This window comes from Haliotis rufescens, unplaced genomic scaffold (assembly GCF_023055435.1).
Source record: "Haliotis rufescens isolate VD_foot unplaced genomic scaffold, xgHalRufe1.0.p SCAF_77, whole genome shotgun sequence".
Taxonomy (NCBI): Eukaryota; Metazoa; Mollusca; class Gastropoda; order Lepetellida; family Haliotidae; genus Haliotis; species Haliotis rufescens.
In genome coordinates this window covers 1,073,796-1,145,884 of record NW_025964369.1, presented here as the reverse complement: position 1 = coordinate 1,145,884, position 72,089 = coordinate 1,073,796, and the positions used below count along the sequence as shown (strand labels likewise).

The 72,089-nt window shown below is 41.7% G+C and overlaps 3 protein-coding genes across 7 annotated transcripts in view; 2 read left to right on the top strand and 1 right to left on the bottom strand.

Annotated features, from left to right (window-relative positions):
• Positions 1-3,496, top strand: part of LOC124111639 (15-hydroxyprostaglandin dehydrogenase [NAD(+)]-like) — a 15,340-nt gene extending 11,844 nt beyond the window's left edge. The window contains exon 7 of the mRNA XM_046471395.2: positions 2,906-3,496. Coding sequence (XP_046327351.1) covers positions 2,906-3,035 — 130 coding nt within the window. The 3' untranslated portion in view covers positions 3,036-3,496. The remainder of the gene's footprint in view (positions 1-2,905) is intronic.
• Positions 3,497-17,321: 13,825 nt separating this feature from the next.
• On the bottom strand, positions 17,322-50,701 carry LOC124111665 (upstream stimulatory factor 2-like). Of its 5 annotated transcripts, none has more exons than XM_046471419.2 (9): positions 50,548-50,701; positions 46,057-46,095; positions 39,967-40,019; positions 28,990-29,100; positions 26,363-26,478; positions 24,522-24,684; positions 23,169-23,309; positions 21,216-21,322; positions 17,322-18,792 (listed from the first exon to the last, which is right to left on the bottom strand). In XM_046471419.2, the coding sequence occupies exons 1-9, from the start codon at positions 50,577-50,579 to the stop codon at positions 18,571-18,573; spliced, it is 984 nt and encodes a 327-aa protein (XP_046327375.1). In that variant the 5' UTR covers positions 50,580-50,701; the 3' UTR covers positions 17,322-18,570. The 5 variants fall into 5 exon arrangements, with proteins under 5 accessions (XP_046327375.1, XP_046327376.1, XP_046327378.1 ...); XM_046471420.2 differs by having other exon boundaries at positions 23,169-23,306; XM_046471422.2 differs by lacking the exon at positions 28,990-29,100.
• A 3,271-nt stretch (positions 50,702-53,972) lies between these two features.
• Positions 53,973-70,003, top strand: LOC124111663 (signal recognition particle receptor subunit alpha-like). Its single transcript, XM_046471418.2, has 14 exons — positions 53,973-54,135; positions 56,249-56,332; positions 57,695-57,888; positions 58,488-58,603; positions 60,166-60,319; positions 61,162-61,318; positions 61,637-61,770; positions 63,006-63,124; positions 63,654-63,740; positions 64,904-65,076; positions 65,918-66,131; positions 67,534-67,619; positions 68,960-69,136; positions 69,647-70,003. Exons 1-14 carry the CDS (start codon positions 54,019-54,021, stop codon positions 69,770-69,772), a joined length of 1,938 nt encoding a protein of 645 aa, XP_046327374.2. The 5' UTR covers positions 53,973-54,018; the 3' UTR covers positions 69,773-70,003.
• The last annotated feature ends 2,086 nt before the right edge of the window (positions 70,004-72,089 follow it).

Below are 72,089 nucleotides of genomic sequence, written 5' to 3'. Positions count from 1 at the left end.
ACCCCTAGAGCACCAGAAACACACACAAACCCCATGGTCCCAAGAAACACACACAAACCCCCAGAGCCACAGAAATACACACAAACCCCTGGAGCCCGAGAAGCACACACGAACCCCATGGTCCCCTAGAAACGCACACAAACCCCTAGAGCCCTAGAAACACACACAAACCCAATGGCCCCCAGAAACACACACAAACTCCATTAGCCCCAGAAACACACACAAACCCAACCGCTCCCAGAAACACACACAAATGCCACGAGCCCCAGAAACACAAAAAAAAACCTAGAGCCCTTGGAAAACACACAAACCCAAACGCCCCTAAATACAGACAAACCGTAAGGCCCCCCAAACCACACAAACCCCACGGCCCCCAGAAACACACACAAACCCCTAGAGCCCCAGATATACACACAATCCCCTGGAGCCCCAGAAACACACACGAACCCAACGGCCCCCTAGAAACGAACACAAATCCCTAGAGCCCCAGAAACACACACACACCCCTAGAGCACCAGGAACACACACAAACCCCACGACCCCGAGCATCACCCGATCCCCGATCACGACAAATTTGTTTTAGGTGAATTCCGTGCATTCAGATGATATAGTGTTACTTCGTTCAGACCCACGAAAACAGGTTTGGTGTAGACAGACCAACAGAATGTTGGACTCGAACAAGTGATCATCAAATGGCAAGGACAGGCAAGAGGGAAGTGTTGGAAGTGGAAGACCCTCGGTCCACCCTGGTTAATTGAAGCACCTGGACCACTGGTCCAACCTAGTGAATTGCAGCACCTGGACCACTGGTCCAACCTAGTGAATTGCAGCACCTGGACCACTGGTCCAACCTAGTGAATTGTGGCACCTGGATCCCTGGTCCACCCTCGTGACTTGTAGCACCTAGACTCATGGTCCATCCTAGTGAATTGCAGCACCTGGATCCCTGGTCCATCCTAGTGAATTGCAGCACCTGGATCCCTGGTCCATCCTAGTAAATTGCAGCACCTAGACTCATGGTCCATCCTAGTGAATTGCAGCACCTAGACCCCTGGTCTACCCTAGTGAATTGTAGCACCTAGACCCCTGTTCCACCCTAGTGAATTGTAGCACCTAGACCCCTGGTCCACCCTAGTGAATTGTAGCACCTAGACCCCTGGTCTACCCTAGTGAATTATAGCACCTAGACCCCTGGTCTACCCTAGTGAATTGTAGCATCTGGATCCCTGGTCCACCCTAGTGAATTGTAGCACCTAGACCCCTGGTCCACCCTAGTGAATTGTAGCACCTAGACCCCTGGTCTACCCTAGTGAATTGTAGCACCTAGATCCCTGGTCCACCCTAGTGAATTGTAGCACCTAGACCCCTGTTCCACCCTAGTGAATTGTAGCACCTAGAACCCTGGTCCACCCTAGTGAATTGTAGCATCTGGATCCCTGATCCACCCTAGTGAATTGTAGCACCTAGACCCCTGTTCCACCCTAGTGAGATGTAGCACCTAGACCCCTGGTCCACCCTAGTGAACTGTAGCATCTGGAACCCTGATCCACCCTAGTGAATTGTAGCACCTAGATCCCTGGTCCACCCTAGTGACTTGTAGCACCTAGACCCCTGTTCCACCCTAGTGAATTGTAGCACCTAGACCCCTGGTCCACCCTAGTGAATTGTAGCATCTGGATCCCTGATCCACCCTAGTGAATTGTAGCACCTAGACCCCTGGTCCACCCTAGTGAATTGTAGCATCTGGATCCCTGATCCACCCTAGTGAATTGTAGCACCTAGATCCCTGGTCCACCCTAGTGAATTGTAGCATCTGGATCCCTGGTCCACCCTAGTGAATTGTAGCACCTAGATCCCTGGTCCACCCTAGTGAGATGTAGCACCTAGATCCCTGGTCCACCCTAGTGAATTGTAGCACCTAGACCCCTGGTCCACCCTAGTGAACTGTAGCACCTAGACCCCTGGTCCACCCTAGTGAATTGTAGCACCTAGACCCCTGGTCTACCCTAGTGAATTGTAGCACCTAGACCCCTGGTCCACCCTAGTGAACTGTAGCACCTAGACCCCTGGTCCACCCTAGTGAACTGTAGCACCTGGACCACTGATCCACCCTAGTGAATTGTATCAACTGGACCACTGATCCACCCCAGTGCATTGTAGCACCTGGAACCCTGGTCCACCCTAGTGAATTGTAGGACCTAGACCCCTGGTCCATCCTAGTGAATTGTAGCACCTAGACCCCTGGTCTACCCTAGTGAATTGTAGCACCTAGATCCCTGGTCCACCCTAGTGAATTGTAGCACCTAGACCCCTGGTCCACCCTAGTGAATTGTAGCACCTAGACCCCTGGTCCACCCTAGTGAATTGTAGCATCTGGATCCCTGATCCACCCTAGTGAATTGTAGCACCTAGACCCCTGGTCCACCCTAGTGAATTGTAGCATCTGGATCCCTGATCCACCCTAGTGAATTGTAGCACCTAGATCCCTGGTCCACCCTAGTGAATTGTAGCACCTAGACCCCTGGTCCACCCTAGTGAACTGTAGCACCTAGACCCCTGGTCCACCCTAGTGAACTGTAGCACCTAGACCCCTGGTCCACCCTAGTGAACTGTAGCACCTGGACCACTGATCCACCCTAGTGAATTGTATCAACTGGACCACTGATCCACCCCAGTGCATTGTAGCACCTGGAACCCTGGTCCACCCTAGTGAATTGTAGCACCTAGACCCCTGGTCCACCCTAGTGAATTGTAGCACCTAGACCCCTGGTCCACCCTAGTGAATTGTAGCACCTAGACCCCTGGTCCACCCTAGTGAATTGTAGCACCTGGACCCCTGGTCCACCTTGCCCTTGAAGGCATTATGAATTTATTATGATTCATTTAAGCTCATTTTACATTACAGTCCAAAGGACATAGCTGCGGGTTTAATTGAAATTCTGGAGGATGATGACAGTAACGGCGTCCTTCTTCACTCTCATCCAGTTGATGGGAGCCGCAGAGTGACGATACAGGTGGCTGATGAGTCAACTTGAGAGCATGCGTTACCATTAAATACATGTAGATTCTCTGGTTCCCCACAAGGGGAACGACATTGCTTTTGAACCTATTTGGTTAACCTTCACTGATGATCTTAACTGATAGATGTTTTGGGAACTTTGTCTGGAGCCATGAGGGTTTTGTTTTGTGCTGCAGCCAGCCATATTTCAAGTATATAATGATTCATTAAATATTCGAGTCTTCACCATGTTGTTATATGACAGTGTAATGTATTGTTAAACTATGATTATAACTGTTTTGCATTGTTTCTGTTCAGATTCAGTAGAAGCCCACTGCATTGTATTTGGAAACGTTGGGGAGTTCCCACTTTGCTAATTGTTAGATATAGAAATCACTCAGCCGTGATAGTCTCCCATACAATTGGGGAGAAGGTTAAAGTCTGTTTCGCTAGCCTATAGTCTATAGCCAGCCAAAAATAAAAAAAGGTAATTATGAATATTAGCATTATTTTTTTATTCACTTTGCATAATTCTGGTGATGTATTTATATTTCATTATAAAATCGTGCAATTACTTTATATTCTAATAGGAACTGACATTCATATCATACAGTATTCATATACCAGTTCAACAATATGTACATCACAAGTTTCATTTATTATTCATATCCATTCGTGACCAACTCGTGTTATTCCTGGACAAGCCGAATAGCGACTCGTGCCCCTCTCGTGGCCATTTTGCGACCGGGTTCCGTCCTAGCGCAAACGGGCATACCTAAAACAATTGTCAACTCGTTGTGAAATGGTTCACATATATTTCCCCGTATATTATTTATATTTCATATGGAATTTAAAGCACATCGAGACATACGGAATTATACAGTATGATTGAACACATTTAACTGTATCTTGGGTTTATTTTTAGATGCAAGACGTATGTAAAATCAAAAATTATATCTGAGGGATTCTTTGACGATGAACTTGAAATTATACGCGCATTCTGATTGGTTTGTCGTATTTTCGCACATAACATTCGTCGATAGGGGGACGAGTCTTCTTGCAGGTTACGGAAAAGGGCGAGTGGTGACGAATGATTCATATCAGCAGAGCATACCCAGACTTATTTTAATATTGCAAACACACATTCACTCTTCAAGGCAGCGTGGGGATCCGGGGTAGAAAGGAGACCAGGGGTAGAAAGGAGACCCGGGGAAGAAAGGCGACCAGGGGTAGAAAGGCGACCCGGGGTAGAAAGGAGACCAGGGGTAGAAAAGCGACCAGGGGTAGAAAGGCGACGAGGGGTAGAAAGGAGACCCGGGGTAGAAAGGAGACCCGGGGTAGAAAGGAGACCAGGGGTAGAAAGGAGACCAGGGGTAGAAAAGCGACCAGGGGTAGAAAGGAGATCAGGGGTAGAAAGGAGACCCGGGGTAGAAAGGAGACCAGGGGTAGAAAGGAGACCAGGGGTAGAAAGGAGACCCGGGGTAGAAAAGCGACCCGGGTAGAAAGGAGACCCGGGTAGAAAAGCGACCAGGGGTAGAAAGGAGATCAGGGGTAGAAAGGAGACCCGGGGTAGAAAGGAGATCAGGGGTAGAAAGGAGACCCGGGGTAGAAAGGAGACCCGGGGTAGAAAGGAGACCAGGGGTAGAAAGGAGACCAGGGGTAGAAAGGCGACCAGGGGTAGAAAGGCGACCCGGGGTAGAAAGGAGACCAGGGGTAGAAAGGAGACCCGGGGTAGAAAAGCGACCAGGGGTAGAAAGGAGACCAGGGGTAGAAAGGCGACCAGGGGTAGAAAGGAGACCAGGGGTAGAAAGGAGACCCGGGGTAGAAAGGCGACGAGGGGTAGAAAGGAGACCCGGGGTAGAAAGGAGACCCGGGTAGAAAGGAGACCAGGGGTAGAAAGGAGACCCGGGGTAGAAAGGAGACCAGGGGTAGAAAAGCGACCAGGGGTAGAAAGGAGATCAGGGGTAGAAAGGAGACCAGGGGTAGAAAGGCGACCAGGGGTAGAAAGGAGACCAGGGGTAGAAAGGCGACCAGGGATAGAAAGGCGACGAGGGGTAGAAAGGAGACCCGGGGTAGAAAGGAGACCAGTGGTAGAAAGGAGACCAGGGGTAGAAAAGCGACCAGGGGTAGAAAGGCGACGAGGGGTAGAAAGGAGACCAGGGGTAGAAAGGCGACCAGGGATAGAAAGGCGACGAGGGGTAGAAAGGAGACCCGGGGTAGAAAGGAGACCAGTGGTAGAAAGGAGACCCGGGGTCGAAAGGAGACCCGGGGTAGAACAGAATGTGTCCCTAACACCCCGTTGCTGGTCGCAAGAGGCAACAGAAATGGGCCACCCGTTTGCCGTGGGTTGCGTCCCTGTGTCGGCGGAGGACGGGAGTCTGGTGGTTGAGAGTACTGGTTACAGGAGTAGTGTTCCTTTGCCCAATACACAACTTCGGCCATTACTTCGCCCAGACAGGTGGTAGGATGAGTCTGGTCCTATCAATCTGGTCATGCCAAGCCCTGAGTACCTTACTTTTCTTGTTCGCTCACTGATTGGCTTGGAAGTTTATATTTATGATTAATAATAATAATAATAATAATAATTGATTTGTAAAGCGCCTAATATCCATCGACAGTTGCTCACTGGCGCTGTCACAAGGTTAAAAAGTAATATCTATGTACATATGACAACAATAAGGAGATCTATTGAAAAGCTGAGGTGAAAAAGTGGGTTTTGATTGAGTGAGTGAGTTGGATTTAACGCCGCTTTTAACAGTATTCCAGTTACATCACGGCGTGTCAGCTTAATGTGGGAGAAAAGCCCGAAATGATGCAGGTCTCAGACGTTCACCACTTCGGTGAAACCCACGAGCACAGATATGGTGCTTACAAGCCTAGAAACATAATCGGGGCGAACCGGGATTCGAACCCACAATCATAGGTTTTTGGCGAGCCCAAGGGACGCAACTCTGCACAGCGAATTGCGGCGCCTCAGACGACTGGGCCACCCGTGGCCCCTATTTATGATTGATTTGTTTTGAATATTCATTTACACTGATTTTCATGACACTTGTTAAATTCAAAATTTGCCTAGATGCTAGTGCCAGAAGGCGGTAGCTCATGGGCCAATCTGGTCGTATATATCTAATTCAAGATTAAATTCTGCTTGAGCATACCCTCCTGTATCCTTGGTGCGACCTGTTAGAGGTCCACAGACATGATACGTCGTCCATTAAGACACCCTGTGGCAGGTGGGGAGCAATTAGGGCGAAAAATATTCGATACTGGCCAATGTCCCTGTTGAGGTTTCCCCCAATGGCCTTTTGACCAACTGTAAAGGCATAATCCACGAGGTGAGGTGAAATGGGGTTTAACGTCGCGTCCAAGATTAATGCACTTATATAGCGACGTGCATGTACGTGTGTGTGTTTGTGTGATTGCTTGTACTAGTCCGGACTGATGCCGATTTATAGTGCTAGCTCACTGAGATACCATGCCGCAGTTTAACATGAATACCACACTCAGCCACATTATACTGACTCCGAGCCGACCAGTCCTTGTTTTAGCCCCTTAATGCCGAGCGCCGGACAGAACAAGTACCATCTTTTTACGTCTTTTGGTATGACGCGGTCGGGGATCGAATCCCGGACCTTCCGCTCTCCGGGTGGACGCTCTACCACTAGACCACGGAGGCGGTCGCATAATCCACGATGTTGGACACTGCCTCTAAGACTTGACAGGGAGTGGCATTGTTTCAGATCTACACTCACAAGGAGTTGCTGCTGTTAAACATTTCACAGCAAGGAAAGACAACGAAGTCACAAAGAGAATTACTTAATTATTTACATTTGGTCTTCCACGAGTCCAGAATAGAATCGCTCAAACCTGGATAATTTAAAGTTGATGTGGTTATCCCCTATCCCCTGAGATGCTACCGAGGTCAAAAGTATGGTCATGCCTCAAAATCATGCCATGAGGACGCTGCCTGTCATAGATGTGGTGGAAAGTGTGAAAATGGTAGATTGTGTGACAAACCCCCTGCCTGTGTAAACTGCTCTGGAAGTCATCCATCATCTTCAAACGATTATCCTACGTGGAACCTACAATCTTAGATCTCACGAATCAAGCATGAGCGTAAAATCTCTTTTCTGGGAGCAAAAGAAGATTGTTCTAGCTCAGGAAAAAGCAGGCCCATCTCATGCTGATGCTATTTCTGTTTCTACTCCACCTCCTGCTGTTGTAAGTACGTTGTCAGATCGAATACACAGGGGCTAAAGCTTCAGCTCCCACCTACCTTGTTGCAGTCCAAGTGAGGACTCCTCAAGAGACCTCCAGTTCACAAACAATCATTCAGTCACAGGGATCTTATCATGGGATCATCCTTATCCCAAGAGGCCCGTGAAGATCCGGGATAGAATAGGTCTTCAGCAACCCATGCTCGCCGCAAAAGGCGACTATGCTTGTCGTAAGAGGCGACTAACGGGATCGGGTGGTCAGGCTTGCTGACTTGGTTGATGCATATCATCGATCTCAATTGCGTGGATCGATGCTCATGATATTAATGACTGGAGTGTCTGGTGCGGACTCGATTATTTACAGACCGCGGTCATATAGCTGGAATATTGCTGAATGTGGCGTTTAACAACAAACCAACGAGCTTATCTCAAGAAAAATCGCCATCTCACTCAACTCAGCCAAAATTAGAAATATAATTATGTAAAACTCAAACCAAGAACAGAATTTTCCAAAAAGTATCAGAGTGATAGAGACTCTAAAGGGGCAGATAGCAAGATCAAACTGTTCAATGAGGATGGATCCCTTGAGGTTATGGATGTGTCTGACAACATCCATCATAGGACACAAAGCTTGTCGCCCTCAAGGAAGGTGAGGGGCAGATGTCCCGTCAATCCTCCGAAGAGATAGCTTCTTCACATATTGTACAATGGAATTGTAGAAGACTGAGGACTAAATTGAATGAGTTACAGCTCTTAGTTCAGGGTTTTAAACCTTCAGTATTCTGTCTACAAGAAAGCAGACAGATGATTTTAACTTACGTGAGTTTAATACATATCGTTATTGTTCTCCTCCAGGAGATAGGGTGAGGTGAGGTGAAATTGGGTTTAACGTCGCGTCCAAGATTATTGCACTTATATAGCGACGTGCATGTAAGGTGTGTGTGTTTGTGTGGCTGCTTGTACTAGTCCGGACTGATGCCGATTTATAGTGCTAGCTCACTGAGATACCATGCCGCAGTTTAACATGAATACCCCACTCAGACACATTATACTGACTCCGAGCCGACCAGTCCTTGTTTTAGCCCCTTAATGCCGAGCGCCAGACAGGGTAACAACAAGTACCATCTTTTAACGTCTTTTGGTATGACGCGGCCGGGGATCGAACCCCGGACCTTCCGCCCAGGAGATAGGGCCACTGGTGGATCCTTAATCATTGTGAGGCAGGATGTTATCTATAGCCCCGTTATTCTTAAACCTAATCCACAAGCCGTTGCAGTACGACTTTGAAAGCTGTATTTACATTACGTTCTCTTTATATTTCACCTTCTTCAGCTCATCCAAGCTCTCTTTGATAAACTTCCCAAACCATGTATGATATAATGGCCACAACCCACTCTCGGGTGGTACAAGCACTAATACTAAAGGTTAAACATACTTCAGGATTGTTTCTCCAATAACGACCTATGTCTATTTAATGATGCCTCAAGTACTTATCTTCATCCTGCAACTGGCACTTACTCTTCTCTAGATTGTTGTTACAGACTTTAAACTACTCAGCGAATTTGAATGGACAGTACACAATGACCTTTGTGTAAGTGACCATTTCACAACTATCCTTTCAGCAGTAAATCCATCTGATAGTCCACTTTCAACGAGGTGGCATTTCACAAAGGCAAACTGGTCCTTGTTTCAAACTCTATGCAAAACTAAGCTAAAACCCAAATGTCTTTTTCAGTGATGATGCTGATCCTGAAAACATCTGCCGTAGCAAATAAACTAGGAGAAACTTTACCTGAACATTCTTCTTCGTCAAATTATTTACCGAATATTCAGAGATTTAACGAACAAGTAGAAAATAAAAGAAAATAATAATGCTACTGGTGCTGATAATATCCATTATCAGATTACCTGATTCATGCTTAGAAACTTTGTTACATATTTTCGATCAATGCTGTTATCATTGCGATACCTTAACGTTGCCGTGATCATACGTATTCTTCCAATTATAGGCCAATATCACTTACCAGCTGCGTCTGTAGGATCATGGGAAGAATGGTAAATGATAGATTACTATGGTACTTACAAACAAATAATCTTATTACTTATATACAATGTCGCTTTAGAAAAATAGAAGTACCATTGAACATTTGGTTAGATTAGAAATATTTGTTAAAAATGCTGCCATTAATAAACAACACACTTTATTTATATTTATTATTTGGAAAAAGCGTATGATACAACCTGGAAACATGGAATTTTAAAAGATCTTAAAGAGATGCCAAATTTTATATCACAGTTTTTAACAGATAGAAATTTCCGGGTACGCGTTGGTACCACCTTGTTTAATTTTTACGATCAAGATCAGGGTGTTCCACAAGGTAGCATATCATCGGAAACCTTATTTCGTATAAAAATTATCTAAGGTGTGAAATGACTGTTGATGGGTCATTATTTGTCGATGACATTAATGTATCATGTCGAGGTAGAAATTATTGAGAGACAGTTGCAGCTTTGTCTGAATAAATTCAATGATTGGTCTGAACGTAATGGCTTTAAATCAATGAATGAGTAGAGCGGAACGGCCTAAAGTTGTCATAAATCCAAAACAAATTGCATTCATTTTAGTCGAAAATATAAACCACATAGGGACCCAGACTTACATTTAAAGGAAGCTAACCTTTGGGAATATTTTCTTATCATCATCTAAGTTTCTTACCACATATTAAATAAAAAGCTTAATGACTGATTTATTTAAGATTGTTTCTAATTCCAAGTTGGGAGATCAGTCGACCCTCCTTGACTTGTATAGATCACTTATCCGTTCTAAACTCGATTATGGCTTCATCATTGACGGTGGTGCTTGCAAAAGTAACCTCAAATACTTGATCCAACACATCATCAAAGTCTAAGACTTTGTCTTGGATCTTTCAGAACTTCTACTGACAGTCTGTACGTTGATGCCGATGAGCCATCTCTTAAACAACACCGTATTAAACCATCTTTACAATACACCACTTAGTTATATTCAAATGAATCCAACCCTGCTTACAACTCTGTGTTTGAGGATCTGCATCACAAGATCCTCACCACCACCTATATTCCTCATCAGAACACGTAAAAGGCAACTATGCTTGTCGTAAGAGACGACTAAAGGGATCGGTTCGTCGGGCTCGCTGACTTGGTTTGATGCATGTCATCGTATCCCAATTGCGTGGATGTCATGATGTCAATCACTGGATTGTCTGGTCCAGAGTCGATTATTTGTAAACAGACCATGTCATATAGCTGGAATATTGCTCAGTGCGGCTTTAAACAACAAACAGACATATTTTATACTGCCAGCCAATATTGTATTACCACTCTATTGTGTACTGCCATTGTGCAGGACCTTGTATTGATTTGAGAACCTTGGTAATTTTGTAATACAATTGTTGTTTGTTGGTTTCACACCAAATTCTTTTCCGTACAGATTTCAGGGTTAACTTATTGTTTCAATTGGGTTGTTTGTTGTTTAACACCGCACTCAGCAATATTCCAGCTATATGACGGCGATCTGTAAATAATCGAGTCTGGACAGACAATCCAGTGAGTGACATCATGAGCATCAATCCACGAAATTGGAATCGATGACATGCATCAACCAAGTCACCGAGCCAGACCACACGATCCCCTTAGCCGCCTCCTACCACAAGCATAGTCGCTTATTACGGCAAGCATGGGTTACTGAAGACCTATTCTACCCCGGATCTTCACGGGTCTGTTTCAATTTTTGGAATCAACATGTAACAATACCATCGTCCCAAGCATTCATCCAAATCAAAGACACAGACACATTACCCAAGGAGCTGATCAAATTATTGTGGTCATTTCAGCTGATTTCATAACACAACATACAAGGAACATTTCAACATTTAAATTGTTTATTTAAATGTACCGACTTGAAGTCAAAACTGTGATAAAGTTAATCAATCATGTTAAAATATTTTGATTTACCTTGTAGGTAATATGTACAATATATGTAACAACTTCACCAGTCAGGATACCTTCCACACAACTACTTCTGTATGCAGGATGTCTACACTCTATTTGCACCAGACATGACATTTATACAGACAATAAATCATTAATCCGAGACCTTCTAACCAGAACATAATCATCAAATCATCACTACATCTAAAAAGGAAAGCATTCATTTTCTTACGTTTGCATCAAGTAAATCTTTTCGTTCAATGCAGAGCTTGTAGTTTGCTTTAAAGACAGATTCCTACACTGGCTTGTAACACTGTAAGGATTACCAAAAAAAAAAAGGTTTTCAAATTTCCTGCATGATATGAAGCAGACTTTGTTATCCATACATGACGACTGACATTGTATTAAAGAGCCAATTTCAAAGTGTGCCCATTTGTGTTTCTTGGTGTTCTTGGCAGGACAAAAATAATTGTTCCTCCCTCATCACTTGAAAACATAAAGAAAACTTTTGTCCTTCCTCAAGTGATCAGCAGACAAGTGGAGAAGGAGTATGTTGGGTGGGTGTGGTGTGGTGTGGTGTGGTGTGGTGTGGTGGTGTTGTTGATGATGTAATATGTGCAGGAATGAGATACCACCCATGCAGTCCTGAAGCCTGACACTCTTGTCTATACTGAAATATTCCATTTTGGTGCTGAACAGGTTAACAGTTGCTGCTAGCCTTGTTTTCAATCCACAAGTCATAAGTCTGAACCTTTACGTGACATTTAAAAAAACTGTAGTACATGTAATAACATTCTTCGATATGACGCAAGCAACTAAAACTATTATGTACGTACAACAATTTGATGAGAACAGCAGAAAGGGACCCCGCACCCCATTGTCAACTCTAATGGAAAGAAAAGAAGTTCAGTAAGTCATGGTAATACAAACTTTGGAAAAAATCAGCATTTCACTGGTTACCAAGCAATTCTTGTTTGCATTTGTTTCCATGAACCAAAATCATATTTTATTAGGCCACTCCCACAACCAGACCACTGTTCCCTGAATGGATGGTAACAGAATGGGTGGGGCTTGTGTTGCATTTGTTTCCATGAACCAAAATCATATTTTATTAGGCCACTCCCACAACCAGACCACTGTTCCCTGAATGGATGGTAACAGAATGGGTGGGGCTTGTGTTGCATTACTGCACAGAACGATGTCTCTGATTTTGTATTGACAGCAAATTTTGTGCGTGTTAATGATTATCTTTAAAGTTATTATTGTTGACAATTTAGTTATAAGAATTACTTCAATATGTTTTGTTTGTTTCAACGGAGTAACATAAAAAACTGGCGTGCAAAGAAGCATCAGAACATTCATTGTCACCTACACATTCAGTGAGTGAGTGAGTTGGGTTTAACGCCTCTTTTAACATTATTCCAGTTATATCACGGCGTGTCAGCTTAATGTGGGAGAAAAGCCCGAAGTGATGCAGGTCTCAGACGTTTACCACTTCGGTGAAACCCACGAGCACGGGTATGGTGCTGACAAACCTAGAAACATAATCGGGGTGAACCGGGGTTTCCCACAATCATAGGTTTCTGGCGTAGTGGGACGCAACTCTGCACAGCGAATCCATCGCCTTAGACGAGTGGGCCACCCGTGGGCCCACCTACACATTCACAAGGAAACATATAACCAAAGTGACATTTTAGCACAGGGGAGTTAGACAAAACAAGTTAAAGGTGAAGGATTAATAAGAAGTTAGGCAAGACTTATTTCAATACTTGTTCATGGACAAATCTGACAAGAATGAAGCAGGACAGAAATACAAAATTGGGTCTGGGCACTGTAACTCATGTATAAATGAGTTAGTGAGTATGGTTTTACGCCGCTTTTAGCAATATTCCAGCAATATCACGGCGGGGTACACCAGAAATGGAGTTCACGCATTGTACCCATGGCGGGAATCGAACCCGGGTCTTCGGCGTGACGAGCAAACGCTTTAACCACTAGGCTACCCGACCGCCCCTGTATGATCAAGGTGCAAATGTCAAACTGAGATCAAAAGTGCTGCAGCATATTATTTATCAGCCAAATGACTGCGCAACAGCCTAAACGAGGTTATCCAACATGGCTGCTTTAGCGACCATTTTGAAAATGGGCATTTTGGTGTTAGTATTGCTGAAAGAACAGTCTAGCAGCCACGGAGTAAAATGTTTTCACACAGAGGCAGATGATGAGAGTGTTCAGTAGGCCTTAGGTTCACTTAGCCGAAGAACAAATGCATGAATAAAATAAGAAAAAGCAAAAAGGAACAATTGCATGTGTTGTTAAGGCAGTAAATCTATGATTACATGGGCTTTCTAGGTTATATATATAGAGAATTCATGAATATGTGCAGTACCTTCGTGATATGTAATTAAGCAATACTTAAAAGGCTGCATGTGGAAACTGATATCAAACATTCTCACAAGCATTGCTTGCTGTAAGGTAAGTGTATTCAATCTATTAGTATTTTTTTCCAATCTATCTACTTTCACCTGATCAATTTAGTGAGTGAGTGAGTGAGTTGGGTTTAACACCGCTTTTAACAGTATTCCAGTCATATCACGGCGTGTCAGCTTAATGTGGGAGGAAAGCCCGAAGTGATGCAGGTCTCAGATGTTTACCACTTCGGTGAAACCCACGAGCACGGGGAAGGTGCTGACAAACCTAGAAACATAATCGGGGCAAACCGGGATTCCAACCCACAATGATAGGTTTCTGGCGTGCCTGTGGGATGCAACTCTGCACAGCGAATCGCGGCGCCTTAGACGACTGGGCCAACCCGTGGGCCCTGATCAATTTAGTAACAATGAAGGGATACTACTAACAAATTCTTCAAAAACTGACTTTAAAGTAGCAATCGAACTTGAATTAATGCTAACCAATAATAAACTATACATATATGCTGCAAAATAATGGACATTTGGGTATAAAGTCAAATCTTTCACAACATCTTGCTGTTCCCAATATACATTTGGCATTCAGAATTCCCTATTCACAACAATTTCTGCCAATATGAAGGGCAAGTGTTTAAGATGGTCACTGTTGTCAGACAGAACATCATAACATTGATATGTATACACATCCAAACTATTCTCTGACATGGATAGCACTATTAAAAATTCATATCACTTACAATGTTTCTATTATCAAGATTTAAGTGGCTGATCCCCAGTTGATATTCTGGGTGTGATATGTGGGTTGGGGGTTGGGGTTGTGTGAGGTGGGGGTGGGGGGGTGTTGTAAATTTGTACATTAAGCCTGTTTGAAAACAACAAGAACCTGATCCTAAAAATGCAGGGAAAAATTTTGTCATCAAGTTGTACATACAAAATTGTTGGTTCCTTGGCCAAAGAGTCTGATTTGAAAAACAATGTGTTGTGAGCAAAACAGATTGGCTGGCTTCCCGCCTGGTAACGTGTCAAATATGTAGTTGATAGCGTAAGCACCTGACCAACCCGAGCACTAAGTCTTGCATCTTCCAAAGGAGGGGAACAACAGACCTATCTAGAATTCCAACCTATGTCCTTATCAGGTAAATTGGGGGAAACATTTTATTCAAAATTTGGATTTTATTGTTGCAGTTTTTACTGTTTTAAATTCAGAGATATTGAACCCTGCACCAAAAGGAAAAATTTACAACAAAGCATTAAACCCTCTTCCTTCTTATCAACCATGTCATCAATGAAATGCAAGTTGCCTACGCTAAGCCATAACATAAGACATAACTATGATGATCGGATTTGGGAAATTTCTTATTCTAATTTGCAAATTTTCACTGATATTTGCTTGGTGCCTAGGCAAGTGTAGATAAAACCAGTGTTACCATCCATGTTATAACATGCAAAGACAAAAGATTCCAATTTTTTTTTTCATATCCTTCCTGTAGTGAGTGAGAGAGTTTAATGCTGCTTTCAACAGTATTCCAGTTAAATTGCGGCGTGTCGGCTTTATGTGGGAGGAAAGCCTGAAGTGATGCAGGTCTCAGACGTTTACCACTTTGGTGAAACCCACGCGCACGGGTATGGTGCTGACAAACCTAGAAACATTATCAGGGCGAACCGGGATTTGAACCCACAATTATAGATTCTGGCATGCCAAAGGGAGGCAACTCTGCAATGCGAATTGTGTCGCCTTCAACGACTGGGCCACCCATGACCCCCTACACTTCCTATAATAAAACATGGTTTGCTCAGCATACAACAATGCAATTGTCAACACAAACAACTCCATATCACCACAATAATAACAAAATCCACTGTATGAAAGAGGAAATAAATCTTTAAAATATCCCACGTTTCCCCAAAGTACAGAAGGTTACACAGAATAGGTTGTGGCAAATCTAATTTCCATTTGGACAACTATCAACTTTAAAAAACAAGGATGACATAAAATATATTTTTTTATCAGCATGAAGTGTCTCAAAGACTGCATATACTGAAAAGTGCTTGCAAAATATACACATGAAGATCATCCTGATCATAACACAATCCTAGGACACATTTCACAAAAATCTTAAAATGGAATAAGTGAGTGAGTGAGTGAGTGAGTTGGGTTTAACGCCGCTTATAACAGTATTTCAGTTATATCATGGCGTGTCAGCTTAATGTGGGAGGAAAGCCTGAAGTGATGCAGGTCTCATACGTTTACCACTTGGGTGAAACCCACGAGCACGGGTATGGTGCTGACAAACCTAGAAACATAATCGGGGCAAACCGGGATTCAAACCCACAATTATAGCTTTCAGGCGGGTCCAATGGATGCAATTCTGCACAGCGAATCACGGCTCCTACGGCTCCTCCTCCACAGACCAGTGTCATACAACTGAAATAGTGCCGAGTGTGGTGGTGAACAACAAACCAACTTCTCCACTATTTTCACCACTATTTGACGGGTGATGGAGAAACGGCGTGTCAGCTTAATGTGGGAGGAAAGCCCGAAGTGATGCAGGTCCCTGACGTTTACCACTTCGGTGAAACCCACGAGCACGGGTATGGTGCTGACAAACCTAGAAACATAATCGGGGCGAACCAGGATTCGAACCCACAATGATAGGTTTCTGGTGTGCCCAAGGGACGCAACTCTGCACAGCGAATCGCGGCACCTTAAACGACTGGTGCCCCGGGTGATGGAGAAACAGTGTATACAAACCGACGAGGTACTGACTATTGTGAGTGATTGGGACGACACTGTAACAGATGGCCGCAGTGAGAGACTCCATTCATGACAAACTTTCTCCATCAGTCCGGACAATGTACTTCGGATGCCAATTGTCACTTGCCCCCTATCCAAAATCAGTTGTACAATGTAAAAGGTATCTCTAGGGCTTGTTAGATTTCAAGCTTATTGGCAATGTCATTATTTTAGCAGTTCATCATTTCAGGACAATTTCCTCTGCTGCTCCTGAAGGCTCGTAAAAAAAATAATCAGGCTTTTGTGTCATAACTATTCAGACGAGCTCACATTTTAGACTAATTTCCACCACTAATTAATAAAAAAAGTCAAATGCATATGATGAATTTGAAATACAGGGCTCGATTTAATGACCTTGATTTTTCTTGCCAGACCAGGTGCATGTTGACATGAAAACCTAGTTGCACCAGACAAAACCTAGTTGCACCAGACAAAACCTAGTTGCACCAGGCAAAACCTAGTTGCACCAGACAAAACCTAGTTGCACCAGGCAAAACCTAGTTGTACCAGACAAAACCTAGTTGCACCAGGCAAAACCTAGTTGTACCAGACAAAACCTAGTTGCACCAGACAAAACCTAGTTGCACCAGACAAAACCAGGTTGCACCAGACAAAACCTAGTTGCACCAGACAAAACCAGGTTGCACCTGGTACCATAAATTTATGAAAGTTGAAAGATGCTTATAATTTTGAAGTACCCAGATTGATGACGTCAAGCCCTAAAAAGCTTGACAAATTACACATAACATGGGTATTATTGTTGTTGGATAATAAAGAAAGTTTAGAGATACTGAGTGCATTCAAAGATCAATGTGTAGACATTTAAGGTTATACACAAATTTGAAAGTTTTCAACATACTTTATTTAACGTGTATGTAGACATAATTATTAGGTTCCATTTTTCAATTTATAGGTTGCACTGGTGACAGTGGTGAATTTTTTATACAGCTAATCGAGCCCCGTACTGCATTCTTGCTCTGCACGATTCAGAATGTGCAGGACAAGAACAGAAAACTGAGACCAGATTTGACAGTCTTGTTTAATTTTAGCAACCTCTTCACTTGAAGGCTTTCCACCAGATCACTGCCTCAAAGTTTACACCTAAAAATACTTGTCTGCCTGACATGCTGGATTTAAAAAAAAAAAAGACCAAAAGGCTTCTGAAACGAAAAAGCTTGTCAGGCTCCATTCAATCAAGTCTCCCCGTCACCCTGCCTCAACCCATACTTTCCTGTGCTCCTCCAGAATATTAAACAGTTGGTTCCTTGTGGTGTGTCAAAGAGATTTTAAGAACGCTTCCAGCAGTGTTGCTGTCATACACAGAGAGGAATAAAGCATGTAAAGTTAACTCCAGGTACAATGATGTAAATACAACCAATAAATATTCATCTCAATGAAATCAACACTAATCCCCAGGGAAGGTACTGAATATTACTGTGCAAATAACAAATTAAACATCCGATGAAGTAATGTCTAGTCCATCCAGAGATGAAGTAATGTCTAGTCCATCCAGGGATGAAGTTAAGTTGTATGTCAGACCCTTTGGGCCTAGTCCACTTTCTGGTCCGCGAGATCTCTGATTGTAACTTGTTGATCACGAAACACAGGACACGCTCAACAAAATGGCATCTCTTCTGCAGCAGACGGCTTTTCTGCACACCATTGACACCCATTTTCAGTGAGTAACAAGCTGGTTATCGGTTGATGTAGACTTTATATACATATCGAGACGTCGCTTTGATAGAAGGAACTGTGGGTACATTTAACATGTGGGCCACTCAACGATGACTTTGCCAGCGCCATTTTGTCCTTAAGCGTGTCCTTTATCACGTGATCCAATGAACGAGCAAATCCGGTATTGCATATTCACTTTTCCAACCCTTGTCATAGCACATAGGTCATCCCTTGATTGAACATCATTGACACTACACTTGATATTCCATTTCTAAAACCACAAAAATAAATATACGAGATGGATTTCCCCAAATTAAGATTCAGAAAAACACATCTGATTTCTGTTTGTCTGTTCCACGCAGTCAATTTTCTGTCCAATTGTCGATCAGTTATATACACACACAGCTGATGAATCACATCACCACCGAAGTTTGTACAGTTTTGGACCACCATGAACAACAAGAATTAACAAGCACAGGGACTGCTGCACTATGTCGGGTTCCCGGCCAGGTCTTGGGGAACAATCCCATGCTGCTGAAGCTGTGTACGTAATAAATGATTTTCCTGTTTAAGCTCCTCACACTGTTGGCGAAGCAGTTCATTATCTATGGATATTCTTTCAGTTTCTTTTAAACTCTCAGCCATTCTCTGGTTGGCTGTGCGGAGCTCCTGAATATAATCACATGCTTTGGCTAGGATCCCACCCTTGCTCTGAAACAAAGAGGACAACAATGTTAGAGAATATTTGTGTCTGAATGAATGAATAAATGTATAAATACTACGCGTTCCTTGACAAGGATACAAAATAATTGTGCCTTTTAGCCTTCAAGAAGTAGCTCTCCTGGACAGGCTGAGAAAATAATTGTATATTTTCACTGGTTCACAGTTTTTTTTATATCTGTTACAGAGTTGCCATCAGCGGTAGTCCACTAGAAAATGTGACTATTTCGTCCTGATTTTACTAGTCTTGGACATGCAGAGTGCAGACTCAATAATTTCAAACAATGCAAGAATCTTCAAACACTCTTAGTCATATCCCTGTAATGTCAACCTAGTGTGGCAGGAACCCCTAACTTGCCATACCAGTAGTTCAGTAAGAATCCCACAGTTGTGTTTTTGCTATTTTTTTCAGGTGAACAATTAACCTGCCTCTGCATGTGTTTGTGACGAGTGCCACCGGTGGTACAGGATACGCTCACCTTTCCGCGAACACCTGGTATCATCACTTCCTGATAGTGATTCATAAACACATGCTCATGACAAAGTCGGAATCATACAGTCAATCTGCTCTTAACAGAGATTTCTATTGAATATAGAATGGTTCTGTGACTTTTATTGACATGTGTGTGAGCAGGTTAAGTTAAACTCACACACATTACAATGAACGAATGACTGTCCCCTCTTTGAGGCAGTACGACACAGACAGATCTCTTGGCATGAATCCTTGTATCACATGTGTAATGTGAGCAAAACAAAGTTTGATTGCTCTTCGTGCTTGGAGTCACCACTGAGAGACCATAAGAGAAGATGAAATGTCTCGTATTCATATGCACTGGTCTGACATTCTAAAGACTGACACAAGAAACTGGTGTTTTGCCAGTGTTGGGATGAAAGCCTAGTCGACATCAACTGACCAGGGCCCACTTGCACAAAGTGATCTTGGCGCTAAGACTATTGTAAGTGAGTGAGTGAGTGAGTTTGGTTTAACGCCGCTTGTAACATTATTCCAGTTATATCACGGCGTGTCAGCTTAAGGTGGGAGGAAAGCCCGAAGTGATGCAGGTCTCAGACGTTTACCACTTCGGTGAAACCAACGAGCACAGGTATGGTGCTGACAAACCTAGAAACATAATCTGGGCGAACCGGGATTCGAACCCACAATCATAGGTTTCTGGCGTGCCCAAGGGACGCAACTCTGCACAGCGAATCGCGGCGCCTTAGACGACTGGGCCACCCGTGCCCCCGACTATTGTAAGCCTATGTTAAAGTAAGGGAGTTACGATCATCTTAGCGCTAAGATCACTTTGTGCAAGTGGGCCCAGGGTCATCAGTTTTTAGCTTGGCCATTCCGAGCGTCTGCTCGTTACTTATTACCCCTAATACATCAGGTTTATTTCAAGCAATTTGACCAAATGATTTTTATACTATACAAAAACAGATCTTGCCACTTAAAATCATAAATCCTCTTTGACGCACTATGAGCACAGGTATGGTGCTGACAAACATGACAAACTGTCAATTATTATCAGGGCCAATCTGATGTTCAGTGAGTATTGTTTTTACACCACTTTTAGCAATACAGGGTTAGAAATTAACACTAGCCTGCTAGCCAATTCATTTGGGCTAGTACAAATTTCCCCATTGTTTTAACATTACAAAGTCATTTTATCTTTACCGGGGCTAGTGAAGCTTTTGAGTTTAGTTCTAACCCTGCAATATTACAGCAGGGGTGGGGGCACACCGGAAATGGGCTTCGCACGTTGTACCCTTGTGGGGAATGCAACCCGGGTCTCCGGCATGACAAACAAACGCTTTAACTACTAGCCTACCTAAGGATGCAACTCGGCACAGTGAATTGCAGTTGCATAGATGTCTGTACCAAAATGCAGCGATAGAAACTAACAGTTTTAGTCCACTAGTCCTTATATATATGATGATAACACATAGAGAAACCCTTAAAAAGGGCACATTTCTACCAGTCCTTATGATACCTTAAGGCTATTTGGCTAACGCTGTTCTGTGAAAGTAGGTTAAGTATTCGACGTAATAAGCGCCCCGCTCTAATAAGCGCCCATTGCGATATTTGCTAATATATTGACTAGTGAACAATCCCAATTAGCACACCTTCCGATTGATCAATGCACACAAGACTTATTTATTCATGTATAATACGCACTCAAGTGTTATATGCACCCTTAATTATGGGCAATTAAATTCTGGAAAAATACATCTGTCGGGTATAATACGCACACTTTTCTTTGGTATCATTCCAGGCTGTATGCACAAACCAAGAAATTTACGATCTTTCAACTCTGTTTTGTTTTTCACCATAATTTTATTCTAATAAGAGCCCCCTCTTTCTCATATTGAGAGTGCCCTGGGCACTTATTAAGTTGAATACGGTAAGTACATACACTTGCTGACACTTGACCTGACTTGGTGTGCTCCTGGGCACAGTCAGGGACTTGCTTCGACAGCTGAACGATCCAGTTGTTAATCTTGTCCCGCCGACGCCGCTCAACTGAAACAAAAATCAAACAGGTGCTACACCGACGTTTCGTTTTCTTTTCATGAACCGCAAGGGCATCAGCAGATGGTAGGCCTTGTCAGTGGTATTCTGCTCATGTAATTTAAGCAGGGCTTCAGATCGGTTCATTTGATAGGACACTGACTAATTGTCATCCAAAATAACCGAAAGGTCTTTTCCTGTAGTTGGTTATGACATAGATAATATGTATATCATCAAAATGTCCAAACGCTTTAACTAGCTAGTTTGTCTCTAGCAAAATCACTATCAATGTAAAACGGCAAATACTCTGATATATACTTCTTGGGATATTCTGATCCTAGGTAACATAATGACAAATTGTGATTAAAGATATATCGGCTGTACATTTTTGTAATCACTGAGCAACTCAAACTGTTGTGTATGGGAGTATTCTAATGGCAATGTAAGTCATTCTATTGCCGACATTCATCGGCTACATTAAGAATCATAGATTAAACAGTAAAATAATCTAAGATACAGATTTTTTTTATCAAATCTGTCATATTTATGTGCGATTCAAATATCATAAGCGCTAAAAACAATAAATTATAATTAAATGTGAACCGGTGAATACAATGAATGATTTTCCTATACGCCTCTATCATGAAGTGTGAATATGGTGCTGCAACTAAATGTGCCAGAGCAAAATACATCCTTTCTGTTTTTTATTCGAACTTAGATTAAATATAGATTTTAGATATACCATCTCATAAAAAGTTGAATAGACACTTAAAGATCCATGGTAGAATAGGTCTTCAGCAAACCATGCTTCACTTAAAGGGGAAGTGTACACGCAAAAATCACTTTCTTTCTTTTTCTAAACAAAACGCAATTTTAGAATTAATTAGTATCTGTGTATGAAAATATACACTCATTTTTTTCACAGTGAAAGTAGGAAGCTCACAATAGTGTGAAAATGATATGCCGTTTTGAGGCCTTCGTTTTTCGAGCTAAACAGGCCTGAGTTATCCCCCTTAGATTATGACGTAATTGGTGCCAATTCAACTTGGTCCCTGTCTATTCTCCACGCAAAAGATATCAAGTACCAGTTTGCGGTAAAACATGGCCTACGACACACTCCGGCGCAGTGGTGACTCAGCATAACACTATGCTGGCTGGCATCTGAGACGCTAGAATCACACACCTGGACCTACACCACGTGAAGCGGCTCTAACAAAGCATGATGACGTCATAATGTTTATCAATTGGCACCAATGACGTCATATTGCAAGGGGCATAAGCCATGGTGTTTTTGTTGTGGAAATAGAACACTTTGTAAATGTGAAAAATATAAATCGTTTTAATGCGAAAAATATGTTAATTAATTGTGATATTTTTATATTTTTGTCTATGACACTTCTAGGTTAACACTTTTAATGTGGAAAAAGTACAAGAAAAATAGGTTAATTTCCGTGTGAACTTGCCCTTTAAAAGGAAACCATGCTTGTCATGATTGAATATCAACTTGTGAAATTCTATTGCACCCATAGTATTGGGATAGGTATCTTTCTTGTTTCTTCCAGATTATTTTCTATCCCACTTTGATGGTGCATGTCGGCGTGAATGCAAAATTCACCCACCTCCTTAAATAGCATTTCGACCCCTGAATCTCCGGGTTAGAATCGGTCTTCCGCAACCCATGCATGTTGTAGAGGTGACTGTACTTATTGTAAGAGGCAACTAACAGGATCTGGTGGTCAGGCTCACTGACTTTGTTGATGCATGTCATTGTAATCCCATTTGCATGGATTGCCATCATATAGCTGGAATATTGCTGAGTGTGGCATTAAACAACAAACAAACAAACAATGGGTCTTACCCTCATTATGAGTGGCTCTCCGCCGGTCATCCCGCGTTGACCGGCCCTCCATCTTGGGGCTGAAGGTCGTCCTGGGGGCGATGTTCCTCTGTCCCTGAAGTACATCCTGAGGGGACATCATCACGTAGAACTGGCCTGCTGCTGATACAAATACAACCTCATCACCATAGGTCTTCGATGTACATTCACTACATGGAACTTACCTTCAATTATAAACCACTTGCACAAAGCGATTTTAGTGCTACGACGATCCAAATTCCCATACTTCAACAGAGGCGGCTAATGGGATCGGTAGGTCAGGCTCGCTGACTTGGTTGATACATGTCATCGTATCACAATTGTGTGGATAGATGCTCATACCAATCACTTGATTGTCTGGTCCAGACTCGATTATTTACAGACCGCCATCACATAGCTGGAATATTGCTGTTATTTGTGGCGTTAAACAACAAACAAACTTCAACATCGACTCATGAGAGACACAAAAGTCGATTTGTGCAAGTGGACACAGGAAAATCATTACTCAGGGAAAAAAACAACATTGTTAAGAAACAAGTAGCGAGTTTTAGATTGGTTCATATTCTTGGACAATGACTGATTGTTGTCCAATGTTTTGTTTGTTGTTCAACGTCACACTCAGCAATATTCCAGCTATATGACGGCGGTCTGTAAATAATCGAGTCTGGACCAGACAATCCAGTGATTGATATCATGGGCATCAATCCACACAGTTGGTATACGATGACATGCATCAACCAAGTCAGCGAGCCTGACGAACCGATCCCTTTAGTCGTCTCTTACGACAAGCATAGTTGCCTTTTACGTGTTCTGATGACAGACGTCTCTAGTAACATCGCTCAGCGGGACTGATTCGGTTGAAAGAAATATGTCATACCATACTACTCAACTTTCGATAGGGATACTGAGATATTTCATACTGTTACAAATTTATCCCAGCCTGCAAGACTGTCTACATGGTCTAGTAACATGTTAAAGCATTTATCATTGTAAATATTTTGTCAGCCAGTGTAGATTTACTGAAGGAAATAAAAATTCGCTTCACACCCAATTGCGACATTAATTCATTACATTCCAAGAGGTGATAGCATTGCCTTGTTATCAGCTTCCATGTTTGCAAACTAATATCCAACTGGTTCATCTCAAGCAGCAGCAGAAGCTGCCATCATTGAACGCCCTCCACCAAAATAGTGACATGGCATTCACTAAAGTGGACCTGCAACTTTAAAGACAGGCTTTTACATTTATGTGTCACAAGCCGCGTGGCTTTTTGGGAGTAAAAAATATTTCCGACACTGGCCAAATTCAGTCAGGTATGAATAACACTGCCCATACCTCCAGCTGCCGAGACTGGTCCAATAGCGGTTGCCCCGGCAACAGCATCCCCTTGAGTGCTGACTGCATTCACGGGTTCGCCTGATCCTGCGAAGTACGCAAACCTTGCCTCCTGATTGTCTGGTGTTGGGCTCCCTCCATTGAAGGGGCTCTGTATCACAGTCTACAAAAATCATTAATACATGTAAAGGAATGGGTGTTGGGCTCCCTCCATTGAAGGGGCTCTGTATCACAGTCTACAACCATCATTAATACATACATGTAAAGGAATAGGTTTCGTCAATGTGCATTTTGTCGAAAAAAAGAACAGTTCTCATTTGCAGCTTTTTACGTCAAGGAAACTTTCTATTATGTTTCTTGCTTTTTGCCATAATTAGCATGGTAAGCAATAAAATTGCCTGTAATTATACAAGTGATTGATATATGACCAGGTCCCTACATCATCAGGCAACAATGAATGGCCAAGTCTGACCACCCAATAGAATTAGGGTGCCTTTTACGACAAGCATTGGAGTTTGGGGGGACCTACTTTAATCTGTGATCCCATCGGTGTTTCAGTTTAATACGCTCAGCTGATATTTGTCCAAATACATGACTCAAATCTACTGAAAACGTTGCCAAAAGACACCCAAAACAGCAAATGATAGTCATAGTGCTGAGGTCTCTTTGCGGCCCAGGCCCAGTTTCACAAGGTGATCCTAGTGCTACAACTATAGCAACTTCCACACTTTAACACAGTTTAACAAAAGTCATAGTGCTGAGGTCTCTTTGCTGCCCAGAGCCCAGTTTCACAAGGCTATCAGGGTGCTACAGCTATAGCAACTTCCACACTTTAACACAGTTTAACAAAAGTCATAGTGCTGAGGTCTCTTTGCTGCCCAGAGCCCAGTTTCACAAGGTGATCAGGGTGCTACAGCTATAGCAACTCCCACACTTTAACACGGACATTAAATAGTCATAGTGCTGAAGTCTCTCTGCGGCCCAGGGCCCAGTTTCACAAGGTGATCAGGGTGCTACAGCTATAGCAACTTCCACACTTTAACACGGACATTAAATAGTCATAGTGCTGAAGTCTCTTTGCTGCCCAGAGCCCAGTTTCACAAGGTGATCAGGGTGCTACAGCTATAGCAACTCCCACACTTTAACACGGACATTAAATAGTCATAGTGCTGAAGTCTCTCTGCGGCCCAGGGCCCAGTTTCACAAGGTGATCAGGGTGCTACAGCTATAGCAACTCCCACACTTTAACACGGACGTTAAATAGTCATAGTGCTGAAGTCTCTTTGCTGCCCAGAGCCCAGTTTCACAGGGCGATCAGGGTGCTACAGCTATAGCAACTCCTACACTTTAACACAGTTTAACAAAAGTCATAGTGCTGAGGTCTCTCTGCGGCCGAGGGCCCAGTTTCACAAGACGTTCCTAGTGCTACAACTATAGCAACTTCTACACTGTAACACAGACGTTAAATAGTCATAGTGCTGAAGTCTCTTTGCGGCCCAGAGCCCAGTTTCACAAGGTGATCAGGGTGCTACAGCTATAGCAACTTCCACACTTTAACACGGACGTTAAATAGACATAGTGCCGAGGTCTCTCTGCGGCCCAAGGCCCAATTCATAGAGCGACAGCAATGCTATGCCTGTAGTAACATCCATACTTTAACATAGACTTACGAGAGTCATAGCGCTAAGATTGTTTTGTGAAACACAGCCCTGTTAAAAAACTTATCTTCGATCTACAACTACCGTTCTATTTCAAAGCATAGGTGTTGCCATCATTGTAGCGCTATGACCTGTCATGGTATGGTCACACCTGTATCCTGTTACCATGGTAATGTGTCTCACCTGTGCCACCTGTGATGATGGAAATGCTGAAGTTGTGACGACCTGCGCTGTGGCCTCCTGCCCATCCTGCGATACCTGCACCACCCGGTACGTCACCTGACCTGCAAGATTCAGATCTGTTCCACTCATTAGCATATCCTTGGGGAGTGTATGGCAAATGATCAAAACAGAAATGTTTTTGTGCCTAACACGTGAAAAATTAAGACTAGCCCACTAGCTGGCTTCTATTGGTCCAATTTTCACCATACACTACTAAAATGTGCTGAAATCCAGGAATGTTAGTCCTCATTGACTCGTAGCGTTTAAGGGCTATAATTCTGAACCAGTTCTCAATGCTTCAATTTTGCTACAAATTGGAACTATATGATACTGACCAATCTCATTTAAATCAGACCTTAGTTCTCCCTATTGCTAAACAAAGATCTGAAGACATCCCATTAGGGGTCACGTCAGAACGACCTTTCATCCGACCAATGAGAGCGTCGCTTACCAGATCATGTAAGTGACAGTCGGAAAGTGATTTCTAATCATACAACCTCAAAAATTTCAACACGGGGTATTCCGGATGATAGTTACGGGTTTAACGACTGAATCCAAACAATCTAGACCATCTATTAGCCAGTCCAGAATGTTCTTTTGTTTAGGTTTCAAATTTGTAATTGAGAATTTGTCCAAATATGTTTCGAAGCGTAGTCGCAAATTTGAAATTAGTGCCGTAAAGCACGAGAAAGCTGCCTTCTGATTGGTCATTCTATTGGTCGGTCAAAGTTCGCGCAAGGTCGGTCTGACGTGACCCGTAATGGGATGTCCTCATATCTTTGTTTAGCGGTAGCGAGAACTAAGGTCTGATTTTGATGAGATTGGATACTGACAGAATTTGAAATGTAAATATTGTTGTCTTGTTCTAGCAAGCTACAAACTCTGAGGACTGTGACATATGGTTGACACTAGTCCTCTGTGGTACCGTATTTTCTTGAGTATAGTGTGCACCCATGTAAAATGCGCACCCCCTCTAGCGGATTCTGTTTTCTGGGGAAAACAATTCCGAATATTATGCATAGGAAAAAAAATAAATTCTTAGACTTCTATATATTTGTATTTCCATTATGACACTGCTTGAGGCGGGTTCCACTAACACAACACTAAAAGCAGAAGCCCAATCAGATGGCTCGGTTTCAGATTTATTTCCACCCTGTTCACTCATAATCCCATTGTTGATCAAGATAAGTATTGCTGTTTAATTGTCGGCAATCTGTTTTAGCGTTTAGTAACAAAATGTACTAAATATTCAGAAGTCGAAACAAGAATATGCATTGTGGACTTTCAGAAAATCAGCAAAACTTTCTCAGGAACTCTGTCAGGTTTAAACACAGCCATTAGTCCTCAATGACTTGTAAGCAGGGTAGGAAACTCCCAAAAATTTCAGCCAGACCACAGGACTGGCTAGCTGAAATACTTGCCAGCCCTGACCAAAACCTGCCTGCCAACTATAATCATATGTTTCTCAGGATAAGCTAACGGGGTTTCTTTTGGGTTACATTTTATCATTCATCTTTACATGTGAATTAATGCTTATCATCGGGAAATATTTAGAATATTTTCACCTATGAAATATAACCCTGACCGTTGGGCAGGGGGATTTGAAAATCTGGCAGCCCGAGCTGAAATCAACCCGTCTCGGACGGTCGGGCAGGCAGGTATTTCGAACACTGCTTGTTAGATCAGCAGACACCATCAACTGAACAAAATAAGTCCACAATCCCTGAAACTACTTGTTGGGAGAAAACAACTGGTCCTTACAACTAGTCTTGACTAGTGACCTGTCAAACCCCCAGAGGGCAAGTCTGTATAATATCTCACTCACGGAATCTACCACTGTCTGTTAATGATACATCAGCGCTTGTCTGCCAGCCAACATGACCAAAGATATTGTCTATGCCTGCATATTTTACATGTAGATAAGATAGAAATAAGGCTCACAAGTCTTTTTTCTTTATTGTGTTGCGTAACACTAAATATTCAAGCTATATGACAGCAGTCCGTCAATAATTGAGTCTGGACCAGACAATCCAGTGAGTGATGTTAAGAACGTCAAACACGGAGGTGTACAATGATACGTCATCACAAAGTCACCAATCCATATAATTGCCTCTTACGACAAGCTTTGGTTCCTGGGGACCTAGTCTATTCTAAAATGGAATCCATTGGGCTACAACATTGTTCCATCTAGATAATTTAGTAAACAGACCGCCTCCGTGGTCTAGTGGTAGAGCGTCCGCCCGGAGAGCGGAAGGTCCGGGGTTGGATCCCCGGCCGCGTCATACAAAAAGACGTTAAAAGATGGTACTTGTTGTTACCCTGTCTGGCGCTCGGCATTAAGGGGCTAAAACAAGGACTGGTCGGCTCGGAGTCAGAGTACGTGTCTGAGTGGGGAATTCATGTTAAACTGCGGCATGGTATCTCAGTGAGCTAGCACTATAAATCGGCATCAGTCCGGACTAGTACAAGCAGCCACACACACACATATACACGTGCATGCACGTCGCTATATAAGTGCAATAATCTTGGACGCGACGTTAAACCTAATTTCACCTCACTTGACCTATTTAGTAAACAATGGTATGAACCTTGGGTGTTGTCGGCGCGGAACTGATACTGTACATTGGGGTCAAGGGTCAGAGTGCCCTGATTGGCTGCCACACTGGCAATAGCTGCCGCCTGTTCTTCTGTTGTTTCCCCTGCAACACACACAAACAAATTTAGATGTGAAACCTTGTTAAGGATTTGGCAATTACAACCGACACCCAATCTTTGTAAGAACGGTCAGGGTCCCACACAAGCCCTAGTCAGCTAGCACCAAAGGGGTGTAGGGGCTAGTTGTTTTCTCCACCTACCAAGTTGCTTACACACTTTTCAGTGTTCGAAATAAGGCGATCTTTCACTAAAAGCGGCACTCTCCTACCCAGAGTTCCATGCAGCCGGCAGCCAGCCACCATAGTACGATTCGTCACATCTTTCACAGTCCATTCAAGATATTGTATATGCTTTTCATCCGTTTCATGTTTGACAAGTCTACACATTTTCATAAACAAATGTCAAAGAAGGGTTAACTTTCATTTAGAAAGTATGCAAAAACGTAAAAATCTACTTTTTTTGCGTAGTTATCCTATGTTTACATTGGTTGTACGGCTCCACGTGCTGTCATTGAAGCCCAACGGAGAGCCAGCGACACGGTCACTTTGATGCATAAATATATATTGTCATGCAACTCACTGTCGCAGTTGTAGTAGCATATCTATATAGTTATGCAAAACAATATGTAAAGCGCCCCCAAATACTTGCATTAGTCCGTTCTATACTGATTTCTGAAAAAGCGCGTTTGTTTACAAACAAGAGAAAAGACCGGTCACGTGATATGCAAATTAGCCTGTGGCAGTGGTGTTATGCTGAGTCACCACTGCGACGGAGTGTGTAAAAGCGGTTGCCATCTCAGAAGTGTCACTAGTCCTACTTTAATTTAAAAGCCTCGGAGAAACAGACCCTTGAGGCGTGTATCTGCAGTTCACCTAATAATGCCTAAATCTACAAATTTATATAACACTAGGCCTAGGACAAGGGATCCATTAAGTGTGTGCTGGATTTCGAACAGTGCTTTCTTAAACTGACTTGTGGACTATCAGTATTTAACTCATGGCATCAACTCCTTGAGTCGACTTCAGTTAAAAAAAATAGGGATGAAAACTTTGGATCAATTAAATGAATAAAATCGAACTGAATCACAATCCAGCACCCTTGAGTATCCAGTTTATCATGTCTTCATTTCAGTGTTCCTGGTGGACTGGCAACTCTTAAAATTACCAGTCCCCCCTAATTTTTGTCAGTCCCAACTTTCAACAAACAGAGCTCCAGATAAGCTGCGTATCTGCGTGAAATACGCATCAGAAATGCAGAAAAACACAGTAAAATATAATCCAAGCGTATCAAATATGCAACGAACATTACAGATACGCTACAAAAATAAAACTTGTGCGTATCATCAAAATATTGTGAAGTAACCCTGCGTATTCGATTAGCAAATCAGCAACTTATTTTGAAATTATAAAGGGGCATTCCGTCAACCTTGCCAAACTCCATGATGACAGTTACATCATGATCATTTGCCATTACACTTTCTTGTGGAAGTATCATGGTATTTTTGAGTCCTATAAAGCTCTCGAACCCACACAACACCAGTTTGCAGGGACCAGATGAATAGTGTTTTTAAATATTTAACTTAAATACCCACATGTGTAAAACCTAGTGGGTAACAGAAATTTGAATCATAGTTAGAATTACTGATACCCAATGATTTTAAAATGCATGGGTAAAATACCCACAACAACAAAAGCTTATCTGGAGCTCTTACAAATAAAAAATGTATGAAAGTAAGCTGGTTTTAATTCTTTCAACATCATGTTCAGTGCAATGAGTCATCTCTGAAATAACTTAGTTAGATCTACATGTCATTCACACAAACTTCAGTCACAATTTTCTCTTCTTTTGTTTTAATATTTCAAGACAAAGTCACTACAAATGGATATTTAACCTCGAAGCAAAGTGAAATGTTATTTCCTTGTACTAAAAAAAGACAAGGGGATGACCTGATGGTGACAGACAAGCTGACTTCTTTAAAAAAATATATTTCAATGAATATCACTGATCAATGTTTTGTTCAACAAAGATTTGTAAGTAAGGATCTTTATTTGCGGTCCAGAGAGACTGGCAGTCACCTGAATTACCAGTCCAAGCCTAAATTTACCGGTAAAAAACTGGTAATTACCGGTAAACGGGAACACTGTGAGTGTAGTAGTCTCTATGTATTCATTTGTAACAGTACCAATAGATAGGAACAGGTATTAATGCTTGGTTCTGTAGTATTTCATTAAATGCAAATCTCAAAATACCCTTAAATTTAAGAAAAAAATGAACTTTTAAAAAATCCAAATTTTAAACGATTTAACGATTATTTCTTGCATGCTTTCCAAACACCCAGTACCGTCGCCGTACTTGCCGTACTTGCTTTTCTGTGGGTGAGTTGGGTGTAATGTCGCATTAAACAGTATTCCAGTTATGTCACATGTCAGCTTAATGTGCGAGGAAGGACTGAAGTATTAATAATCATGATAATAATGATAATGATATTACCCTGGACCAACTTGCCACCATAGTTTCGTCCAGGTCGAATGATACCATGCCAGAAATAGCCATCCAAGCACCAGAACTCACTTTGGCTTGCGTACCTTCTCAAACACGACTTGGAATGCATGGTTGTTGAAGGACTTACCTCTCTCTGTCTTAATACTCAGGAAAACAGCTAAGACTCTGTCTTTTGAATTATTTAAAAAATTTTATGGCTATCTCCCACAGTTTTAAAATGAACTCAGATCTATACCAAACAGTGTTTGAAATTAAGCATGAAAGCAGTGTTCGAAACAATCTCATTAAAATCAGATCTTTGTTTTCGCTACCGCTAAACAAAGATCTGAGGACATCCCATTACAGGTCATGTCAGAACGACCATTCGCAAATTTTGACCAACCAATGAAATGACTGACAAGAAATCAACATTAGCCAATCAGAAAGCAGCTTTCTCGAGCTTTACAACACTAGTTTCAATCTGGCGACTATGCTTCAAAACATATTTTGACGTATTCTCGATTAAAAAATTAAAACTGATAAGAACATTATGGAATGGCTTATAGATGGCCTAGATTGTATGCATGGATATAATCATAAAACCCATAACTGTGGTTCGGAATACCCCGTGTATATATTTCGTGGTTGCGTGATTAGAAAACACATTCCGACAGTCAGTTTCAAGATCTGGTAAGCAACGCTCTGATTGGTTGGATGAAAGGTCGTTCTGACATGACCCTTAATGGGATGTCCTCAGATCGTTGTTTAGCGATAGCGAGAACTAAGATCTGATTTTAATGAGATTGTGATCGAAATAAAAACAATTGCCAGGCTGCCATTAGGACCAACAGACTTTAGAACCCACAGGCCCTGACTAAACTCCCGAAGCATTCTTCAAAAAAAAAAAAATGCGACCCGTGAAGATCCGGGGTAGAATAGGTCTTCAGCAACCCATGCTTGCTGTTAAGGCGTCTATGCTTGTCGTAAATTAAAAGGCGACTAACGGGATCGGGTGGTCAGGCTCGCTGACTTGGTTGATGCATGTCATCGATCCCAATTGTGTGGATCGATGTTCATGATGTCAATCACTGGATTTTCTGGTCCAGACTCAATTATTTACAGATCGCCGTCATATAGCTGAAATATTGCTGAGTGCAGCGTAAACCAACCAACCAACCAACCAACCAAAAAAAATGCAGCTTATTGTGACAAAACAAATCGACATCAAAATTTACTGCAGGCCAAAACGAGTTAAAGGACCAATAGAAATTTAAAACTACAGGCCCGACACGAAAACTACAGGCCCGACACAAAAACTACAGGCCTGACACAAAAACTACAGGCCCGACACGAAAACTACCTGCCACGGGCATAGGGGAAGGCGCTTATTTCGAACACTGGATGAAAGTGAAGTCATAATTGTGTAACCCTGATGTTAAGAATATAAAAGTTAGGAGTCCTCGATTCAAATACTGTATAATCAACAACCTCTCAATCATGGGTGTGGAAATATCCCAACTGTGAACATGTCTCCATCCAAAACTAAACAAAAAGAATTCACTTGTCCGGAGACAAAGTCTACTCCCGATGACCCCAGAAATCTCACACCTTGTCCACACCACCATGACATGGCCTTCTATCTGGTCTTATCAATGAACGAGCTTTCAGTGTTGGCAGCTGGCTGCCATTGCTTTCAAAAGATAAGTTTTGTTTTAGTTTTCACGTTCTCTAGCGTAATCTATGAAATGATCGGCCTCAATTTTCAATCTGTGTAGAAATTTCTGAATTATCTTCCTTGAACAACATGCAGTGTTGTCTTAGAAGTCCAAATCATGTCCCCGATAATGTTCCTAGGTTTGTCAGCACATACCCGTATTCGTGGGTATCTTCATTGCTCTGCAGTTTGTACTCCATGGCCCAAATAAAGAAGGGGCTCGGGTGGCCCAATCATCTTTAGAAGGCACCGCTATTCCCACCAGAGTTGCACGCCAGAAACCTTGCCATTGGTTCGAATCCAAGGTCGCCCCGATTATGTTTCTAGGTTTGTCAGCACATACCCGTATTCGTGGGTATCTTCATTGCTCTGCAGTTTGTACTCCATGTCCCAAATAAAGAAGGGGCTCGGGTGGCCCAATCATCTTCAGAAGGCAGCGCTATTACCACCAGAGTTGTCATTGGTTCGAATCCAAGGTCGCCCCGATTATGTTTCTAGGTTTGTCAGCACATACCCGTATTCGTGGGTATCTTCATTGCTCTGCAGTTTGTACTCCATGTCCCAAATAAAGAAGGGGCTCGGGTGGCCCAATCATCTTCAGAAGGCAGCGCTATTCCCACCAGAGTGGCACGCCAGAAACCTTGCCATTGGTTCGAATCCAAGGTCGCCCCGATAATGTTCCTAGGTTTGTCAGCACATACCCGTATTCGTGGGTATCTTCATTGCTCTGCAGTTTGTACTCCATGTCCCAAATAAAGAAGGGGCTCGGGTGGCCCAATCATCTTCAGAAGGCAGCGCTATTCCCACCAGAGTGGCACGCCAGAAACCTTGCCATTGGTTCGAATCCATTGGTTTCTAGGTTTGTCAGCACCTTATAAACCTATTCATTGGGATCGCTATTAAGTAAGAGACTTCTTTCTATAGGCATTAAAACCTATTTTGAGGTTTTACTTTCCAGTCGGGTTAAATCTCATAAACAGGGATGTTTTAATGTCCCTGGTATTTTATATAATATCCCAGGGATTTTATATAATGTCCTGGGTATTTTATTAATATAACTTCCGTTCAGATTGTAACATGTAATGAAATGTAAAATCAAATGACAAATGTTTTCTATAAATTCCCGAGGATCGAACTTGCAACCTTCATATCTGTAGCCCAGTGAGTGTACCACGAGGCTACAGAGGTGTTGATAAGTATCACTGGTTTTTAGAATGTCCTTTTCAAGATCCGTACACCAGCAACAGATATTATACGCGGGTTTCCTAAGGTTCATGAAAAGTATGTTCGAAACATAAAATTTTTGATAAATGTTGTTTTAAGTTTCTTTTTTCGGTTTATAAGCATGGAAAAACACTTTCCCTCGGTTTTGGTAGACAGAGCATGCCCTGGGGGTCGGGAAAAAACCCTTGGTTTTTCCCTCTCCCCAGGGCATGCTCTGTCTACCAAAACCTCGTAAGCGTGTTTTCTCCAATACATAACATCTGCTCATGGGTTTCACTAAAAGTTTAAGAGTTTAAGGAATTCTTATGAAAGTTAGAAAATGTAAGTGATTGAGTGAGTGAGTGAGTGAGTGAGTGAGTGAGTGAGTGAGTGAGTGAGTTGTGTTTAAAGCCACTTCAAATGGTACTCCAGTTATGTCACAGCTTCTCAGCTTGTGATGCAGGTCTCGGACGTTTACCACTTTGGTGAAACCCACGAGCACAGAGTTGACGCACCTCAGATGACTGGACCACCCGGCCCACCCATCTGACAAGGAAGCTGGGCATGGGTCATCCTTGATTGTCCAGTTTTATGACTTGTAAAATGTTGACTCTCCTGTCTTAGTCCTCAAGAAAACATTTTTTCTCGCTACTGATTTGATTAAATGCATTGAGTATTCACTGGGAAGAGGCCATGATTTTGAATGTAGAAGATACATAAGTTGTAGATTTCACGCTCGCTTGTGAGGTAACCTCTGTGCTAAGTCATTGATAAGACAGTTCAGTCGGTGATGGTCACCCTGCATTAGTAACTGGCACTGGTCCTACAGGTTCTACTACACCAAATCAGAACCAGTTGGGACAGTGCGGTTTTCGTAGGGAGCCTTCAGTGCAGATAGAGAGATATCTGCAGGCTGTGATTGGAGGATATTCTGTAAGATTTTTATGTCTTTTAAATGTACATGCATCAAGTTATTAAAACTGACCATATTTTTCTATATTTAGTACTGTCTTTTACAACATGATGACTTATGCTAAATGTGACCACAGCTATTTTCAAGTAGGTGACATTGGGTGGGAAACTGGGGGTGGTGTGTTAAGCTTCCTGTACTCGGAAAAGGAGCTGGCTAAGCTAGTCATTTTTTATGTTTTTTATTGCTGCTCTAAGGCCAAACTGTGCACACACGTACAGGTAATAGCTGTTGAATGCTTAGTTATTTAAAAAAAAAATATAACATTACTATAGAAGTCTATGGGAAAACATTTGGTTGTGTGTAACCTGTAGTCCTTGCCAAACTGCCCAATAGTTAAGGATAAATAGAAATTTGCCATCTTCAACGGTTTTGCTACATGTTATCATCATAAGGGCTAGTGGACTAAAACTGGTAGTATCTACTGCTGTAACATCAGAAATATAGCTATGGTTCACGCTTTTACACAACATGAAATTCCTGCGTATTCGACACAATATTTTTCTGAAATACTCGCAAAAGTTTTTGATAGGAGTCACATTAAACTGATGCTCTAAATTCGCTAAGGAAATCTAAATTCAGACCGAGTATTAATATTATTTCTTAAATACTGACTACTACCACCGCCAGCTGTTTAAATGTTCAGAGGTTTCATAGGTAAAAAAAGAACCAGCAAAGATGACATGAGGAAATATCTGCTTCTTTTCCAGATGTTAAATATGGATTCTGGACAGCTGTTTCCAGCTTTTATGACAAAAACATTTGGGTTGCATGTAGGGCTGTTACGATTCACTCGTGTATTCGGTGAATCCAACCGTATCCATTCATGAATTGAATTCGTTATTCGCGACCACTAGAATCAAATATTTATGAATATGCAAGCATGTGCATTTACATAAAAATACCCATAAGAACATATTATATGCATAGATTTCTTCAAAAGACAACACTCTAATACTATTTACTTTGACAGTATTGTGGTAACAAGTTTTATTTTTGTAGCGTATCTGTAATGTTCGTTGCGTATTTGATACGCTTGGATTTTATTTTACTGCATATTTCTGTACTTCTGATGCGTATCTGCATAAAATACGCATCAGAAATACAGAAATATACAGCTTATCTGGAGCTCTGATTCATGATACAAATCGTATTGGCCTCATCGTGTATATGTTGCAGCCCTAGTAGCAAGTTAAACATATGATTGGGTCACGTTACCTGAAACACAAGTTGGTTTTCTTTTGCCTCATGGAATGGAGATAAAAGATCAGGGTTTCATGCGACGCACAAATGTGCATCCAGTACACACAAATACAGTCAAGTCTCGTTAATCCGACACTCGTTAATCCGACAATCGGCTTTATCCGACACTAATGATGGGAACCGATTAAATCAGTTCTGTTTAGACCCGTTAATCCGACAGTCTCGCACTCCGACTCCGACACACCTAATTTGCAGCGAAATACCGAAATCACTCATTAATCAGTCTTGTTAATCCGACACAGTGATCAGCGTACTCCGTGGTCATCTGCCCGCGAGTACACAGCCAGTGTTTTGATGCGAGGCGAGTCGGCTGGTAGCTGCATATTGCAAAGCTGCAGCGATAAACTTGCTTAACAATAAACAATTAATGCTTTAAATAAAGAAAACAGGATAATTCACATGCTTAGATTACCTCAATCTTATTATAATCAGATACAAGTTCTCGCTATCGACGAGGACATCCCATTACAAGTCACGTCAGAACAACCTTTCGCGAACTATGACCTACCAATGAAATGACCAACAGGAAGTCGACGTTAGCCACTTAGAAAGCAGCTTTCTTAAGCTTTGGGTACCAGTTTCAAAGTTGCGACTTCCATTCCAGACTATGCTTTTTAAAGTATTTTGAATCTGTCAAACAGTCCGTAACAGTTGTTTTGAGTTAAACTTTAGAGGTTGAATGATTAGAAAACATTTTCCGCCAACAATTTAACATAACAATATGAATATATGTTTTATATTTTTTATAACGTTGTTGAATCCTTATCTATCGTGTAGTTGTCCGATTTTTTATCACGAACGTTGATATTACTAAATTTCGTTTATCCGACATACTCGTTAATCCGACACAATCATATGCAACCATCGATGTCGGATTAACGGGACTTGACTGTATTGAGATTGGACGCAGAAGATACTGCATCCTGAGGGATGCACAAGAGTATTCATTGTACCTATAGGACATCAAGTACAGTTAGGAAAAACACTTCCATGTGAATTGAGTAAAACGTCAAACTTGAAAATGGAAAAAATAACCTGGTCTTGACCACTGTCCACATTATCATTGAATCATACCTGGCTCTAAAGTAATTTTCAAAATGAACAGTATATTACACCATTTCATTACTTTACAGGACCCTCGTATTGCCTGCAAGGACCATTAGTGTAAGAACGTAACCAACACCCTCGTATTGCCTGCAAGGACCATTAGTGTAAGAACGTAACCAACACCCTCGTATTGCCTGCAAGGACCATTAGTGTAAGAACGTAACCAACACCCTCGTATTGCCTGCAAGGACCATTAGTGTAAGAACGTAACCAACACCCTCGTATTGCCTGCAAGGACCATTAGTGTAAGAAGGTAACCAACAACCTCGTATTGCCTGCAAGGACCGTTAGTGTAAGAACGTAATCAACACCCTCGTATTGCCTGCAAGGACCATTAGTGTAAGAACGTAACCAACACCCTCGTATTGCCTGCCAGGACCATTAGTGTAAGAACGTAACCAACACCCTCGTATTGCCTGCAAGGACCATTAGTGTAAGAACGTAACCAACACCCTCGTATTGCCTGCCAGGACCATTAGTGTAAGAACGTAACCAACACCCTCGTATTGCCTGCAAGGACCATTAGTGTAAGAACGTAACCAACACCCTCGTATTGCCTGCAAGGACCATTAGTGTAAGAACTTAACCAAAAACTAAGACGCATCATCATACATTTTAGAGGTGGGACGACACATCGATGCATCGGTAGATCACGATTTTTTACTTCTCAATACACGTATCTATCATCACACACGAAGCAGAAAATATCAATTCTGACCTAAATTTTTTTATTTAATAACTGTTCCACTAAACCCTTATCAGTAGTGCAAGTTGATAGTGAAAACATACATATTTTCATTTGTTGTGCCATACTTGACACTGCAAACTGTAAATCATCAGTGTGCCAGGTATTTGGCCACCCTGTCTACGAAAAAGATGGCTTACGCACCACAGATAAGAGCACATGCAAGTATCATGATACATATTGGATCGTAAGGTATCATGGTTGGTTGGTTGGTTTGTTGTTTAACGCCGCACTCAGCAATATTCCAGCTATATGACGGCGGTCTGTAAATAATCGAGTCTGGACTAGTCAATCCAGTGATAAATGTCATGAGCATCGATCCACCCAATATGGATCGATGACATGCATCAACCAAGTCAGCGAGCCTGACCACCCGATCCCGTTAGTCGCTTTTTACGACAAGCATAGTCACCTTTTACGGCACGTATGGGTTGCTGAATACCCATTCTACCCGGGAATCTTCACGGGTTGTAAGGTATCATGATACGTATCGGATCGCACAGTTGGTGTATCGTCCAATCCTAATAAATTTGACAGCACACTGCCGAAAACATGGAAACGGCTGCACCAAAACACGCAGACCACAGCCTTTCAAACTAGGCATGCACAGAACAAGAAGGAAGTTGATAGTCATGCCATGAGGATTCGCAAACAGCAAGTAAATGCACAACTTACAGCACCCATACAGAATATTCTCGATGTGTATTGTTGTATTACTGCTGTAGGATGTAAAGGAACTCGTTGTTTGTTGATCCACATGACTGTCAACTTCCTTCTTGCTCTGTGCATGCCTAGTTCGGAAGGCTGCTGCCGTGTGTGTTGTGGTGCTGCCGTTTCCATGTTTTGGGCAGCATGCTCTCAGATTTAGTTTTTGGTTACATTCTCATTGTTTTATGTTGCAGAGTCCTTGTGTATTGTAGACAATGACAGTTTTTATGTTGCAGAGTCCTTGTGTATTGTAGACAATGACAGTTTTTATGTTGCAGAGTCCTTGTGTATTGAAGACAATGACAGTTTTATGTTGCAGAGTCCTTGTGTATTGTAGGCAATGACAGTTTTTATGTTGCAGAGTCCTTGTGTATTCTAGACAATGACAGTTTTTATGTTGCAGAGTCCTTGTGTATTGAAGACAATGACAGTTTTATGTTGCAGAGTCCTTGTGTATTGTAGACAATGACAGTTTTTATGGTGCAGAGTCCTTGTGTATCGTAGGCAATGACAGTTTTTATGTTGCAGAGTCCTTGAGTATCGTAGACAACGACAGTTTTTATGTTGCAGAGTCCTTGTGTATCGTAGACAACGACAGTTTATATTTTGCAGAGTCCTTGTGTATTGTGGACAATGACAGTTTTTATGTTGCAGTCTGTCAGTTTTCACAGGAAGGCCTGACCATGGCCCATTAAGGATGGAGGGGGTGTACTACTCACCTGACAACTGTACTTGGTCATCCGAGTTGGGGGAGTCAGCTCCTTTATCATGACTGGAAAAAAACAACAAAGTCATCAGTGGAATCAGGTTGAATCAGTGTCAATCATTTCCTACAAAAACTAAGTTAGATTCAAGGCTAAAGTCCTAACAAATGTTGGTTGGTTGGATTGTTGTTTAACGCCGCACTAAGCAATATTCCAGCTATATGACGGCGGTCTGTAAATAATCGAGTCTGGACCAGACAATTCAGTGACTGACAACATGAGCATCGATCCATGCAATTGGGATCGATGACATGCATCAAACAAGTCAGCGAGCCTGACCACCCGATCCCGTTAGTCGCCTCTTACGACAAGCATAGTCACAGCAAGCATGGGTTGCTGAAGACCTAATCTACCCCGGATCTTCACGGGTCGCTAACTGTGTGCACATCACAGTGTTGCTTCAATTCATGACAGGTCTACATTTCTACAAACACCACATGCCCCAGCTGATCACTATGGAAGACATATTGATCTGTGAAGGAGTGATCCAACCTATGCTTTCCGTCATCCTACAAGTACTCAACCAAATATCTTAAATGTGTACAAAAGTGCCACTTTTACAGGAAAATACATTCAATGATAAATGTTTGTGTACACAGTCAGAACAAAATGGTATTTGTTTGTTTATTTGTTTGTTGTTTAACGCCCCACTCAGCAATATTCCAGCCATATGACGGTCTGTAAATAATCGAATCTGGACCAGACAATCCAGTGATTGACATCCTGAGCATCGATCCACACAATTGGGATATGATGACATGCATTAACCAAGTCAGCAAGCCTGACCACCCAATCCTGTTAGTTGCCTCTTACAATAAGTACAGTCACCTCTACAACAAGCATGGGTTGCAGAAGACCTATTCTAACCCGGAGATTCATGGGTCGAAATGGTATTTAAGGAGGTGGGTGAATTTTGTATTCATGCCGACATACACCATCAAAGAGGGATAGAAATTATTTGGAAAAGAAAAAGAAAGATACCTATCCCAAAACTATGGGTGCAATACAATTTCACAAGTTGATATTCAGTCATGACAAGCGTAGTTGCCTTTTAAGTGAAGCATGGTTTGCTGAAGACCTATTCTACCATGGATCTTTAAATGTCTATTCAACTTTTTATGAGATGGTATTTCTAAAATCTATATTTAATCTAAGTCCCAATAAAAAACAGAAAGGATGGGTTGTATTTTGCTCTGGCACATTTAGCAGCAGCACCATATTCACACTAGAGGCACAAAATCATACAGTGTTTATATTTCACAAGTTGATATCCTATAATTTCTGAGATCAAAGATGGGACATTGTTGGGGAGAAACATGTTGGTAAAGTCACTGTGAATGTCCTGCTATTTATGTCCACCCATGGAGTACAAGAGAACCTGCATAAGTATGACAAGCAATACTGTATTGCCGGATCATTACACCACAAATGATATCATGAAATTAGGTCACATTCTCGTCCTTACTGACTTCTAAACAAACACCTGTTAAATGTATCATGCAATCCTTCAAAATATTACACAATATGTGGGCCGACGTTAACAATGTTTACTTGATTGAGGTGACAGCTTCGTAAACTATTTGCATTCAAACACACAACATGAACAATACTAGTTAATAGATCTGTGAGTTTAACCACTTGTCCAATGCCCAAGTCTAGTAAATGTACCAGCAGTCTGCAGGGGCAGATTTAACAACAAATCTGTATGTAGCCAACATAACAGGGCTTGCTCCTTTTGAAAGGGGGCAGTTGGGTAATCTAACGCGATCACTCTCCACGCCGACATGGGAACATGGGAAGCCCATTTCTGGTGATATTGCTGGAATATTGCTAAAAGCGGCGTCACACCATACTCACTCACTCTTTTTAAAAGTTACCGGCCCTTCTCCAAACTGTCCTACAACTAAATGGTGGAGGCCGCGAAAATGGCCAAACGTGAGGTCGCATAGCCACCAAGCAGGGCTCTGAAATGTTTATAACTCCTCCCCCAAAAAAACTTTTTTCCTGCACTCTAATCTTGGCTTCCATTTGCCTCATTTCATGGCAATTTATGGGCAAATAAAGAAACTGTTGTACACAACATTGCAACATGGCGGCCATATATCATTATACCGACATGATCCAATCATAAAAAAATAAACACACATGGATAAGGGGTGAAATTTTGAGTAGCCATACAGGACCTCTTCTTTACGTTTCAGCAAGCCCTTTGTAAGTTACACCAGCCACAGGCCAAGGGCCAGCAGTTAAATGAACCCCTAGTCTGGATATTATTTTTATAATTTTAAAAGTTAGGTCAGCATATAGCAATCAATACGTTCAGAAAATGATGTGCTCGTATTACTTAAAATTTCAGTTGGGCTAAAGATTCTGATATGTCTCTGGCTGACTGGCTGAAATTTTAATGGTGATTTTTTTATATGCATACCTCATACTTGTTCAAATAAACGAAAGATCTCCTGTTTCTGTAGATCAATAAAACCATCAAAAATTAAATTCAGGGCTCGATTTAAGGAACTTGATTTAACCGCATGTTGACATGAAAACAAAGTTGCAGTAGAAAAAACCAGGTTGCATTGTGATCCCATACGTTTATAAGGTGAAACATAGGCCAGTGTCACATAAATTAATAACTTATTCAGAGCCCCAGATAAGCTGCGTATCTGCGTAAAATACGCATCAGAAATGCAGAAATACGCAGTAAAATAAAATAAAATCCAAGCATATCAAATACGCAACGAACATTACAGATACGCTACAAAAATAAAACTTGTGCGCATCATCAAAATATTGTGAAGTAACCCTGCGTATTCGATTAGCAAATCAGCAACTTATTTTGAAATAATAAACGGGCATTCTGCCAACCTTGCCAAACTCCACGATGACAGTTACATCATGACCATTTGCCATCACACTTTCTTGTGGAAGTATCGTGGTATTTTTGAGTCCTATAAAGCTCTCGAACCTACACGACACCAGTTTGCAGGGACTAGATGAATAGTGTTTTTAAATATTTAACTTAAATACCCACATGTGTAAAAACTAGAAATTTGAATACCCAGATAGAATAACTGATACCCAATGATTTTAAAATGCATGGGTAAAATACCCACAACACCAAAAGCTTATCTTGAGCTCTGGACTCATTGCTGTAAAACGTAACAGGTAAACTTAGAGGTATTGAGTTTGTTAAAAGATCAATTTTGTGATTGCACTTGTGCATGTTGAATAGATAGATCAAGGCCTGAAATTAATACCTGAAAAAAATCAAGGTTGATGGGTTGCAAAATCAGAGTTATCCCCCTTTATAATAGTTTACTCATGATTTGCCATTTGGCTTCACTTTAATGGTAGCTTAGCAGAATACAATTTCTGGAAAAATAAACGGTCGCATATTTAAGCTAGTGAAACTTGAAGTAATCTTTAAGGCTAGCTAGCCCACCTGGCCAGCCATTTTCTTACACTATTTAATTTCACACACTGACCCAGCGCCACCTTTCTGCCACTAAATTCAAAAACTCCGATTTTACTATCTATGTCCCATTTTCTTTACTCATTCAAAAGTTTTGCTTCAACCAAGAAAGTCCATCTATAACTCGCATACGGTTTAACAAACACTTCATATTGCATTGACCCCCATTATCATGTCAGGGACCCAAAAAACAGTTGTTCAGTTATCTTAATAAAAATATAATAAAAAGGAGCCCAGTGACTCTCTTCATTTTCTGCAGTGATCTAGACTTGCCAAACATTATAGACTTGCATGGGCTGTATTTGATATATATATTTGTATCAGGGTCTGTAAGACAGACTAAGCATTTATCATCACATGACAAGATGCTGAACAGGAAACGTGACAGAAGATTAGCTGCTAAAAATAGCAATGATGATTAAGACTGCTATATCACATCTATATATATACAGCCTCTTCACTGTTGATAAGCGTTATTGTCATTGTGACGTGTGCTATCAAAACAGGAATACCCTACTCAGTAAAAGTCCCACGAAAAGTGACGTTCAAATCATCACTTCCTGCTTTGCCTTTAAACTAAGCAGTGCTTGACACTAACCAAAATGTCAGTGGTCCAAAGGATCTCTACTAGACGGTAGTCACAGCGGTAGAAACTAATATTTCTAGTCCACCAGTCTTTAAAATGATAGCATATAGCAAAAGCTGTAAAAATGGCGAATTTTGACTAGTCCTTATGATACCTTAACTATTGGGCACCTTGGCAAGTGCCAATTTCTAACACTGGCACACAGTTTGACCTTGACTAACGAAAGTGGGGATCCAGGGACCCCAATATTAAAATTAACTTTAAGGGTCCTGGCAGGGAATATGCGGGTACTGTAAAGTACCACGCGCTGTACAATTTGGTAATTTCTTTAGAACCTGGAATGAATCAAAGATCATGCAAACAGTGGCCATGATAGATGGATGATTGAGTGAGTGAGTTGGGTTTAACACCGCTTTTTTAACAGTATTCCAGTTATATCACGGCGTGTCAGCTTAATGTGGGAGGAAAGCCCGAAGTGATGCAGGTCTCACACGTTTACCACTTGGGTGAAACCCACGAGCACGGGTATGGTGCTGACAAACCTAGAAACATAATTGGGGCGAACCAGGATTCAAACCCACAATCATAGTTTTCTGGCGTGCCCAAGGGACGCAACTCTGCACAGCGACTGGGCCACCCGTGCCCCCGATAGATGGATGAAATGACAGACACCAATAACTCCTCTTGATGCGCTGTAGGTACAATGGATATCATTGTTCGACCACAGACGCGGTGTGTCATTTTCTGCGTCCATTCTCTACGTCTGTACGTACTGGACGCACAGTTGCAAGTCGCGTAAAACCCTGATGGTGCTTAGAGGTTAGACTCGATCTATTGCTGATTTCACAAGTCATACCAGGGTTAGAAACTAACAGTTTTTGTCCACTAGTCCTTATAATAATGACACATAGCAAAACCCTTAAAATGGGCCAATTTCTACTAGTCCTCAGGATACCTTTGCTATTGGTAAGGACTATAGGACTAGTGCAAATTTCTAACTGCATACTAACTTAAATTACTTTGATAGACTTTGATAGAACACTAGGCCACCGGACAACCATTTATTTAATTTTACTGGTCCTTAAGAAAATGTACTGAAGCCAGAGCAGCGGACTGCTAACGATTAAATTTACCAAAATATCAGTTCATTCCTATACATTGTGCAATGATGCAAGTTACACAAGAACTTAAACTACAGCCAGCAGTGTGTTAGTGAGTGAATTGGGTTCGATACAGTTGTGAGTAGTTAGTCAGTTATACCAAGGCATGCCTGTCGTGGGAGGAAGGCCAAACAGCAGGTCTTAGACATTTACCACATTGGTGAAACCCACAAACACAGACAATAATTGATAATGCTGAGAAGCAGCGGTCATAATTGTAATTCAAACCAACGATCCAATACTGGCGTGGGGGGGCTAAGGAACTCAACTCCGCATGCAGTAACTTGCAGGGCCTTAAATGACTGGACCACCCAGGCCTCGCCCCTTGTATAAGTTGACTCCCACGGGAATTCCTCACCACTGTCAGATACTGTATTCGACGTAATAAGGGCCCCGCACTAATAAGTGCCCACGGCGTATTTGCTAATATATTGGCAAGTGAACAATCCCAATTAGCATCCCTTCCGATTGATCAATGTACACAAGACTTATTTATTTGTGTATAATACGCACTTGTGTGTTATATGCACCCTTAATTATGGGCAGTTAAATTCTTGAAAAATATATCTGTATATATAATTTTACAAATTGTCAGTTGTGGGATCAAGCAGTGTTTCAGTTTGTCTGCGTCCACAACAAAATCAAAATCAAACGACTTTCTCTTTCCGAGCAATATATGGTCCCCGAGCTCTACATTTCTGATATTCTCCCACAACAGGTACTGGGTACCCTGGCACTATATTTCTGATGCTCATCCATTCACAGGAACTGGGGCACTTGACCCCCTATTTCTGTTACCTTCCCACCACCTTCCCATAAGTACTCACATCGGTCTGAAGCTCTGCAAGTTATCACAATGCACCAATCTAGAATACAAGTAGAGGTTGTTACACTAAAATACGGAGATTGAAACCAAGTCAGTGTTTCCAGGATAAGTGGATTTCTAATAAAAGCGACACACATTCACTTCAAATGAACTAAACATGCTAAAGGAAATATGAATATAACACTGAACTAAATGCATGGGTTTTCCTGTTTGTTGTTTTATGCACCACTCAGCAATATTCCAGCTATATGACAGCAGTCTGTCAGTAATAGAGTCCTGCATCTTCCCGAGGCAAGAGAGATAACTGACTATAAAAGACCAGTTTCCACCCTTGCCGAACTAGGCTGGTATTATGGAGTTACATTTTGGCTGGACTAACGAGTCTCTGCATAATCCAATCGAAATCGCGCACCGAAATCGAAATCCAGTTCATAAACTGTCGTGCAGATTTCGGGCGATTGAAGGATTTGCAAAGCATGTGTACCGCCAACTTGTTGTCAGCAGATATTTTCCAAATCTTTTCATGTTTCTAATCAAGGTGCTCACGTGATTTGATGCATTTCGCGATGTAAGACCCGTTTTATCACAATATAGATCTTGATTTTCGATCAGATCGTCCTGACTGGGCGCCACCATTTTGTGTGAAGCAAACGCAAGTGATACGAGAGGTGGAATTTGATTGGTCCATAGGAGATGCTTAGAAGGGACATAACTGGTAATAGCCAATGGTGACGCTACGATCGAGCCCAGTAATTCCAGCCTAGTTCGGCAAGGGTGGAAACTGGACTTTTAAAGTCAGTTAACTCTCTTGCCTCGGGAAGATGCAGGATACTATGACATGCAATCAACCAAACCAAGTTTGACCCCCACCCATCCCCCCATATCATGCATTCCCCTTTACGAAAATTCTAACCCAGAATCCCCACGCTCACACACAATGACACAAACCTTACACTTATGATATATATCATATTCATATAGAATCAGAAAGATTTCAGAATCATCGGCATAATTCCTACATTTATATTCACAACAGGGTTCTCGGTCATGCATCGCTGTACATGCTTGTGACATAGTGCAAACCCATTGTTGGTGATGGGTTTAAACATGGTACATGTTGCCTCTCTTCCCACATCATGTAAATATCATCCAACCCGAATGTTACAGTAAGTTTAACACAAACCAGATGGTTGTTGCATGGCTTAGATATCTCCGTTGGCTTCAAGAGATAGCATAACTCGGAGGCCTTCTCAAACCAATAATTTATATAGCCGAGGATGCTTAAAGTAGAGAGATCTAGAGAGGGTTTCAGGATGGGCACACCATGTTAACATGGTAGACATTAATAGTCTTACGGGGGATTGTGTATATGCCAGGGAATTATCTAGGATTCCAACCCAAGTGCTCTAAGCAGGAGAATTAGAGGAAAATTGTTATAAGGTTCAAATTAGATTTTTTGTAATGTTCTTATTTTTGTAAAACATGGTAAATTTTGAGGAATTGGGGCATTTTTGGTTCAAATTGTGAAATGTTATTTGCTGCAGACTTAGGGCAGAATATCGGTCTAGAAATCCCTGTTAAGATATAAAACACTTAATGGCGTATTTGCTTTTCAACAAAACTATTCATAAACCAAACTCACATATACGTCAACTTGTGCAGAGATTTATTACAAACTAAGTGCCCTTGGCAGGCAAATTGGGAAAAATATACTGTGATCAGCATATCCTGGTGCAACCAAGAAGCATAATATACTAGAAGCAAAGTAATCAAAACAATATTTTCTACTATAGGTCCTAGGATCATTTCAAGTATTAACAAGTTCTGATTTCCATTAACCATGCTGTGTGCGATCACATGGCATCTTCCAGTACTTTGACTTAATTCTTGTCTTGACCAGTAACTTTTGGGTTTAAACTAAAGGTACTGCTACTCATTTCTGAAAAGTTATTGCCTCCTTCAGTGCTCGGGTCGGAATGAGAGAGTGAGCTGGGATTAATGCTGCTTTTAACAGAATTCCAGTTATATCACGTCATGACAGCTTGATGTGGGCGTAAAGCTCAAAGTGATACAGGTCTCAGACGTTTTCAACTTCAGTGAAACCCATGAGCATTGGCCAGGGTTAGAAACTAACAGTTCTTGTCCACTAGTCCTCATAATGATAACATATAGCAAAACTCTTAAAATGGGCCAATTTTTACTAGTCCTTAGGATACCATTACTATTGGGCAGTTTGGTAAAGACTACAGGACTAGTGCCAATTTCTAACGCTGTTGGCATGGTGCTGACAAACCTAGAAACATAATTGGGGCGAACCGGGATTCCAACCCACAATCAAAGGTTTCTGGCGTGCCCAAGGGACATGGCGAATTGCTGTGCCTTGGACGAATGGGCCACCCGTGCCCCCTTGAGTATGAATGAAATGAAGGGTTCCTTGTAATATACATGATAAACCCATTCGTAAAGCTGAACATTTAAGGAGTGTCTAGATTCAACTAGGAACTACATTACTTCTGCTGGTTCAGAAACAGCAGATGTTTTTTGTCAGATAACATTGTTTAATTACTTTCATCAGTTTGCTCAAATGATATCATCAACTGGCTTTCAACCCCTGCAAGTCACAGAGCCTAACCACCAGATAACTGCACATAGCCTCCATCTCTGTACAGCAATATCTCCTAATCATAATCATGATAATGTTCCAATTAGTCTATTTCATTGATTGTTTTGATTTCAGTTTCCAACACATGAAACTCATCATGAAACAGTCTGCCACTAGGCCAAAGCCTGAGTCCAGTGAAAACATATGTGGTCTAGTAGGCTCAGCTAATAATAGTCCATATAATAACACTAAACTATAATGTAAAAATGATGCTGAGAGCCCTGTTAGAGCTTGTAGTCTTGACTGATGAAATTTGTGACTGATTATTTCCCAATCAAAATGCATCAGTTCCTTTTAACACATGAATATATGAATTGGTGGGGATATGCTTTTTTTTTTTTGTTTAATGCCGCTCTCAGCAATATTCCACCTATACGATGGCGGTCTGTAAATAATCAAGTCTGGACCAGACAATCCAGTGATTGACCATATAAGCATCGATCTTCGCAATTGGGATCGATGACATGCACCATCCAAGTCAGCGAGCCTGACCACCCGATCCTGTCAGTCGCCTCTTATGACAAGCATAGTCGCCTTTTACAGCAAGTATGTATTGCTGAAGACCTATTCTAACCCATTTGAGGGGATAACAAACTGCATAATATATATAATAAAGCATCACAATTCTGATAAAGGTTTCAAGGTCTATTGATCACGGGTCACACACTATTAAACAAAATGCCCAGTCAGCAATATTGAAGCAAATAACATCCAATCTGAACCCAGGGTAGAAACTAACAGTTATAGTCCACTAGTCCTTATAATGATAACATATAGAAAAACCCTTAACATTGGCCAATTTCTACTAGTCCTTATGATACCTTAATTATTGGACAGATTGACAAGGACTATAGGACTAGTGCCAATTTCTAACGCTGTTCAGAACCAAGCAAACTAGTGACTGAAAGCAGAGCAATGATTAACATTATTGATTAAATCACCGAGAAAGACCATATAGGATCCAGTTTCTTGTTGCTCTTACAAAACATCAGTGATCCATGGTACTGGGAACCTATTTGACCTTGAGTTCTTCAAAATATTCAGTGTAGGTAATAATGTTGTTGATTTTATCATCAGTATTTATCAATGTATTCAAGAAATTAAGAATAACATAAACATATTTTTACCCTTAGAATTTACAGTTAACTGATAATCTTAACAAAATTAACTGGGATATTTTTATAAACGTTTGAAAGGAAATTTAGAGCTTCAAAACAAACAAAACACTATGTTGGAATAAGGAGAGATTATGTGCCAAATATCATTACAACTCATCAATAGACATCTCGTTTCGAGTCATGATTGATTTGTTCATCTACCGACCACGCCTTCTCTGGTCACACCCCTTTTGTTTCCTGGTAAAAGAATGTCAAAACCTTACATCTTCCAAAAACAATTTCCAAAATACGATTTTACTGTGCTCATGGCATCTGTTGTTGTGTTTGCACACACAAATAAAAAAGACTCAATGATTGAGATTCACATCTTTTTTTCCAATGAAAACATAAAACATGAAACTCCGACCACACAGCAGGTCAACGCGGATATGAATGTGGAATACCGACGACCTACTTATTTTAAGTTAATGTCATTGTGAAAAATGAAATGGTCAAACCACTGCTAATTTTCTGGGGATAATTAATAATGATTATGATTATGTAATCATCGAACATAAACACCATCAACACGCGCACATGGCATGGCACCCGTCATGGGGTGATCCTTCCCAATCTAAATATCCTTTTCCGAACATGACAGCTTTTGATTTGAAACATTCTCGCGAAATTAGGCCTTTATTTTCTTATTTTACTTCATTTTACGTTCACCCACCTTGATTCGAGTGCCTGATCTAACATATCCATGTGGCTTTTTGGTGGATGTTTGAATTTGCCAGGAAATAAAGCAAGCTTGATCACGGGGCCAAACAACAGGTCATGTGAGATGGAAAAATGAACATGTGACAAAGATGGCGTATTTCAGTCCAGAGCGGTGCGCATATTAACATAATTTCCTACTCGTGTGATGCGGTCCTACTATAAGCTCTTTTTTATATCCTAAAATACCATGTACCTATACCTTTGTGACTGCCACAACTAAATCACATAATATCAGATCGTTTAGTTCTATGACACACTAATTTAATATCAAATCAAATACGGACTACTTTGCGTCTACTGAGAAAATGACGTCATCGGTACATCTGCCGAGCCAAACCAGTGACGCGCGTCTATGCAGTAAAACCTCTAATAAATTTAGTTGTGGAAAGAATATAATAGAAGTCGATCGAGACTAAGGAGTACAGTAAATTGCATACGTATACAACTATTCACAATATGTTTGCATTATGAAGTAGCCTAATAAACTTAACAGAGCATCGATTCGCATGAAATTAGGTCGAGTATTTTACGCCGCTTTTGGCAATAATATAACTCTATCAAAGTGGTGGACAAAATCTTCCCCAAGCTCCCCACAGCGATAGCCCGTTCACGGAGGTCTCTACACTATCGCTGTCACCAATCAAAGCTCCCCACCGTGATAGGTGCGTGGTTATAACCATGCCTGGAGTTGAACTCGCAACCGACGGACCGTTATGTTTACAAACAAGCGATGACTGCCGTGACGCCGAATACTCTTACCTTAACTAAATTATTTTGTTTGTTTGTCAGTTTGAATTTCTATTTCATTTCAACTATCATGTAATTGGTAAAGTAAGAATGTAAGGGGAAAGCTCAAAGTTGTTTGATTTTCCGTTCGTCTGCAAATTCGAACTATTTATCTAAAAAAATAAACAAATCTTTTCATGTTCTTAATCAAGGTGCTCACGTGAGTTGATGCACTTTGCGAAGTAAGTCCCGTTGTATTACAATACAGTGAGTGAGTGAGTTTTACGCCGCTTTTAGCAATATTCAAGCAATATCACGGCGGGGGACACCAGAAATGGGCTTCACACATTGTACCAATGTCGGGAATCGAACCCGGTCTTCGGCGTGACGAGCGAACGCTTTAACCACTAGGCTACCCGACCGCTCCGTATTACAATACAGATATTGATTATCTATCAAATCGTTTTCATTGTGCGACGCCACTTTGTTTGAAGCAACGATGTAAAATAATAAAACGTAAATTAATCATTTGTTAAACATACGTCATGTACAAATAAATATACCACAATAGATTTTTAAAAAATGCCCCATTCCAAACACACTGCTGAGAAAAGGGCGTCCCTAACGTACCCATTCGTGACCAACTCGTGTTATTCCGGGACAAGCCTTCTTGCAGATGACGGAAAGGGGCGAGTGGTGACGAATGTAACGTACCGTACTGAAATAAACTGGTTCCATGCACGGTTGGTCCGCGACGCAAGCTTAGCGCGATTTACTAGTTTAGGTAGACAGGAACCCAGTCTAGCTCTCAAATAGCATTGGAACGTAACGGGAACAATGAACAGAGGAAGGTGACGTAACTGTGACGTCATGCCAGTCACGCGAATAGTAACAACATTGCCTCTGCTAAATGCCATTATAATTCAACGGAATTCCTCTTAATATTCGTGTCCACCGAATTCACGATAAACCAAACAAACCTTTTCTTCTGAAAACAATAGAATGGGGTGTTTTCCTCACTGTCCTATCGGGTGCAGGCTAAAACGGCACCTCAGCAAAACGGCACCGATTTCTCTGGCGAAAACGGCACCGCATTGGGCGAAAACGGCTACTATGTGTCAGGCGAAAACGGCCCCTCTATTTTTTATATCGATTAGAACGATTTATGTGGTAATATATCTTCTATAGTCTATCTATAGTTGGGGTAGAGGCTAATTTCTAATGTAAACTTGTTTTAACATCTCATAATTATTCGTGTTTGCAAGTTACCATGTAAGTTTATTTTCATTTATTTGACCAGAGACCATATCTATTATATGGTCTCTGATTTGACCAAGGTAAAAAATCATATAAGGTGCCGTTTTCGCCAGGCAATAATAGCCGTTTTTGCTTGATGAGATCGAGGTGATGTTTTCGCCAATCGGTGCCGTTTTCGCCCGGTGACGTGGACCCGTGAAGATTCCGGGGTAGAATAGGTCTTCAGCAACCCATGCTTGCCGTAAAAGGCGACTATGCTTGTCGTAAAAGACGACTAACGGGATCAGGTGGTCAGGCTCGGTGACTTGGTTGATGCATGTCATCGATCCCAGTTGCGTGGATCGATGCTCATGATATCGATCACTGGTTTGTCTGGTCCAGACTCGATTATTTACAGACCGCCGTCATATAGGTGGAATATTGCTGGGTGCGGCGTTAAACAACAAACCAACCAAACAATTTTGCTGAGGTTTCAGTTATAACCCGTCCTGTCTTGTGAACATATTTCATTGATGATCGACAAAAGGGTATTTAAAAACAATACATGGTTGGAAAACAGGCTGGCGTGGTCTATAAATCTGTCACTAGAGGCCCTTTTCATGCAAGGGATCTTTATCTCCCCCTAAGCGTTATATTACCCCCCAGGGGCTGGGTCTTGCAGGCACCCTAACGCTGACTGGTGACTCACCTGACACTTCAATCCTCATATTTATGACGCGAGACTGCATAATTAGCCTACTTGAGAGATCCAATCAAGCTTTAAGTCGATGTCAATTCCGATTTAATTAAAATCGATACTTTTGACCTAATTGATTTAATAGAAAAAAAAGAACAACATATTATTTGTATTGCTTGTTGGTCTTTTCCGGGATTATATTTATTGCCAATTATTTTTTCATTTTCAAAGATAATCCATTTGAATACAATCCGGTGTGTTTGTACCGCGAGAATATCAAGTTCTGATGAAAATAACGAAAATTTATATTTGTTGACAGCAGGAAATAAAACACAAAACAATGTTAGTTTTTGAGTTCTTGGGTGGGAGGGGTTGGCAGTGAAATAGAATTCGTCAGTTGTATCGGAATTTCAGATTCTGTGGAGTGTCCGTATAACATACATGTACGTGTATTAAGTTGTAAATATATTACACCCTAAATGCGAAATCAAATAATTTCCTATTGTATTCTTTGTTTGAAAATGTTAAGTAATGCTAAGATTCAGGGCACATTCAAAGGAATATCCGCATAATTATTTTTTATCAGGTGAATATTTCTGAGCAATTTACTCACATTCAGCGTGGGCCAGAGGACTTATTAAATACTTTACGGTAAACGACAGCCAATCGGTATAAATCGGCGTGTACTCGGTTTGTTCCGGTACATTCGACTTCCGGTTTGCAAAGGAAACGCGTGAACGGAGAAGTGTTGACGAAAGTTTCAAGATGTTAGACTTTTTCACGATTTTCAGCAAGGGTGGGATTGTTTTGTGGTGTTTCCAGGGGACGTCTCAGTTTTTTACACCATCCGTCAACGCCTTGATAAAAAGTGTGATTTTACAGGTGAGTATTTGTTCACTTTCATGAAATCAGCTGTTATATTGCGTGGAACATATCACCATGCGCATCGTCTTTCAGAAGCCGTATGGCGACACTCTTATTCGTTTCAGAATTTATTAGGGAGGTTATTGAATTAAAGAAAAGATATAGTATTTTTGTGACAACTATTTTATCTGTTAATTATCCTCAGGATTTGTCAATTAGATTTTATTCCAGTGACGATTGATCAAGATGGTTCCCCACTTTGATAAAAACGTCCACAAATAACTACAGGGATATCCCGTATTATGACATCAGTCATTGGATCTGAAATGTAGTTATCTGGGCCGTTCCAGAAGAATCACCGCGTTCTTCAGACAGAATATGATTACCCCACAGCCCCATATGTTATATTTCGCATTCTTATGAACGCTACCAAGTAAAATAATATAACACAGAAGAAGTTATAGGTGTAAATTCGTACACATAGAAATGAGAAATTTTGTACCCCAAATTGAGAGTAATTTTGTCACCCTATGCAATTAACAATGAATTACGCGATATAACATATTCATTTAGATTTAGAACTAAACAACAAAATGTAAATGTTTAAGGGCGATATTTTATTTGAACAAGAACAACAGGAGACAGAGTTTTACGTAATATATGTCTTAGTCGATTGATATCAGTAAATTTTAATACATTTTAATCTATTTTATTTTTCTATTAGGTAAGAAATTACTAGTGTATATCTCTTTTAAAATAGTGTCTCATAAGCCTAGCTTAGTATGATAAATTTAATATGATGTATTCTTATTGTTTCATGCCATGTGACACTTTAATAAACTATTTCTGTCTGTCTGTTTATCTGTTGACTGAAGTTGATGTTTATGAAAACACTGTGACAATTACTTATTGGCTCCTTAAGTTGAGCTGTTGAGATGGAGATTAGATGATGATGATGATGATGTTTAAGAAAACACTGTGACAATTACTTATTGGCTCCTTAAGTTGAGCTGTTGAGATGGAGATTAGATGATGATGATGATGATGATGATGATGAGAGTTTTATGTTTTTATCTCATCAGCGTCTGTTTTGTCCTCTGTCCCTGAGATGGAAGGACACCTCTATAGGGACAACTCACTATAGCAAGAGAAATCACGATAAACATGGCTGTCTAAAAAGTATCTTTGGCAACCTATGATCCATCGATAATATTGTTTTATTTATGAAATAAATGAGTTGGAGCATGGTTTATTCTCCCTTCTGTGTTTAATTGTACGATAAACATCTTCCACTTGTTAATTATTTCTTATTTGACAAGCCTTTCAGAGTAGTGGAGTATCTTCTGTGGTAACCAAGTCGGTCTAATAATGTTTTTCACACACATACCAAAGATTTCAAATCTAATACAATGAATGGGCAAAATATGTTCTCTGTAATATTCAGAATTTGCTGCATCAAGCATACGGCACAAAACACAAATTAGATATTTGCAAGTTATTGAAAACTAAATCTAAGTGTGTAAATCTGTGTTTAACTTGTCTATTTTTGTCGGGGCACGGGTGGCCCAGTCGTCTAAGGCGCCGCGATTTGCTGTGCAGAGTTTCGTCCCTTTGACACGCCAGAAACCTATGATTGTAGGTTTGAATCCCGGTTAGAGGCGACTAACGGGATTGGGTTGTCAGGCTCGCTGACTTGGTTGATGCATGTCATCGATCCCAATTGCGTGGATCAACAATCATGATATTAATCACTGGATTGTCTGGTCCAGACTCGATTATTTACAGACCGCCGTCATATCGCTGGAATATTGCTTAGTGCGGCGTGAAACAACAAACCAACCAACAACCAGGTGTATATGAATCTGAGTTAAGGTACTGAAGCATACCCTGACGAAGAAACACAGTGATGTTTTCATGGTTATATCGTGTCATGGTATCCCAACTGTGGCGGTCAATGTTCGTGAATTCAATCACTGTATTGTCTGGTCCAGACTCGATTATTTTACAGACCGCTGTCATATAGTTTGAAAATTGCTAGGTGCTGTGTTCAACAACAAACAAAAGACAACTTTATTACTGGAATGACAAAGATTTGTATTGTTTAATACCTAACTTGTGTTGTGTGTTTCAGCAACGAAGTGGAAGCAATCAATTCAACCATGATCAACTGACTCTGAAGTATAAACTGGACAATGAGTTTGAACTGGTGTTTGTGGTGAGCTGTCTACAATGTTGATACGTATACGTTGACCAGTCGGACTGCATGTCGGGGCAGTCGTCTAAGGCGCTGCAATTCGCTGTGCAGAGTTGCGTCCCTTGGGCACGCCAGAAACCCATGATTGTGGGTTCGAATCCCCGTTTGCCCCGATTATGTTTCTAGGTTTGTCAGCACCATACCCGTGCTCGTGGGTTTTCATCGAAGTGGTAAACGTCTGAGACCTGCATCACTTCGGGGTCCCTCCCACATTAAGCTGACACGCCGTGATATAACTGGAATACTGTTAAAAGCAGCGTTAAACCCAACTCCTCACTCGGACTGCATGTAATTACAGGTATACTTAGGGTTAGAATGTAACACTAGCCAGGGCTAGTACAAATTTCTCAGTTTACATTAACAGTTTTCATTAACCTTATAAGGGGCATTTTATCTTAACATGGGCAAGTAAAGCTTTTGAGTTTAGTCGTAACCCTGTACACTGGTATACTGCAATGCATGTTTGAAACTATACATGTTGCAATGTGTTTACTTTGTATCGATATATTGTGTAAAAGATGTAAAACAAGTTTTGTTATTTGTTGCGTGTTTCATAAAATCTACACGGAAAGTCTTTCCCAAATGACATTTTCCTTTGAAATTGGTTGACAAAACAGCAACACTTGAAAGTGATGTTTCTCTCACATTGTTATCTCCCCTGTATCCATGACAACAAAATGGAGACAACTGACCATGCTGACTTTGACTTTGTAGTATTTACTACAGTAGGTAGATGATAGTATCTGCATGCACAATCACTGTCAAACACTCTAGCTCCGAATATATCGTAATACACTGCAATACAATACTTTTGCCTATACACAGCCCTATTGACCAGGGGGCGGTCGGATAGCCTAGTGGTTAAAGCGTTCGCTCGTCACGGCGAAGACCCGGGTTTGATTCCCAACATGGGTACAATGTGTGAAGTCCATTTCTGGTGTCCCCCGCCGTGATATTGCTGGAATATTGCTAAAAGCGGCGTAAAACCATACTAACTCACCCTATTGACCAGGACCGCCTCCGTGGTCTAGTGGTAGAGGGTCCGCCCGAAGAGCGGAAGGTCCGGGGTTTGATCCCCGGCCGTGGGATACCAAAAGACGTTAAAAGATGGTACTTGTTGTTACCCTATCTGGCCCTTGGCTCAACTGCTCACTCACTCACATTGATTCTTTCCGCCCTGCTTCAAAACCGCTCACTCACTCACTCACATTGATTCTTCCCGCCCTGCTCTCTCAACCGCTCGCTCACTCACATTGATTCTTCCTCCCTACTCACTCACTTACTCACTCACTCACTCACTCTGATTCCCTCCCTGCTCCCCAGGTGGCGTACCAGAAGATCCTGCAGCTTTCCTACATTGACAAGTTCCTGGATGACATTCAGTTGGAGTTCCGCAACAAGTACAAGGACGAACTGCTGCAGGGCAACGTGTCCCACAGCTACAACTTCTCCGACGAGTTTAACCTCATCCTCAGACACAAGGAGCAGGAGAGCAAGGCGAAAGCTCTCAAACCACGGTTCGTTCTTGAAGGCTTTATGGAAATTAGTACGTCAATAAAGACTCAGTATCCATTGTGCTGACTGATTTGGCCTGTAAATAATTGGTTCTTAAGTAAAGAATTGGTGCTCCTACTACTGGGGCGAGAAAGCTTCCCCAGGGATCATATTGCCAATCACTGGATTGTCTGGTCCAGACTTGGTTGTTTACATGCCGTCATATGTCTGAGTGAGCATAGTGAGTTGTTAGACAACAAACAACAATTATGTTGGTTATGTCAAATGTTACGAACGCGGACATCAGGGTTAGAAACTAACAGTTTTCGTCCACTAGTCCTTATAATGATAACATATAGCAAAACCCTTAAAAAGGGCAAATTTCTACTAGTCCTTAGGATACCTTTACCATTGGGCAGTTTGGTAAGGACTACAGGACTAGTGCCAATTTCTAATGCTGGGACATCCGTCCTACACACTGCAATGCTTATACATGTATAGACTCTTAAAGCCAACTCATTAGGTTGGATTTGTTTGAGTAGCTTCTCATACAAGATTGCTTGCTACACGTTTTGAACTGTTGTATACTTGATCCACATTGAGCTGTCTTCTCTGTCCACAGGGAAATGAGGACCTTTGAAAAGTCTGACAAATCTAAGAAGACTGTGGCATCAATGATTGAGAACAAGAAGGATGAGAAGAAGCCTGCCAAGGGGAAGGAGAACAAGCCAGTCAAAGGTAACCCACCCTGGTTACTTGGGCAATGAGCAGAACGCTCGGGTTGTTCACTGATCGTGAAGTTGTTCTCTTAAGTTGAAACCTGAGGTTGTGCACTGAGGTTGTGCTCTGATGTTGTTCAATGAGGCTGTGCTCTGAGGCTGTTCACTGAAGTTGTTCACTGAAGTTGTTCACTGAGGTTGTGCACTGAGGTTGTGCACTGAGGTTGTTCAATGAGGCTGTGCTCTGAGGCTGTTCACTGAAGTTGTTCACTGAAGTTGTTCACTGAGGTTGTGCACTGAGGTTGTTCAATGAGGCTGTGCTCTGAGACTGTTCACTGAAGTTGTTCACTGAGGTTGTGCACTGAAGTTGTTCACTGAGGTTGTGCACTGAAGTTCACTGAGGTTGTTCACTGAGGTTGTGCAGTGAAGTTGTTCACTGAAGTTGTTCACTGAGGTTGTGCACTGAAGTTGTTCACTGAAGTTGTTCACTGAGGTTGTGCACTGAAGTTGTTCACTGAAGTTCACTGAGGTTGTGCTCTGAGGTTGTTCACTGAAGTTGTTTACTGAGGTTGTGCATTGAAGTTGTTTGCTGAGGTTGTTTTCTGAGGTTGTTCACTGAGGTTGTGCTCTGAGGTTGTTCACTGAAGTTGTTCACTGAGGTTGTTCACTGAGGTTGTTCACTGAAGTTGTTCACTGAGGTTGTGCACTGAAGTTGTTCACTGAGGTTGTGCAGTGAGGTTGTTCACTGAAGTTGTTCACTGAGGTTGTGCACTGAGGTTGTGCTCTGAGGTTGTGCTCTGAGGTTGTGCACTGAGGTTGTGCTCTGAGGTTGTTCACTGAAGTTGTGCACTGAGGTTCTGGCAGAGTAGACGAATGATGACGAAGGTTAAATTACTTGCAGGGGGAATAGTATCAGCCTGAATTACCATCTGATAGAGCGGATAGAATGCCCATATTATTATTAATGATAATTGTGAAATTGAATTGATGAGAATCACCCTATCTGTCCTGGATTACTGAATTGCTTCCAAGCTCCAGGAGCTCTTGAGATGTCAGAATATAAATGAGAAGGTAGTGATGAGTCAATGCTATAACAATTAGTGTATGAATCTATGTAGTGGTTGCAGCTTATACCTACAGAAATACACCGTGGTGATGAGGGAGGTGGTGAGTTCGGTTAAGATCCGACCATTACGAAGCGTGCTTGAATGAAACCATGTGTTGTGATCTAGACAAAGGAATTGCTGACGGCTGACTGCGCATGCGCTATGGCATAATTAAGTTTGGCATGTGAGAGAAACGGAATACGATTGTGAATTACTCAAGTTTTCTAAGCCGAATTAACTCCAAATAAACACCAATTGGACATGTTGGAAATACCTGATCACTAAGAGTCCACATATGCATTGCACAGGTCAGCCTGTTAAAATTAATATTCATAATGGACAAAGTTTTCATAGAAAATTATCGTATGGTATGGTGCATGTAATGAATAACATTCGATGGCACGACATAACCATTGCTATTGCCATTATAAACTCAACTCAATACCTTAGTAATAATCTGTTTCTATGGTTAAAGTCAAGGCTAAGGCTCAGCCCGCCCCAGAGCCTGTTGTGGAGGTAGCACCGCCCGAGGCTCAGAAACTCACCAATGGAGAAGTTGATGAGGAAACTTTGAGGAGGAACAGGGAGAAACTCTTCAACCGAGGCAAGAAGAAGACGATTGTTGAGAGGTGAGTGAGGACAGTGTCTTGTTCTTTGGTGTGGAGATTCAGGGTTCAGGGATTCGAGTTGGTTCCTTGAAATCCATGCTTGTGAGAGGTGAATGGATAGAGTGGTCAGGCTCAGGGACTTGGTGAGTGAGTTGGGGTTAACGCCGCTTTTATCAGTATTCCAGTTATATCACGGCGTGTCAGCTTAATGTGGGAGGAAAGCCCGAAGTGATGCAGGTCTCAGACGTTTACTACTTCGGTGAAACCCACGAGCACGGGTATGGTGCTGACAAACCTAGAAACATAATCAGGGCGAACCGGGATTCGATCCCATTTGCGTAGGTCGATGCTCATGATGTCAATCATTAGATTGTCTAGTCCAGTCTCAAAACAACAAACAAACAAACAAAAACAAATAAAGTGAAATGGGGTTTAACATCACGTACAAGGTTATTACCTTTATGTAGTGCTGTGTGCGGACCTGGGTTGGTGGGTAGGTATTGGGTGCTTGTACTAGTCCAGACTATTGCTGGTTTTGTAGTGCTAGCCAACTGAGATAACATGCCACTGTTTACCATGGATCCCTCCCTCAGACAGAGTATACTCTGTCGAGGCCAGTCAGGGTATCAGAAAGTGCCATCTATTGGGTGTGACGGGGATCGATCCACCAACCTTTCACTCTCTGGGCAGGTGCTCTATCCATTAGACCACAGAGGCAGTCAATATGACCCAAAACTGGAGACTTTGTTTTTATAATTATAAAATAAAATTATTTATTCCAGTACAGAAAAGTTGTCCGCGAGACATTATTTTAGAGCGATATTTTAGGTGATATTTTGATAAGAGGTTTATGTGATGTGCAGCGCCAGCAAGAGTCCCGAATCGCAGAAGAAGAAGGGCAAGGCTAAGCGTGTGTGGGATAACGCCGGGACGTCCCGCGACATCGACTCCCTCAACTTCAGCACTGCAGGAGGCAAGGAGGAGGAGATGAATGGGGAGACTTACACTACAGAGGCAGAGGTGAGTCAGGAGGCATCTGCTCCTTAATATGTCACATAGAAGTGAAATCCAAAATCTTTCGATAATACCTTCAAGGCAATTTATAATATACACCCCTTCCATGCTGCTGTTTTCTGAAAAATAAGTCCTTTATACAGACTGCTGTCATGTAGCTGGAATATTGTTAAGTGTCGCATTTAACAACAAACAAAAAATAATGAAAATTTTTCTGTCACAAAACAAATAATGACCATTATTTGACCATTAAAAAGACTATTTAACATTGTGTCGGGTCATGAATTCTGTTTCGAAAATCATCTTTGCATTCCTGTTGGACAGAGAAGCCAAGTGGGTCAGCTGGCTGGACAGTTGAGGGATATCGAGCCGGAGAGTAGCGAGGAAGAGGAGGAAGAAGACGATGATGATGAAGAGGAGGAGGAGGAGGAGGAAGTAACTCAGACTGCATCCAAGAGGTGAGGCTCTCTCATCGGTCATGACCATGGGTGGCTTTTAACAGGGTTCGAAATTAACACAAATCCCCTAGACCAAGACTAGTAAAATTCAGGCAGTACTGGCGACATTTGTCCTCATGGACTGCGTCTTTTGTAGATGGCAACTCTGTAGCCATGGTAGCTCTGTTTGTGGACTGGTGATAATATCAATTAATTTCTAACCTTGGCCTAGTTGTGTCATGCGACATTCTGAATTGCATCCCTTGGCTAAGCCAGGATCCGCTGACCTTGGCTTAAATCCCAGAGTTTCCCTTGTAACAGTCCTTGGTTTGTCAGCACCACTTTGTTCTTGTGGGTTTCAGCAAACATTAACAACCTTCGTCACTTCGGCTGTTCCTCTGTCTCTTAGCTGTCATGTTATCAGATAATTCTGGCATGTAGACTTTTACACGCTGCCTTATCAGAAACTGGCTATTAACAGAGGAAATGCAGTTGTCACAAGGGGACCTCGTGCACATTGGTAAAAAATCTATTTAACGATAAGGCTCCACAATGTGCAGTGAAGAGTTGCATCCCTTGGGCGCACCAGAAACCTATGATCGTGGGTTCGAATCTCTATGGGGCGATGAGTAGCCTAGTGGTTAAAGCATGCGCTCATTCCAAAGGCCTCGGTTCGATTCCCCACACGGTTACAAAACTACAATGTGTGAAGCCCATTTCTGGTGTCCCCCGTCTGGTGTCTGGGTTTCACCAAAGTGGTAAACTCATTGACTCTATTTTGGGGCTCTTTGATATGATACCTCTGAAGATCCAAGGTAGAATAGGTCTTCAGCAGCCCATGCTTGCCGTTAAAGGCGACTATGCTTGTCGTAAGAGGCGACTAGGGGTCAGACTCTCTGACTTGGTTGATGCATGGTATTGTATTCCAATTGCGTGGATCGATGGTCATGATGTCAATGACTGGATTGTCTGGTCCAGACTCGATTATTTGCAGACCGTCGTCATACAGCTGGAATATGGCTGAGTGCAGCGTTAAACAACAAACAAACAAAGAAACAAAACAAACATTTCAGAAAAGGTACTCATGTAATACAACAAGAGTATTATCACACACCTTTTGAGTTCCACAAGTCTTTGCTTAACTCACACCTTGATTTTAGTGTCGTTTAGAGTTGATTGTGTGCACGTTTAGAGTTGATATGACAAGAGCTAGGTGACAGGCTAACATGTAAGACCTGTGTTCACTTCTCCTCCAGTCAGACCAAGTCAAGCGGCTACAGCATGTTTGGCATGTTCAAGAACCTTGTGGGTTCCAAAACACTGACAAAAGAAGATGCCAAGTCTGCCCTGGAGAAGATGAAGGATCATTTGATAGGTGAGTCGGCCATCTGTTGCCATGGTAACGACTGTCATGGGTGCAGGGAGGGTGATCAGGTAGGGCAATGAAAACATTGCTTCACCCCATCAACAATCTCACTGATTTCGTATGATCCCCCGAAATGCATTTTCGTGGGCGGTAGGGGACGGGGGGTGGTGAGTCTTGAGGGAGGGGGTCTTTAAAATGGGCACTGTCTGTCCGTCCATCCGTTAGTGCAAGATGTCATTTCTGGAGCAGATCTTGGAAAACGTGCAAAATTTCATCACCAAACTGGGAAGATCTGGGGTAGAATTGGTCTTCAGCAACCCATGTCGTAAGAGGCGACCGGGGATCAGGAGGTCAGGCTCGCTGACTTGGTTGATGCATTTCATTGTATCCCAATGGCGTGGATCTATGCTCATGATGTCAATCACTGGATTGTCAGGTCCAGACTCGATTATTTTCAGACCACCACCATATAGCTGGAATATCGCTGAGTGGGGCGTTAAATTACAAACAAATCATAAGAAGTCGATTGATATTTCAGGGAAGAATGTAGCCGCAGATATTGCTGTCAAGCTGTGTGAGGATGTGGCGGCCAAACTGGAGGGGAAAGTGCTGGGAACTTTCGAAGGTGAGAAAGAGAGGATTGTGAGGATTCTGTCAACATGGTCATGAGAAGGACAGGTGTTCTATACTTTGTCATGGTACTTGTTGTTACCCTGCCTGGTGCTCAGCATTAAGAGCATAAATCAAGGACTGGTCGGCTCGGAGTCAGTATACTGTGTCTGAGTGGGGTATTCATGGTAAACTGTGGCACATTATCTTAGTGGGTTAGCACTAAATGGGAATAAAACTAGGACTGGTCGGTTTGGAGTCAGTATACTGTGTCCGAGTGGGTATCCATGTTAAACTGCGGCGTGGTATCTCAGTGGGCCTGCACTATATGGGAATAAAACAAGGACTGGTCGGCTCGGAGTCAGTATACTGTGTCCGAGTGGGTATCCATGTTGAACTGCGGCAGGGTATCTCAGTGGGCCTGTACTATAGGGGATAGAGCAAGGACTGGTCGGCTCGGAGTCAGTATATTCATTACTGTGTCTGAGTGGGGTATCCATGTTAAACTGCGGCATGGTATCTCAGTGGGCTGCACTATACAGGGATAGAACAAGGACTGGTCGGCTCGGAGTCAGTATACTGTGTCTGAGTGGGGTAGTCATGTTAAACTGCGGCATGGTATCTCAGTGGGCTAGCACTATGACACCAACATAATTCTTGACTAGTACAAGCAGCCACACACATGTCGCTAGTATATCAATGCAATGGTCCTGAAAGTTGTGTCATACCCCATTTCACTCATCCCTGGGGTTCATATGTGTCACAGGGGGCACGGGTGGCCCAGTCGTCGCGAATCGCTGTGCAGAGTTGCGTCCCTTAGGCACGCCAGAAACCTATGATTGTGGGTTCGAATCCCGGTTCGCCCTGATTATGTTTCTAGGTTTGTCAGCACCATACCCGTGCTCGTGGGTTTCACCGAAGTGGTAAACGTCTTTGACCTGCATCGCTTCGGGCTTTCCTCCCACATTAAGCTGGAACGCCGTGATATAACTTGAATATTCCTAAAAGCGGTGTTAAACCCAACTCACTCACTTTCACTCATATGTGTCACAACATGGGTAGAATGTGTGAAGCCCATGTCTGGTATCCCCTGCCGGGATATTGCTGGATGTTGCTAAAAGCTGCATAAAACCAGACTCATTCACTCTCTCATGTGTGTCATGTTCTTCATTATTCCAGGTGTGAACTCCACTGTGAAGAATGCCCTCCAGGAATCGTGTGTGCAGATCCTGTCACCACGGCGACGAGTAGACATGCTCCGTGATGCCATGGAGTGCAAACAGAAGAAGCGGCCTTACTGCATCACCTTCTGTGGTGTGAATGGAGTCGGCAAGTCCACTAATCTGGCCAAGGTAGGTCTTGGTCAACCGGCAGCAGGACAGTTAGTCACTGACACTGAAGAGAAGTCACAGAGCACTTGCTGCACTATACAAATGCATAAATTATTATTATTATTATTATTATTATTATTATTATTATTATACAAATGCATAAATTATTATTGTTTAAAAATTATTTAATGGAGAATTAAAACAGGCTATATTAGGAAGGGTAGAAACTATTTTTCATATCCAACTGGTCCTCATATCATTTCAGACTATAGACCTGTGCAGATCCGGGGTAGAATAGGTCTTCAGCAACCCATCCTTGCCGTGAAAGGCTACTATGCTTGTCGTAAAAGGCGACTAACAGGATCGGGTGGTCAGGCTCGCTGACTTGGTTGATACATGTCATCAATCCCAATTGTGTGGATCGATGCTCATGTTGTCAATCACTGGATTGTCTGGTCCAGACTCGATTATTTTACAGACCGCCATCATATAGCTGGAATATTGCTGAGTGCGGCGTTAAACAACAAACAAAGAAACAAAGAAACAAAACAAACATTTCAGACCAGGTATACATGTAACACAACAAGAGTATTATCACCACCTTTTGAGTTCCACAAGTCTGTGATTAACTCACACCTAGATTTGTTTAGAGTTGATTGTGTGCATGTTTAGAGTTGATTGTGTGCATGTTTAGAGTTGATTGTGTGCATGTTTAGAGTTGATTGTGTGCATGTTTGTTTAGAGTTGATTGTGTGCATGTTTGTTTTTTACAGTTGATTGTGTGCATGTTTAGAGTTGATTGTGTGCATGTTTAGAGTTGATTGTGTGCATGTCTCAATCTCAAAATCAATTTTGTTGGTAGGTGTGTTTCTGGCTGGTAGAGAATGGATTCCGAGTGTTGATTGCCGCCTGTGACACGTTCCGAGCCGGAGCCGTGGAGCAACTCCGCACTCACACACGGAAACTGAACGCTCTCCATCCCGCGGAGAGGCACAGCGGCCAGCAGATGGTGCAGCTGTACGAAAAGGGATACGGCAAAGACGCGGCTGGTATTGCGATGGAGGCCATCAACCACGGTAAGGGAATACTTCACGGTACACAGTACAGGATAAATGTGGTCATAGGAGGCTTAAAAAAATATAAGAATTGGTTCTCAGGCGATGACTTTTGAAAATATATTGTGGTCGGGCCATGTATTTTTTTGTTTTGTTTTTGGCTTGCTCAAATTACTATGTAAACAAATAAACATTTGTTTACCTTCAACCTGGGAAAGGGCCTCCCTACATAAACAAGCATACAAACTCCTGTTGCCACCATGACACTAGTGCGCAATAAAGCAGTGTGCATGTAAAGGGAAGTAACTGCATGCTGTATTGGATCGCATTGATTTCAAGTATTAAGATATTAATTAATTTTTTTAATGAAAATAAAAACGAAAACGAGCAGCAGACTTTATGATGATGCAGGCGGTGCCTGAGAACCAAGACTATTATTTTTTATTTGCACCACATTTTAGCCATGTCTTCCCGGAGAGTGGAAGGTTGGTGATTCGATCCCTGGCCATGTCATAACTAAACATGTTAAAAGTAGTACTTTTTGTTACCCTGACTGGCGTTTGGTATTCAGGTGATATAACAAGAACTGGTCAGCTGGGAGTCGGTATACTATGTTTGAGGGGGTATGCATGCTAAATTTTGCCATGGTGTCCCAGTGGGCTAACACTACAAAACACAGCACACAAATATTGTGTATGATTGTGTGTCTTTGATAACAACCTAAATCTATAATGTTATTGTTTGCTTATTTTTGTATATTTGAAGATTTGACTTTTAATACATGTGCAATAGATTGACTTTATATATGTGTACAAGGCCACAGTATAGTGATTACCGTATTTGATGTAATAAGCGCCCAGGGAGTTCTCAAAATTAGAAATAGGGGGCTCTTATTGGAATATTATTTTGGTGGAAAAAACAGAGTTGAAAGATAAATTTCGTGGTTTAGGCTTACGGCCTGAACTGTTTAAATACGACAGATATATTTTTCCAGAATTTAATTGCCCATAATTAAGGATGCATATAACACACAAGTGCGTATTATACACGAATAAATAAGTCTTGTGTACATTGATCAATCAGAAGGATTGCTAATTGGGATTGTTCACTAGCCAATATATTAGCAAATATCGCCGTGGGCACTTATTAGAGCGGGTCGCTTATTACGTCGAATACGGTATATGATTTTCGGTACAAATATTGTGTATGATTGTGTGTCTTTGATAACAACCTTAATCTATAATGTTATTGTTTGCTTATTTTTGTATGTTTGAAGATTTGACTTTTAATACATGTGCAATAGATTGACTTAATATATGTTTACAAGGCCACAGTATAGTGATTATATGATTTTCAAGCATACCCTGAATTGTTCAGCTGTTGAAGCCATCTGTTGAGTGGTCACTGTTTGTGTGGGTTGCAGCGCGTGACAGCCGCATCGATGTGGTGCTGGTGGACACTGCAGGCAGAATGCAGGACAATGAGCCTCTCATGAGGGCTCTAGCAAAGGTGAGACCTGGGTGAATATCACCAGCAGAGCTGTTCTAAGCTGCTCTTCTTTCATGGACACGTGGGGGACACTGGTGGCCCAGTCGTCTAAGGCACCGCGATTCGCTGTGCAGAGTTGTGTCCCTTGGGCACACCAGAAACCTATGATTGTGGGTTCGAATCCCAATTCGCCTTGTTTATGTTTCTAGGTTTGTCAGTACCATACCCGTGCTCGTGGGTTTCACCGAAGTGGTAAACGTCTGAGACCTGCATCACTTCGGGCTTTCCTCCCACATTAAGCTGACACGCCGCTATATAACTGGAATACTGTTCAAAGCGGCGTTAAACCCAACTCACTCATGGACACGTGACCGCCTCCGTGGTCTAGTGGTAGAGCTTCCGCCCGGAGAGCGGAAGATCCGGGGTTTGATTCCCATCCGTGTCATACCAAAAGACGTTAAAAGATGTAGTTACCCTGTCTGTAGCTCGGCATTAAGGGGTTAAAACAAGGACTGGTCGGCTCGGAGTCAGCATACTGTGTCTGAGTGGGGTATTCATGTTAAACTGCAGCATGGTATCTCTGTGGGTTAGCACTATGAAATCGGCATTAGTCCACGACGTCACTATGTAAGTTCCATAATCTTGGATGTGATGTTAAACACCATTTCACCTCACGGACATATGGACCATGCATTACTTCTGTGTCTATATATGGTTCCTTAATATGTATAAAGATATTAAAAGCAGTATCTGTTGCTATACACCCTGGAATAATCATTTAATAAATGAAAAAAAATGGAGCTGGAAAACTTTTAAACCATCACAAGGGAAGCTGTTTGTCACCAACATGGTCTGCTACTATTGTTCTTTGGTGCTGTATTTGTTGTGCACAGTTGTCTCCCTTTACTATGCCAGGATCCCAGCTGATGAAAGGTTCAGATTGCAGATTGGCCCTCATTTCCTCCCAAGCTTACATAGCTGAAATATTGTTCAAAGTGGCATTAGACCTGTGAAGATCCAGGTAGAGAATAGATGACTATGCTTGTCGTAAGAGGCGACCAACGGGATCGGGTGGTCAGGCTCGCTGACTTGGTTGATGCATGTCATCCTTTCCCAAATGCGTCGATCTATGCTCATGATGTCAATCACAGGATTGTCTGGTCCAGACTATTATTTACAGACCGCCATCGTATAGCTGTAATATTGCTGAGTGCGGCTTTAAACAACAAACAAACAAATCGGTATTAATATAAGTCACTCACATTAGGAACGATCTGAGAAAGTATACGTCACCAAAGAATATATGTATACAATGCAACAGAAGGAAAGACGACTGTATTGTACTGTCTGTCCTGTTTCAGCTAATCAAAGTGAACCAGCCGGACCTGGTTCTGTTCGTTGGCGAGGCCCTGGTTGGGAACGAGGCTGTAGATCAGCTGACTAAGTTCAACCAGGCTCTGGCCGATCACTCTAACATGACCAACCCAAGGCTCATCGATGGTATCATCCTCACTAAGTTTGATACCATTGATGATAAGGTAAGATCTACTTTCCTGGGTCAGTTTCATTCATAGACTGCAGTCGTGTAAGTACCTGTGAAGATATCGTTAGAATTGTTTTTAAGCAACCCATGCTTGTCATAAGAGGTGCCTAACGGGATCGGGTGGTCAAGTCACTGACTTGGTTGATGCATGTCATCGTATCCTGATTGAATAGATCAATGCTCATGACATCAATCACTGGATTGTATGATCCAGGCTTGATTATTTACAGATTGCCGTCATATAGCTGGAATAGTGCTGAGTGAGGCATTAAACAACAAACGAAGGTCATTATTTTGCTATGCAGGATGCCCCTGTTGTGGATGAGCATGTGAACGCTGTGGGCATGAATACCAAATACAGGGTTTATATTCTGAGCTCGTGGGGGTCTAAGGGTATGGAATTGCTTTTACTGATTAGACAATTTGGTAATCATTACTCATTTTGAATTTCCAGATTGATCGATGTGCCATTTTTTCTCGCAACTTTTATCTTTTCAACTTGCAGGTTGGTGCTGCAATATCCATGACCTATACGACTGGTCAGCCTATTGTATTCGTGGGCACGGGTCAAACTTACACTGACCTTCGCAACCTCAACGCCAAGGCCGTAGTTCACGCTCTCCTCAAGTAACAACGTCATGCTGCACAGTCTTACTCTAATGTTAAAGGTTTTCATTTTTGTTGCTTCTGAAGCAGGCTACATTGTAAGTTGCATGTGTATTGATTGTTTTATGTTCTTGTTGAAGCATAAACACGTTAGATGATAGTGGATGCAGGTTTATCATGTGAGAACACTGAGTACAATGGAGGCAGGTGTTCGTACTTTTATAATTGGTGTAAAGATAGACAAGATGAGATTTGTTGTAAAAAATTAGTAATACCGTATTCGACGTAATAAGCGTCCAGGGCGCTCTCAAAATTAGAAATAGTGGGCTCTTATTAGAAAATTATTTTGGTGAAAAAACAGTTGAAAGATAAATTTCGTGGTTTATGCTGACAGCCTGAATTGTTTATATACGACAGATATATTTTTCAAGAATTTAATTGCCCATAATTTAGGGTGCATATTACACACGAGTGCGTATTATACACGAATAAATAGGTCTTGTGTACATGATCAATCGGAAGGGGTGCTAATTGGGATTGTTCGCTAGCCAATATATTAGCAAATATTGCTGTGGGCGCTTATTAGAGCGGGCACTTATTACGTTGAATACGGTAAGTTTAACAGCTTTATAGGCTAACTGACTTTCTAGGGCTTGAGTGGATAGATGGGAGATTTTTATCAGTGATGTTTTCAGCAGCATTGTTGGTCCTGTTGAAGTCCGCAATTTGCTGTGCAGAGTTGTGCCCCTTAGGTGTGCCAGAAACCTATGATCTTGGGTTCAAATATCAGATACTCCCTGTTTCTGGGGTTTTCAGAACCACATTTGCGCTAAGACCTGCATCACTTTGGGCGTTATTCGAACATTAAGCTAATGTGATGTAACTGAAATACAGACTCATCAGCCCTATGAATATAACAGAGTTAAAGGCTTCCAATTTCTCTGTGTCCAAAAATTGTTATGAAAAATTATTTCAAGAAGACTTTGGTTGTTTTAATATGTGGCAGATATTAGTTTGTATTATTATATGTTTGTCTTTTAATTACATCTTGACTTGGGGTCAGTATGAGTTAATTGAAGAGGTTTGATATTTTTTTCCTTTTTAACTTGCATGTAACATGTTGCTGTAAGTGTCATAGAATTCCCTATCATCATAGCACACGGTATTATAAATAGGAAAGAGAGCATCCCTGTACATTCCATCAGTATTCTGAACATGGCACATAGCCAGTGATTCTAAATTCAAACCCTAAATCATTTCTTGAAGTCACAGCTTAATCAGAAACAGACTGACTGCAAGTGGGGCGGTCGGGTAGCCTAGTGGTTAAAGCGTTTGCTCGTCACGCCGAAGAGCCGGGTTCGATTCCTGACATGGGTACAATGTGTGAAGCCCATTTCTGGTGTCCCCTGCCGTGATATTGCAGGAATATTGCTAAAAACGGCGTAAAACCATACTCACTCACTCACTGACTGCAAGTAGTTAGTACTTGACTCGATCATCAACCAAGTCGAGGAGCAACTAATATAATCAAGGATTTATCCTGAGGCCAATGGTCAACCCCAATTCTGCAGCAAATTGTCAGTTACAATTCCTAAATTGGAATTATTAATGTTCAAATTCCTGTCATAGTTATAACTCATCCTTTGTCTCAGCAGAGACGATTGTTTTTAACTGATAAAGGACCAATCGAGAGAAAGAAGCTCTAATAACTGGTTGCCCATTATTGTAATGAATGAAATGTTAAAATGCCTTTGCTATTATAAAAAACAAAAAATCAATAAAAGTCTTGCAATTTGAAAGATAAATATTTGCAAATTTGCCCGCTTGGGGTATTACCGTATTCGACGTAATAAGCGCCCAGGGCGCTCTCAAAATTAGAAATAAGATGCTCTTATTAGAATATTATTTTGGTGAAAAAAAAAGTTGAAAAGAGAATTTTGAGTTGAAAGATAACTTTTGTGGTTTACGCTGACAGCCTGAAATGTTTATATTCCACCGATGTACTTTTCCAGAATTTAATTGCCCATAATTAAGGGTGCATAAATAAGTCTTGTGTACATTGATCAATCGGAAAGGGTGCTAATTGGGAATGTTCATTAGCCAATATACGAGCAAATCTCGCCGTGGGCGCTTATTAGAGAGGGGCGCTTATTACGTCGAATACGGTATCTGTTTTTTTATTCTAAATATCATCCCTGATAATACAAACATGTTAAGCAGACACATATTTTGTTGTAGTATACACATTAGGGCTGGTACGAGTCCAGATTTACTACCCGGGTACCCACCCACCTATTACCCGACCCTACCCGGGTACCCGCTGTAGGTCTCAAGAGATAAGT

Bases quoted from the DNA above. Each gene is read 5' to 3' on its own strand.
- LOC124111665 (XM_046471419.2), bottom strand. From the start codon at position 50,579: ATGGATATGTTAGATCAGGCACTCGAATCAAG. The intron at 26,479-28,989 runs GTTCATACCATT...TGAGTGGAACAG, and splicing joins CCGCGCCGACAACACCCAAG to ATCTGAATCTTGCAGGTCAG. The intron at 23,310-24,521 runs GTATGGGCAGTG...TATTTGTATCAG, and splicing joins ACCAGTCTCGGCAGCTGGAG to CAGCAGGCCAGTTCTACGTG.
- LOC124111663 (XM_046471418.2), top strand. From the start codon at position 54,019: ATGTTAGACTTTTTCACGATTTTCAGCAAGGGTGGGATTGTTTTGTGG. The intron at 61,771-63,005 runs GTGAGGCTCTCT...CTTCTCCTCCAG, and splicing joins ACTCAGACTGCATCCAAGAG to TCAGACCAAGTCAAGCGGCT. The intron at 65,077-65,917 runs GTAGGTCTTGGT...TTTTGTTGGTAG, and splicing joins AGTCCACTAATCTGGCCAAG to GTGTGTTTCTGGCTGGTAGA.